This window comes from Oryx dammah, unplaced genomic scaffold (assembly GCF_014754425.2).
Source record: "Oryx dammah isolate SB20612 unplaced genomic scaffold, SCBI_Odam_1.1 HiC_scaffold_29, whole genome shotgun sequence".
Taxonomy (NCBI): Eukaryota; Metazoa; Chordata; class Mammalia; order Artiodactyla; family Bovidae; genus Oryx; species Oryx dammah.
Window position 1 is genome coordinate 7,551,639 of NW_024070213.1, and position 68,858 is coordinate 7,620,496.

General features: G+C 53.4%; 4 protein-coding genes across 7 annotated transcripts in view; 2 read left to right on the plus strand and 2 right to left on the minus strand.

Moving 5' to 3' along the window:
* The window catches only part of RANGAP1 (Ran GTPase activating protein 1), a 26,932-nt gene extending 13,067 nt beyond the window's left edge, over positions 1–13,865 (plus strand). The window contains exons 6-16 of the mRNA XM_040233219.1: positions 1,531–1,665; positions 3,631–3,789; positions 4,782–4,895; positions 5,306–5,405; positions 5,486–5,570; positions 6,787–6,952; positions 7,968–8,087; positions 9,556–9,658; positions 10,654–10,742; positions 10,995–11,116; positions 12,865–13,865. Coding sequence (XP_040089153.1) covers positions 1,531–1,665; positions 3,631–3,789; positions 4,782–4,895; positions 5,306–5,405; positions 5,486–5,570; positions 6,787–6,952; positions 7,968–8,087; positions 9,556–9,658; positions 10,654–10,742; positions 10,995–11,116; positions 12,865–12,934 — 1,263 coding nt within the window. The 3' untranslated portion in view covers positions 12,935–13,865. The remainder of the gene's footprint in view (positions 1–1,530; positions 1,666–3,630; positions 3,790–4,781; positions 4,896–5,305; positions 5,406–5,485; positions 5,571–6,786; positions 6,953–7,967; positions 8,088–9,555; positions 9,659–10,653; positions 10,743–10,994; positions 11,117–12,864) is intronic.
* Positions 13,866–19,330: 5,465 nt separating this feature from the next.
* CHADL (chondroadherin like) lies at positions 19,331–26,055 on the plus strand (the record flags this gene model as incomplete). Its single annotated transcript, XM_040233365.1, has 5 exons — positions 19,331–19,735; positions 20,267–21,964; positions 22,472–22,638; positions 23,267–23,465; positions 25,812–26,055. Coding segments are annotated over 5 exons (2,502 nt in total), but the record flags the coding sequence as incomplete, so codon positions are not given.
* Positions 26,056–26,629: 574 nt separating this feature from the next.
* L3MBTL2 (L3MBTL histone methyl-lysine binding protein 2) lies at positions 26,630–45,099 on the minus strand. 4 transcript variants are annotated; one of them, XR_005719703.1, is made up of 18 exons: positions 44,968–45,099; positions 42,918–43,158; positions 41,263–41,396; positions 38,093–38,216; positions 37,170–37,249; positions 35,744–35,861; positions 35,222–35,356; positions 34,869–34,957; positions 33,240–33,471; positions 32,640–32,716; positions 32,364–32,468; positions 31,423–31,570; positions 30,967–31,049; positions 30,451–30,685; positions 30,183–30,237; positions 29,878–29,943; positions 28,918–29,034; positions 26,630–28,549 (listed from the first exon to the last, which is right to left on the minus strand). XR_005719703.1 is itself a non-coding variant. In XM_040233220.1 (17 exons), exons 1-17 carry the CDS (start codon positions 44,989–44,991, stop codon positions 28,437–28,439), a joined length of 2,121 nt encoding a protein of 706 aa, XP_040089154.1. In that variant the 5' UTR covers positions 44,992–45,099; the 3' UTR covers positions 26,630–28,436. The 4 variants fall into 4 exon arrangements, 3 of the variants coding, with proteins under 3 accessions (XP_040089154.1, XP_040089155.1, XP_040089156.1); XM_040233220.1 differs by lacking the exon at positions 30,183–30,237; XM_040233221.1 differs by lacking the exons at positions 28,918–29,034; positions 30,183–30,237.
* A 20,881-nt stretch (positions 45,100–65,980) lies between these two features.
* Positions 65,981–68,858, minus strand: part of EP300 (E1A binding protein p300) — a 68,991-nt gene continuing 66,113 nt past the window's right edge. Inside the window, exon 31 of the mRNA XM_040233224.1 lies at positions 65,981–68,858. This exon is cut by the window's right edge and continues 396 nt beyond it. Within this exon, the coding sequence (XP_040089158.1) occupies positions 67,080–68,858 (1,779 nt within the window). The 3' untranslated portion in view covers positions 65,981–67,079.

The following is a 68,858-nucleotide window of genomic DNA, read 5'->3' on the forward strand; positions in this document are numbered from 1 at the left end:
GGGGAGGCCAGTCTTGATTATTCTCTTCTTGGCCCATTCTGGCTGCTTCTGGCCCAGCTTCTAGAAAGGCCAAGCGCCGGTCTGCATTCCCATTCTCCTTCCCTCACCGTCTGACCAAAAAGAACAGGGGGCCAGGACTTAGGAACTGACAGCAAACAGGGACGTCTTCTCTTTGAAGACGTGTCACTGTAATTCTCCCCGCTTACTGAGAGGTAGGTGGCACTGTCCCTGCCTTTTCAGGTAGTGGCACTTGAGCTTAGAGCTCTTGGGCTGAGCGCCTCAGATGATGTAGCTAGCGTGGGCCAGGTGTGGGATTTGAGCCAGCATCCCCGTGGCCGGTCAGAGCAGCAGGAGGCCTGTGTGTGCTTGAGGTGGCCTGGGCTGAGGAGCCACAATGGCCTGCCCCGCTCATGGCCTGTCGCCTCCTGCCCCGTGGGAAGGTGGGCAGCTCACACTGGGCTGTCTCAGCCCGCACACCTCCGGTCTAGGGGCAGTAAGCTGTGTGTTAAGGCAACAGTGTTTGCCTCACCGCAGGAGACCAGTCCAGCCCCACCCGGAGTAGAGCCGCCTCTGCAGATCCCTCAGGCTGGCCTGTAGCAGGAGTCACTGGGCTCTGACCTGAGCACACGCCCAACCCCCGCCGTCGCGGGGTCAAGCTGGCGGTGTCCCGGGTCCTGTATGTGCCCCAGAGTAGAGCTGTGTGCAGCCACACTGACCCGGCTGCCTCATTGTAGAGCAAGGCTAATATCTTCTGTCTCCCGGCTGGTTTTGAGGGTGAATGAGGTGTGAAAGCACCTTGGCCGGGAGCACTCAGAGCCTAGCAGGTGTGTGTAAGCGTCTCTGCTGCTGCGCTGCCCAAGAACCATTTATATTCTCTATACTGCGGTCTCTCCACTTCCAACCCACCAGCCGACTGGTATTTGTGACCTCTTGCTCTGTTGGTGTCTCTAGATAGAGGCCGCCTCCTGGCACCACCCCAGGGTCAGGGCAAACCAGGTTTTAGGTTTTTACCCCCAGCAGCTGAGCCCCCGCTGTATGGCTGGTCGGAGCCTGAGCGGGTGTCAGATGGGTCATGGTGGGGTGAGCCCTGCCCTCTTCGCTGGCTCCCCTGAGGCCTTGCGGAGCATGGAGGAGATGCCAGAAGGTTCGGGTTCTGTCCAGGGTGTGCCGCTTGCGTGGTATCTGCGGGAAAGTTTATGTCTCTTTCTGAGCCCGAGTTTCTTCAGCCAGAGTGTGGGAGTCGTGATGGTGCCCACCTGACAGAGGGTCCTGACGCTGAAGTGGGCTGACCACGAAGCCCCTTGCCCACATCACTCGGTGTTGGTGTCTCCCTCTCCCCGTCCCTACCATGGGGCTAAGCCCCACAGGATGACGGGACAGGCGGACACAGAGGTGGATGTCACAGCCCCTGTTCCTGCAAACTGCTGGGCCCAGCTGAGGGGCTTGCTGCTGAGCCATTCCTCGTCCCATATCCACCCGGGCTGTGGCTGGTGCGGCACATTGAAGACCAGGGCCTCCTGCCTCCCCCAGATACTGGCAGCAGCTCTGACCGAGTGTCATCGGAAGTCCAGTGCCCAAGGCAAGCCACTGGCACTGAAGGTCTTCGTGGCTGGCAGAAACCGTCTGGAGAATGACGGAGCCACCGCCTTGGCAGAAGCTTTCGGGGTGAGTGGTTTCTGCCCTCCCTGCCCTGGGGCGGGTTGAGCCTGGCCGGCCGACGCTAGAACTTGGCCAAGAGACCTCGGGCGGCTCGCCTCCCCCTCTGAGACTGCTAGCTCATCCTCTTGGGACAGGATCCTTATCACTCGGGTCTGAAAGGTGGTGTGATCCGCCTTCTGGGGTGAATCATCAGTGCTGTTTGTGACCTGCCAGGCTGGGGAACGAGCGGCAATGCCAGAGCAGCGTTGAGTGCTGACCCCGGCTTGTGGGGTCGCAGTCTCTGGCTCCAGTGAGAAGGGCACTGGGATGGAGCCCATGAAACTGGCCCATGAGCCCCGGAGGAGGGCGGGAGCAGCCCCTGGAGCGGGTGCTCTCAGGTGTCCCTTCAGGGCAGGGCGTCTTAGCTCAGCTCCGTGGACTTCCCCGGCAGCTCAGTGGTAAAGAGACTGCCTACTAATGCAGGAGACACAGGAGACTGGGTTCGATCCCTGGGTCAGGAAGATCCCCTCGAGTAGGAAATGGCAACCCGCGCCAATATTCTTGCCTGGAAAATCCCACGGACAGAGGAGCCTGGTGGGCTACGGTCCATGGTGTTGCACAGAGTTGGACATGACTGAGCATGCCCGCTGTGGGACCCCACTGGTCTGTGAATAGAGCTCAGGAAGGCTTTGAACGCGGCCAGGGGGATATTGCATGATTGTTTCACTACCAGAGCTAATAAAATGCAGCATTTACCTTCTATGGTGAATGTGGACAGTAAACTTCAGCTTTAGAAATTCTTGTGGCTTTGTTACCAGGAGAAATCACAGGTATCTTCGTGTCAAATGATAGCAGTTGTGAATAGACAGAATTATTTGTTTCTCATACATTAAGGTTAATGGTACACCAAGGTCTTATTATCCGTTGGTTTAAGAGGTATGTGTATGACCACAGCAGACATTTAGGCAGTTTTGTAAATGTTTTGATACTTGTCTTCCAGTTGAATTGATTTGTTATTCTGTATAATTTAGCTTAAAATTTAAAAACATCCAGAAGGGGAGCCCTGGGGCTTTACCAGGTTGCCCGATGGTCCGTGGCACAGAAAATATTAAGAGCCCTGACTTGGAATGTGCCTCAGTTGGGCTGCCTGTGTTCATTTGTGAATCCCCATGCTGTGCTGGGCGCCCAGAGCCGACAAGGTGCCTGGGTACAGAGTTAGGCCAGGCCTGTCCTCAGTCCCTCCAGGGTGGTGTTGGAGACTGGGACGTGGGCCTCTCCTTGAGATCTTGGGGGCTGTTGGGATGCAGACAGGAAGGTGGCTTTGACACTTCAGAGGGATGAACACTGTGAGAGGGGAAGGATAAGGCGCTCTGGGGGCAGAGAGGAAGAGTGCTGGGTTGTGCTGGGGGGTTTGGGGTAGGGCAATCCAGGAAGTCTTCCTGGGGGTGGAGGCATCCAAAATGAGAGCTATTGAACACGAGGATCAGCCTGTCAAGAAAATGCCAGCAAAAGGAGGAGACAGAGTGTTCCAGGCAGAGAAAAGGAGGTGAGGGAAGGCTGGAGTGAGGGAGTTCACTAGGTTCAGTAGCCCCCTCACTCCCAGAAAAGGATGCAGAACATGGGCTGCCACTCATACTCTGTAAATAAGGCAGCAGGACCCCCATAAAGAAAGGCCAAGCGGCGCTGCATTATACAGAGCAGGGCCTGGGCTGACTGCACGCCAGAGCCCAGGGTCCCTGCAGAGACACCAGTGCTCAGAGCTGTGTGGCCCTGGGCAAGTTACTTAGCCCCTCTGATCTCAGTCATCTGTCTGGTGACAGTCCTAATCCCAGGTAGGTCTCCCTCGTGAGACTGGAGAGGATCAGGTGTGGTCGTGCCCCTCGGACAAGCCCCTCCCATGCCTGGTGGGTGGTACTGCCCTCTTGCCCGCGGGGTGTCCCCCGGCCCCGCCCCCACCTCGGGGCCCACTGCTCTCCCTCCTGCCCCCCGCAGATCATCGGGACTCTGGAGGAGGTCCACATGCCCCAGAACGGGATCAACCACCCCGGCGTCACTGCCCTGGCCCAAGCCTTCGCCATCAACCCCTTGCTGCGAGTCATCAACCTGAACGACAACACCTTCACCGAGAAGGGCGCCGTGGCCATGGCCAAGGTGAGGGGTGCAGCAGGGCCGGAGTGGGCCATGGGGGCCAGGCCTGGTGGCTGTCTTTTCTGTGCACCCGTCGGCAGGTGGCTGCTCTCCCCCCGGCCCACCCACCTCGTGTGTATCCTGTGGCTTTAGCCACATGCACGTGTCCTGAACGGGCAACTGTCACCAGGGGGCCTGGGCTCTGGGGGCAGCTCTGTGTGTCTGCGCTGCCCCATCCTGAGCGGCCTCCATGTGGCCGCAGCTGTTGGTGCTGATTTTGTTCTCAGAGGCCACATAGAGGCTGCTTCTCATCGATTCTTTCCTCAGCTGTTTATTGAGCCCCTGTCTAGTGCTCAGCGCTGCACCAAGTGTAGGCCACACAGAGCTGAGTCCGAGACTGCCTTCAAGGAGCCCCAAGGGCGAGGAGGGGAGGAAGGAGCCACTCAGCCGTGAGCACAGTGGCTGCTAGGCGTCGGGGCCGCTGGGTGGGAGACACTGCTGCTCCCGTCAACCTCAGAGGCCTGCATGACCCACGGGAGTCTGGCAGGCCTGCTGTGGGGTCTTAAAGATGTTCACAGGCGTTGGGGAGCACACAGGGAGTTCCAGCCAGACGCGGGGCAGGCTTCCTGAAAGAGGCCATCTTGTGGCCAAGTTCTCCAGGACAAGTGAACTTTGTGTGGACAGGGAGGGCAGGAGGGGTGTTTTGGGCAAAGGAGTCAGCAGCCCATGGGCAGGCCAGAGACAGGAGTGACCCTTGCTCCATTGGTCCTGGTGTGACCAGGCCGGGGGTCAGGGTGTGTCTGAGGGCTGGGGGATGGAGGGGGCCTTGCTGACTCCTCGAGACTTCCCGTGAGTAATAGGGAGCCCTGGAGGGGGCTTAGCCAGAGGCCAGGAGGCCTCCCGGGGGCAACAGGAAGAGCTGATGAGGCAACTGGACTGGGTGCAGAGTGACAGGGTGCGATGGGGTGTGACGCTGGCTCGAGGGCCTCACCCTGGTCCCCCACCTCCTCCTACAGACGCTGAAGACCTTGCGGCAGGTGGAGGTGATCAACTTCGGGGACTGCCTGGTGCGTTCCAAGGGCGCCGTCGCCATCGCAGACGCCATCCGCGGGGGCCTGCCGAAGCTGAAGGTGCTGGCCGACCCCCTGCCTCCTCGCTCCGGGGTCCAGGCTCCCCCGTGCCCAGGGTGACAGCTGTGCGGGGAGCAGGGTTCAGGCCTGTCAAGGCAGGTGGGCCTGGCTTCATAGCCCGGCCCTTCCACCTCCTCCTCCCCCAGTGACTCTGCAAGTCTCTTCACCCCTCCAAGCTAGGGTTTCTGACTTTTCAAAGAGAAGAAGAGCGACTCGGGTTGTTGCGGTTTAGTGGGAGTCGTTGGGTGAATAGCATTCCTTTTGTTGTGGCGACGTTCTATCTGGCCGGACAGAGTCTGCCTCAAACCCTCACCTGGGGAAGTGGAGGCTCCTAACCCCCGTGTCTCCTGGTCCCCCTGTCTCCTGGCTCCTGTGTCTGCCTGCCTCTACCCCTTCCCATCATCTTTTAGGAGCTGAACTTGTCATTCGGTGAGATCAAGAGAGAGGCTGCTCTGTCTGTTGCTGAGGCCGTGGCAGACAAGATGGAACTGGAGAAACTGGACCTCAATGGTAGGAGGAGGGTGGCCTTGGCCCCAGCCTGCTCGGTGGGCCCCACCCCGTGCTGACCCCTGGCCCCTCCCCGCGAGCAGGCAACATGCTGGGAGAAGAAGGCTGTGAGCAGCTGCAGGAAGTGCTGGAAGGCTTCAACATGGCCGCGGTGCTGGCGTCCCTCAGGTGGGGGGTCTGGGTTCCCGGATTCTTCGTTCCTCCCTTTATTCATTCAGAAAACATGGGTGGAGTCCCTGTGGTGTGCCAGGTACCATGCTGGGCATTAGGGGATCGACAGCGAGACAGTCAAAGTTCTGACTTGTGAGGCCTTGTTGCCGTGGACGAGGGATCAAGGAATGAGACAATGATAATTGAGTGATCGCGTGTAAATATCACAGGGACATAGAGAGGCTGAGAGTAGTCACCCTATCGAGCGGGAGGGTCGGGGAGGCCTCCCAAGGGACGTGCTTCGATCTGAGGTGATGTTACGCGGGGCAGCAGTGATGTGGGGTGCAGTGGCCGTGGGATGGGCCCGGGCTGTTCCTGAGACCAGTCTTGGAGGTCGACTGGAGGAGGCAGAGGTTGATGCAGGAGCGGGGGTCTTCTGGGTCTGAGGGGCGGGGGGCTGCCTCCTCTGTCTGGACGGGAGCTGGCTCGGCAGTCAGCACCTGTCTCCGCCTGCCTCTCTGATCTCTAGATGGGCGTCATTCCCGTCAGGCCCTCCGTCGCATCCCACCAGGGCCAGGCCCCGTGCTGCTGCAAGACCTAGGCCAGGAAGGGCTAGGCCCTGAGGGTCCCTGGATTCTTCGTTCCTCCCTTTATTCATTCAGAAAACATGGGTGGAGTCCCTGTGATGTGCCGGGCACCATGCTGGGCATTAGGGGATCGACAGCGAGACAGTCAAAGTTCTGACTTGTGAGGCCTTGTTGCCGTGGGCGAGGGATCAAGGAATGAGACAATGATAATCAAGTGATCTAGAAGCCCTAGGCCATGAGGGCCCCCCCAGTCCAGGAGAAGTGGAACAGGCTTCATCAGAGGCAGGGCGGCCCCCTCGCTCTGCCTTGACCATAGTTTCCCGTGGTCAGCAAGACATGGGTGGCACCGTCCTGGGCGTCTCAGCGTGGGCAGTGTTCCCACCCGGCCCTGGGCCCCAGCTGTGACAGAGTGCTTCCTTTCCTCCGTCTCCCCCGTGGGACTGCGGGTTCTTTGGGACGAGGACAAGATGCAGCGCAGGAGTCCCTGTGGGATGGGCCTCCAGGTGACTCCCGGGTCCCCAATCCGGGACAGCTGCTCCCCGGCCCTCCCTGCCCGGCTCCTGCCCGGCTGGGGTCTGTGGGTTCTTGGGGCCAACGTGGGCCACTGGGCAGGGAGGGGTCTGCTTCAGCCAGACCTCCCTTTGCAGTGATGATGAGGGTGAGGATGACGAGGAGGAGGATGACGAGGACGAGGAGGAGGAAGGAGAAGAGGAGGAGGAGGAAGAGGAGGAGGAGGAAGAGGAGCCACAGCAAGAAGAGCGGGGCGAGGAGTCGAACGCACCTTCAAGGAGGGGCCAGGGCCCGGACGGCGGGGTGAGTCCTGCAGGCCAGAGCCCCGCCCCGGGTCCCAGGGCCCTGAGACCGCTCCCCCGGGGTGGGGTGTGTCTTGGTCACAGGACTGCAGACTTGTTCTGCCTGTGCACTTCCACGTGGAAAAGGGGAAATCACCCCAGTGCAGCTGCGTTTATCTGTCCTTAACCCCAGTACGGACATGTCTGCTCATTTATAACTTATCCACACGTACACTGCTGCTGCGTGGCGTGCAGTAGACTGCTGAACAGCATGGGTGTGCCCTGCACGAGCCCACTTCTGTGTGGATGTCTGCGGTAACTGAACTGCAGTGCGGCTCTGTGATCTGCCGTTGGTTGAATCTGTGGGTGTAGAACCTCAGACACAGAGGTCAACTGTAAAGTCATACCTGGGTTTTCAGTTGTGCTGGAGGCATATAAGTGTTTCTAAAAGAGTAAGGTAAAAAACAGGCAGAAATGGAAATTCGTTTTCCTCCCCATCTTGGTGACCCCTAGGGATGGTCCCCATTCTGGAGACGGTGGCCGGGTTGTGACCCAGCTTGGATACTTGGTGTCCCTTTCCCGGCCAGGAGGCATGTCTGTTCCCTCAGCTTCCCAAGTAAAGCTTCTGGGGGACTTTGGGTTGGGCACAGAGGGCCACGCTATGTTGAATGTGGCTTACTGTCCATTGTGATGGCCAGGCGCCTCTGGTGACCGCAGACAATGGTCATCCCAGTTAAGACAGTAGCTCCTGGCGGGGCCCCTTGAGCCCTGGAGTCATTTCTGCAGTATCTCATGTCATCCCAAGGATCCCCTTGGCCTCACCAGGCTCTTGGAGTCTGAAGGAAGTGCTTGCCCACGCCCCGGAGGCTCCTACGTGAAGAGCTGACCAGGGGCAGCTTCTGCAGGCCCCTCACCCTTGGGGAACTGGGGGAAATTCTGGACTCTGAGCCTTGAGCGGCCCGAGTGAGGGGCATCCTTTGGGGCGAGGAGTCTGGACGTGGACCTCTCCAGAGCCACCTGTGCTGCCTGTTCCCCAGGAACCAGCTCCTGTCCTATCCTCCCCGCCTCCCGCAGACGTCTCCACCTTCCTGGCCTTCCCCTCCCCGGAGAAGCTGCTGCGCCTCGGGCCCAAGAGCTCCGTGCTGATAGCCCAGCAGGTAACAGCACCACTGACGCCAGCCCGCTCGGGCCTCGGCCGCTAGAGCTGCCGGAGCGGAGGTTCCAGCGCAGTTCGGGGTTGGGCGGGGGCGGGGCTGCCAAGCGCCATATCTAATGCACAGTCGTGTAATGAGCGTGACCAGCGCTGGCACAGGTCTGCGCACACTGTGGACACAACTTGGGCTGCAAGGAAGGGTAGGCCTGGGGCGTCTCAGTGGTAACTGGGGTTTGGGAATTTTCACAGGACTGTCATGGGAGCACACGGTTAGGCTTCCCTCTGCACGTCCTGTAGGACCAGCTGCTTCTAGAACGGCTCTCCTGCCCCAGGCCCCTGAGCAGGTCCCAGGCTGCTCACTTGTTCGTTGTTGGGGCATAACTCATTCTTGCTGAGGTGATTACCAAGCACCCTGAGCTCAACAGCGCACAGTGCCTGTCTGCTCCCCCTGCTCTGAGCACTTGACATGATTTTATTCAACCTTCTTGGCACCTCAGAATGTAGACCCTTCTACTGTCATTTGACAGATGGGAAAGCTGAGGCTGCACGTTTGTGTTTTTTACACAAATGAAAGCTCGTGGCAGCTGTGGTGAGCAAGTCTGTTGATGCCGCGGTTGCAGCCGCGTTTGCTCGCTCGGTGTCTCTGTCCCATTTTGGTATTTCTCACAGTGTTTCACACCTTACACTGACAAAAGATCATGACTTTCTGAAGGCTCAGATGACAGCATGTTCTAGTAAGAATGTGTTTGAGTTAACGTGCGTGCTTTGTTAGACATGATGCTACTGCACACTTCATAGACCAACACACAGGGAGACCCAAAGTTCACATGACTGGCTTTACTGCGGTATTTGCTTTATTGTTGTGGTCTGGAACCAAGCCCACAGTATCTCTGAGGTGTGTCTAGAAGAAATAAAAGGGGCCACTCGCAGAGTTGGCTTGATATTTTGGCTTTTTATTGCCCTCTTATGTTCTTCTGTAATCTTTTTTTTTCCTGTAATCTGTTTTTCCCCCATGGTAAATGAGATCTATATGATGCAGACCTCCGTGTGGTCAGACTTTCACTGAACACCATTCATTGTTTTCTGTGTCAGTACAACTCTTCTCACTCCCTTTATGTCAGTGAACAGATGTAGCACTTAACCCATCCACAGTTTCTGTGGATTGCCAGTATTTCCGCTTTTCCTCTGTTGTCGGTTAAGCTGAGGCAGGTTTCCTTTCGTGTGAACGTCATTTGCATGCTGGATTATTTCACTGACTGCAAGAGGGGGTCCCTGGAGACAGTGGTTTTTAGCGTGTACACTCACCGTGGGTGCTGCACACCTGTGGTGGCCGGGCCCCTGCCGCCTCTGGGGGGACAGCGCGTCCCTGCCGAGCAAAGGCCCGTGTCCTGCCAAGGCCTCCTCTAGCCAGAGGCAGGTGCCCACGTCTGTCAAGTTCCCTGGTGACCAGCCGTTGTCTCCTGTGTCCTCAGACTGACACGTCTGACCCGGAGAAGGTGGTCTCTGCCTTCCTGAAGGTGTCCTCCGTGTTCAAGGACGAAGCCTCGGTGCGGACGGCTGTGCAGGACGCAGTAGGTGCGTGCGGGGGCGGCCCGGACAGCTGCGGCCTCTTCGCTGCCCCGGGCTCAGCTCAGAGCACTGCCCTCCCATCTGTTCTCTGTCAGGTTCTCGCCGTAGCTCGGGCCGGGTGCTTGCCTCTCTGTTTTTTGCAGATGGGGAGCCTGAGGCCCTTCCCAAAGCCATACAGTTCTATACGGTGAGAACTCGGGCCAGGTGGCGCCCTCTGCAGGAAGGTCAGACCTCTCCAAGGAGGGGTGATGAGAGCTGAACCCTGTCCCCGCCTCCGAGCTGCTGCACACACCATCCCCTCCACCCGCAGGTCCCCACGCCTTCCCCAGGCTTTCGAGGGTCTCTGGTTCTGTTGGGACCCTCTCTCGCCACCCCAGCCTCTCAGTTCCTCTCCTCACAGCACCTCTCACCTTCCACCTTGCCAGTGTTTGAGCCGCCAGGTTGGGCCAGGCAGGGAAGGGAGGACAGGCTGGAAGTGATTGGAGAAGTGGGTGACGCTTGGTGGGCTGGTGGAGGGGAAGCTGGGAGGGGCCAGGCGGGGGTCTCTGTGTCTGCTCCCTGAGGGCCCACCCCTCCCTCCTGGGGCATTTGTGGGGACAAGTTGCCTGAATTCTGTTTCCCAGAACAGACTCGCACAGGAGCAGGGGCTCATGGGGGTCCCTGCAGGGCCTTGGCCACACCACCTCCTCCTTCCCCATCCATTCCCCAACCCCCCACCTCCAGAGACCAGCTGAAACTGCCCCAGGGTGACCTGCCTCACCTCATCTCTGCCCACGCCCGTTCCACCTGAGGCCAGGCCAGGCCCAGGCGTCCCTGTGGGGGCAGGAGGGGGGTTGAGCCCTTCCCCTGGTGCTGGCTGTTCCCGCCGTGTGGCTGCTGCGGCCACGTCCACCTCCTGATGTGACAGGAGGCACGGCCAGCCTGTGTGACAGGAGGCAGGGCCAGCCTGTGTGCCCGGGGGCCACATGACCTAAGTCCTCTGGACTGCTTCTGCCTTGCAGATGCTTTGATGAAGAAGGCCTTCAGCTCGTCCGCCTTCAACTCCAACGCCTTCCTCACCCGGCTGCTCATCCACATGGGGCTGCTCAAGGTGCGCAGATGGAACATGGCCCAGGCAGGGGCTGCAGCCCAACATCCGGCCCCTTGAGTCCTGCTGGGGCTGCTCGCCCACTGTCCCCAGGCCTGGGTCTGCTTAAGCAGGCTCGGCCTTCATGAGGGGATGTGGGATTCAGCTTGATCACGGCCATGGGGCGCTCTCAGCAGGGGTGGGTCGGGGGAGACCTGGCGTCCCCCAGGTGACCTTGACACTCACCCAGCCTTCTGCTGTGCGTCTGTCTCACAGAGTGAAGACAAGATCAAGGCCGTCGCCAACCTGTACGGCCCCCTGATGGCGCTGACCCACGTAGTGCAGCAGGACTACTTCCCCAAGGCCCTTGCCCCCCTGCTGCTGGCGTTCATGACCAAGTGAGTGTGCCCCCACCGGCCCATGTGCCCAGTGTCCGTGTCCCCAGCCTGGCCACATGGGCCTCCCAGGCTCTTGGCATCTGTGTTTGAATCTCACTAGGCCTGGCCAGCTGAGGACACGGCTCGGGCACAGTATCTTCCCTGAGAGTGGGGACACGGTAGTGGCCCCGTCTTGCAGACAAGGCAGTGAACACCGGGTCAGAGGGGGGTCTGCCCATGTCTTGCTGCTGACCCGGGCTCCGTGCCTGGCAGCATCCGGGGAGCAGTTCTGTGTCCATTCCGTCAGCAGCCTAGGCCAAGGGGGCCTTGTCCTGGAGGTCCTGGGCCTGGTAGGGTGCTGGCCACGGTCGAGGAACAAGGAGCCTCCCGACCTCAGGGCCCAGCAGGGGTATGGTGGGGTGGGAGGCCCGTCCCTGCCCTCACTGAGGCCCTGTGTGGCCCCTAGCCGAGCCCCTGCTTCCCCAGGCCTCAGTCTCCCATCTGCCAAACTGAGGCGTGGGTGAGGCTATCTCCGAGGCTCTGACCACACTTCCGGTGAAGCCAGGACCTTGGAATGTGGGAGGGTCCAAGGAGAAAGGAGGGGCCCCCACCTTGGGGGACACATGACATCGATGGGCCCCCAGGCATCAGTCGAGGCACCTAGAGCTTGTGAGGGAGTATGTGGGGCGGCCTGCGTGGGCGGGGCGAGGAGCACCCACCAGCCCCCAGCACCCAGTTGGTGCCTTGGCCTCTGCCGCTTGGCATCTCGGCTGCCTCCGTGGTCCGGCCTGACGCCCTCGCTGTGTCCGCCTGCCCCTGCCATCACACACCGCCCCTCCACCCCCTGCCCCACCCCAGACCTCCCCTTGCGCTGCAGCTGCTCCTCTGCCGAAGCCCAGAGCAACTCCGAGCCCTGGGCGTGGTCTCGTGCGGACCGCCAGCCCGAGGTGTGCGTTCTCCGCACCCGTCCCTGCCGCAGGAGCCGCTGCCGCAGGCTGTCCAGAGTGTCCCCAGCCGCCACCCCCGGCTGCCCGTGTCCTTCCAGGCCTTGGTTGGGACTGTCGTCTCTGTTCTCCTGTCGTCCTTTTCTGGGCCTTGGGCTGGGCATGGACCCCGAACCCCTAGAAGACACCCTCGCCTGCTGGTCAGTGACAGATTGCCTCCTCCCGGCTTGTTGCCGGCCCTCCAGTGCAGGCCTCAACGTATCCACGTCAGAAGAGGGGGGCTCGGGCCTGACAGGTGACTGTGGGGGTCACGTGTGCTCCCTTCCCTCAGCTCCAGCCCAGGGCTCTGGGGTCCAGGCCCAGCCTGCACCAGGCAAGGCATCCATGGCTTTTGGTCCTGGCTGCTCCCCCGGTTCTCTGTCCCCCTGAGCACCTCACTAGTTTCTTTCTTGGCAGCGGAACTAATGATCTGTGGCTCTCGGGCCCAGCTGGGACTCCCATGGTCCAGTCGCTCACAAGGACCAGTGGCTGAGGAAGGCTCCCTGGCCCTGTGCCCGCTGGAGAAGCCTGGGAGAGCCTGTCTGGCGGAGAGGAGGCCAGGTTCCCAGCCCGGTGCCAGCTCGGGGCCGTGTAGCCTCGGGTGCCTCCCCCACCCCTACCTGTAAAGGCAGGAGCTGACGTCCCCGTTGCAGAGTTGTCGTGAAAATTAGAAAACCCGAGTGTGGTGTGTGTTCTGGGTAGCATCACAGCTGGGAAGCTGGCGCTGCACAGCCAGAGCTTCCTGGGTCCAGAGGAGCCTGCCTGCTGACCCTTCTCTCCCCGCAGGCCCAACGGCGCCCTGGAATCCTGCTCCTTCGCCCGCCACAATCTCCTGCAGACGCTGTACAAGGTCTAGATGCCCAGCTGGCCTTGCCCGCCCCTCGCCTGGACCATGACTCGGGAAGGGACTCAGCTGAAAGACTCTGGCCGGCGGCAGGGACGGGCTTTGTCTCGCGTATCGTGTCTCCCGAGTGTGTGTGTCAGTGTGGCGTACGTGCAGGAGTGTGCTTCTGGTCGGGGTTTGAGTTTCTCATGTCTCCTTGCCGGACTCGCCCTGGTCCCGCTGGAGCGGAGCTGATGGCCCCCAGGCGCCAGGGCTGCTGGTTGCTGTGCCATTAAAGCTGCCGTGTCTGAGGACGCTCTGCTCTCTGCGCAGGCGCCAGGCCCCAGCGGCTGTCCCCCTGCCTGCCTTCCTTGCCCCCGGTGTGGGCCACACCAGGCCTGGGCCGCTGCTGCCCGGGTGTGTCCTGCCTGGGGCTGCTCGCTCAGGGCTGCTCTGCTTCCTGTCGCCAGGCCTGGCTCCTCTGGCCACCCTGCCCTCCCGTCCACCCTGCTCTGTGCGGCCCCTCAGCCTGCAGGGCTGGGACCGCTCTGGGGCCACGGGGTGGGGCTGGCAGAGGGCAAGACTGGGTGTGGGGGTCCGGCCACACCGCGTGGGTGGGAAGGGAAGCCGGGGGCACGCGTGAGGGTCTGGGAGCTGGACTCACCTGGGCAGTGCTAGCTCTGCACCACGTGCGGGCCGCTGAGGTGTCTGGGCGTGGCCTAGGAACCCCGGTGGAGAGGTGGGGGTCTGGGCAGGCCCACACCTGTTATCCAGCGGCGCGGGCAGGGACAGGGCCTGCTGGGGCCTGCGGGCCTGGTGCCGGGGCGAGGTTGGGGCTGGGCCGGGCTGAAGGGCCCTGCAGCACTCCGTGCTTTCCCCATGTGCTCTGTGTGTGTCTGGGCTGTGCCCGGGGCTTCACAAATAAAGTGTGGCAGCAGTGAAGACTGAGAAGCGTTTCCCCTAACGCGGGGCTGTTCTCAGGCCTTGGTTCCTGGGGTCCTGCCTCACAGGGCCACGGTGATGTGCCCCCCAAACCCCTGCCACGTCTAGGTCTGTAAGGGGCGGTCCGCCTTGCCCAAGAGCTCCCAGGCCAGTCTGTGTTATCACGGGGCGGGGCAGCCTGGTAGCCCCCTCCCTCTGCCGTGGGCCTGCCTGCCCGCCTCGCACAGCTGGGTGGGTGGTACCCAGGAGGGGCGGCCACTCCTGGAGTTGGGGGAGGGGGGGAGGGCTCTGCTCTAGGCAGGTGAGTTGGGCCCTGGTTCACCTGCCTAGCCCCACGTCCCGCCTTACCTAACCTGGGCTCCACCAGCCCTTTCATTATTCCATTTACGGACCTGGCTGAGTGGAACACAGTCCAGATGTGGCCACAGGCCCTGCAGGCGGCCGAGGCAGGAGCCCCTGGGCCTGCATGGGAAGTGGCCCAGAGTGGAGGGCACCACCCCTGGGGTGGTCCTCCCGTTGCTGCAGTGGTGTGTCAACAGCCTAGCCCTCTTCTTACCGCCCTAGAGCTAGCCCCACAGTGAAGAGCTCCCTGTGAGGTTGCTTAGGGGGTGCTGTGTCTTTACTGGCCAGGGACCACTCAGGCAACATCCTTCTTGGCTGGGTGGCAGAGCGATGCCCAGGCCTTGCCCTCCCCCGCCTCATCCCAGGTGTCAGGCAGGAGGCCAGTGGGGGTCTGGCCATTTTGAGCTCCTGGGCGGCACACACAGCCTCTGGGGAGCTCCAGCCTGGTGCGGGATACCCAGTGTGGGGATGGTGGGCAGTGAGGTCAGAGATGTCTTGAGTTATACGGGTTCAAGAGCTGAGTCTTGATGTCCAAGCAGGACCTCTCACAGGTGATTCATGAGAGAGGGAGAAACTGCAGCCCAGAGCCCTCTAGGAGCCTGCCAGGGTTCTCTGGCCTGGGTGTTCCTCCCTCCAGGCCACCTGGATCTGGCCCTTCTTCCTCCCAGGCTGATGCGGGTCGAGCTACAGCTCAGACAGGAGGAGCACAGATCTCATCTAATTCACCTCTTAGCGGCTGACAAGTGCCCGGCTTCTCGCTCACACACTGTGAAGGATGCCCACCCCTGCCCCGTCCTTCAGAGCAACTCCAGATGCAGGAAAGGGCCGGGGCCTTCTCCTCTGCCTACTGAGCGCAGACTTTGGAATCTCCTCCCCAGACTCAAATGCCCACGTTTGAGAACGACAGCCAATCCTAGGATTACACAGGTTCCAGGTCCCTGAACACCCTGAATTGGGGTCTGCGAGATCACGGATGCCTCTGCTGGGGCAGCCTGTGACCCCCCACCAGCTGCAAACGACCTGCTCAGCCCCAGGCTGTTCCCAGTAAACTGAGCTCATCTATGGGCCAGTGGCTCGCAAACCATGGATTCCATCCTGGAAGCCCCAGGCAGTGTGGTCAAGGGCGCCCAGAGCAGCACTGTTCCGACAGCAGGAACCTAGAAATGGCTCACAGGCACGTCAGGAAAGTGGACCAGGAGCAAAGGCCACGTCTCACAACAGTTGAGAGCGTGGTGTGGGCTCGAAGCACACCGTGACCCCCACAGATGAATCAACAGCGGCCTCGAACGAAGGCAATCTCAGCCTGGCACCCGGGGTTCCGAGTGAAGCGTAGTTGCTCAGTCGTGTCCGACTCTTTGCAACCCCACAGACTGTAGCCTACCAGGCTTCTCTGTCCGTGGGATTTTCCAGGCAATAGTACTGGAGTGGATTGCCATTTCCTTCTCTAGGGGATCTTCCCAACCCAGGGCTCGAACCCAGGTCTCCCGCATTGTAGACAGATGCTTTACTGTCTGAGCCACCAGGGCAAAGCCAGCATAAATGTGTGTGTGACAAACCCAGCTTTCAGGATGGGAGTTAGCCTGGGGAGGGTGAGGGTCAGGATGGGGTGGAGGCACAGGCTGCCTTCGTGCACCAATCTTCAGAGTGGTCCAACTCCATCTGCCTAACAGCCAAAGTCTTTTTTTAAGGGTAAAATTAAACGAGAGCATTTTTGACACACACAAAGCCCAAACCATAAGGAAATTTGCCTTCATCAAAATTAAAAGTGAGGGGACTTCCCTGGTGTTACGGTGGGTAAGAATCTGCCTGCCAATGCAGGGGATGTGGGTTTGATCCTTGGTCAGGGAACTAAGCACGTGCCACAGAGCAACTAAGTCCACAGGCTGCAACTACTGAGGCTGCACCCTAGGGCCCATGCGCCGCAATTAAGACCGGACACAGCCAAATAAATTTTAAAAAATAAAGTGAAAAGTGACCAGAAATACCGTACAAGTTAACAGACAAGGTGAGAGAGTAGAAAAAGACACTGCAACACAGATAACAAGGATTCGTGCTGAGAATATACATCCAATTTGAAGGAAATGCGAAGTAAAACTATAAGTAATACCATTATAGACCAGGCTGGTGAATATGATTGAGAGGTGACACCAGGAAAGAAATGAATCTGGCACATTTTACACATTGCTGGAAGGATGTCAAGCTAATGAAAGCCACTTCAGAGTGATCTGGCAGATGCTAAAAAAGCTGAAAACACACATAGCCTGTGAGCCCGAGTTCCATATCTAAGGATCTACTTGAGAGAAACTTGTACACGAGCACAAGGAGACAAGCAGCTTGGTGAAGAATACCAGAAAATTAAATAACCAAATGAGACTTCCCTGGTGGTGCAGCGGCTAAGCCTCCAAGCTCTCAATGCAGGAGGCCTAGGTTCAATTCCCAGTCGGGGAACTTGATTCCCAAATGCCACAACTACAGATTCTGCATGCCACAGCAAAGATCTCACATGGCAAAACTAAGGCCCCAGCACAGCCAACGTAAATGAACCAGACATCCATCAGCAGGATAGTTAAACTGTGGCACACAGACATGCAGTGAGATATACGTAGCACTCAAAATGGATAAACTAGATGCAGAAGCTACATGTATCTACTAAATAAACCTTCAAAGACATGACTGAGTGGAAGAAACATGTTTGCAAAATAATATGGCACTGTTTGATATATTTAAAAACTATACTACTACATGAAAGCCGTTGCCTTTGGGTAGAAAGGAGAGACAAGGAGATGCGACACCTTACCTCCATCCGGGGTGGATCACGCTCCTGCCACTGTCCCATGCTGCTTGTGGACTATTTATAGAAGGGAATGCTGGATAAAAATGAAAATGAACAAATTTTAAAAATATGCCTCACAGGCGAATCTCACAGACAATACTGATTGGAAAAAAAAAAAAAAAAAAGCCCAGATGTAAAAGAATACACCCTGTGGGATACTGTGGCTAGAATTTGCTGTGTGAGATAAAGCACATGGGGAAGTCTGTGTGCGGTGTGACACTGTTTCTTACTTTTAAAAAAGTTAAAACAATAAAAGCTGCATTTCCACCAGAAACACAGACCTAAAATATAGGATGTGGAAAATCATAGGATACATAATTGCTATGGTCTAGATAAACTTTTTTTTTTAAGTGCACATGTCCCCAGGAAGATGAGTATTTAAGTATTCTGTGCAACACTGTAATAAAAAATGAAGGCAACCATAACATCTAATGGGTAACTTGATACATTTATACAATGAAATACTATCCAATACTAATCAGTTGATACATTTATACAATGAAATACTATCCAATACTAACTAATCAACTTAGTTCCATGATGTTGAGTGAAAAAAGAACAAATTTGCAGAATATTTTGTGTAAAGTGTTGAACAATGTATGTAAATGTAAGCACAAACAAGGCAGAGTCAACTGTTCTTGAGCCCCTACGGTGTGACCCCACAGCAGCCCTGACCAGTTACTGTGTGTTAGCACGTTAACAGAGGCGCAGCCCTGCCCAAGGACCCACAGCAGGAGGAAGTCTAGGTCTGGGACCCACGGGGTGCCCGGCCCCTCGAGGCCCCCCCCTTGCTGGGCTGGTCCAGGGACTTGGGTCTCAGGCCTGGGCCAGGATTCAGAGCAGGAAGCCCTGTAACTCCAGCCACTGCTCCCGCCATGCCCGTCTCTCCCTCACCTCACAAAGCCTCCCATTCAGCTCTGCCCCTGCTGCCAGGTCTGTGGGCTGGGAGGGGGGGCTCCCCCGGCGTCCAGGCGGGGGACCGTCGCCAGCCTTTCCGTGCTGCGCCTCCAGGCCGACTGGCCGGGCGATCGGAATGGCGGGGTGAGTCTTAGGGCCCCGGGGTTGCTGAGGGGGTCAGAGAAGCTGCATGGCTGCAGGCAAGCCCCTGTCCCTCTCTGGGCCTCTCAGGGATGGGGGGGAGAGGGGCTCTGGGATCTTCCCAGACAGAGATTCTCCAAGGGTCTCAAAAGAGGGTTTCGAGGAAGATGGCGGGTGCAGCTGCTCCCAGGAGCTCCGCTGGGCTAGTCCTCCAGGAGCCTGGCTGAGAGCTTGGCAGCCCTCCAAGGCCTGGACACTTGACCTTGCAGGGATCTGTCCCCATGCAGCCCTCACCCCACTCCAGCCCGCCCTGAGCCTCAACCTCACTACAGACTCTAGAGGATGCTACCAGTCCCAAGGCCAGGCTGGACCCTGGGACTCCAAGGAGACTGCAAAATAGATGGTGACAAGCCAGTGAACAGAAATGGGGGCAGCTCAGGGTAGAAGCAAGCCCAGGGGTCAGGAAGGGGTGCTCAGAGAGAGCTAAGGACAGACACGGGAAGAGCTGGTGAGGTTCGCGTGGCAGGCAGACAAGAGGGAGCTGCTCTGCATACTTACGGCAGGGAAGCTAAGGGGGACGCTGAAGGCTCCGAGTGGGTGGGCGCCTGTCAGGGAATCAGGACTCAGGACCTCCTAGCAAAGGCAGTGAGGAGGTGCCGGAGGGTCTTCAGCTGGGGTGTCAGGGCCCACCTGTATTTTGGAAAGTTCCCTCTGGGTGTTGGCGGTGAGCGAAGGGCTGGTGGAGCAAGGAGTGCCACCATGGAACGGTGGGCCCTGTGGAGAGGCAGGTAGCAGTTGGGAGGTGAAGGGGTCTTGCTGGGCAATGGACAGATGGTGGGAGGACAGATGGGTAAGTGGACAGACCTGGCCCAAAGCACAGCTCCAAGGCCATACCCTCAGTTTCCCCCAGGCCAGGCCAGCTGGGTGACGCTAAGATGGAGAGACGAGAGCAGAGGAATAAACAGGAGAGAAGTCAGAGCTCCCACCAGTCTGCCTGTCAGAGTGGCGCTGGCCAGCCACCAAGGCTCCTCAAGGCTCTCAGATCCCATGACACCTGGTCCCCCAAAGTCTAGCCTCACTCGGGCCAGGCCTGGGTCCACCCCTCCAGCTGCCGGGTCGTCTTCTCAAGGTGGGTGTCGTGTTCCCTGGCACCAGGGTGCCGATGCCACATCGGTCTGAGGAACAGCCCACTCCATCGCCAACCTCACCCCAGGAGGACAGGCCTCCCCTGGACCCAGGAGCCTCGGCACTGCCTGTTCACTCCTCTGAACTGACTGGGCAAGGCCTCACCAAGGCACTGGGCAGATAGACATCCCTCTGATCCCGTCTCCTCTGGTGTAAAACAGGGAATCCCAGCTCTGTGGAGGGGTTGGAGGCTCAGGATAACGAAAGCCTCCCCAGTGCCAAAGGAGGAAGACGTCCGACGGGCTCTGGGACAAGCAGCAGGGCTCAGGGAAGCGGACAGTGTGGGTCTCTTGTTCTGCGAACAGTCGGCCCTTCTCTCTGCCAGGCCCAAGAGCGTCTCCCTGGTGCTGTTGCTTCCACTGCTGCTGCCGCTGGGGCCAAACCGGTGCACGGTGGCCCAGCGCTGTCCGCAGGCCTGCGTCTGCGACAATCCCCGGAGGCATGTCGCCTGCCGGCACCAGAACCTCACCGAGGTGCCAGCCGCCATCCCTGAGGTCAGCAGGGCAAGGTGGGGTGGAAGAGGACAGCGGGAGGAGCCTGGGCTGGCAGCGTAGGATCTGCCACTACCTGGCTGGGGGAGGCCCCAGCCAGTCACTTTTCCTCCCTGAGCCTCCGTCTTCACATCTGTAAGATGGGAATGATAACAGCCAACAACGGAGATGATCTATTTAAAATCCTAAGTGATTGGAACAAGTTATGTGACGTATAATACTGAGTTAATTACAGGCCCTGGGGCAGCGAACTGGGGACCTACTGGGATAAGGTATGGTCTCTGCCCTGCGGAGTCAAGAGCTGGAGAATGAAAGTAGAGGGGGCAGTGACGATTCAGTGAGCAAAGTGCCGGAGTCGGGGATACCCGGGTGGCTGTGGAGGAAGGCTTCCTGGAGGAGGCGTCAGGGAGCAGGATGAAGAGAGTGAGGGGGAGGAGACTGCTCCAGGTGAGGGAAGAGCAGCTGCCAGCATCAGCAAGGGGCACAGGCTGTGGTCCGGGTGTCCCCCAGCTTCCCCTCCCTCTCCCTGCTCAGCTGACCCAGCGTCTGGACCTCCGGGGCAACATGCTGAAGGAGATCCCCCCGGCTGCCTTCCGGGGCCTGCCTCACCTGAGGCACCTGGACCTGCGGCACTGCCAGGTGGGGCTGGTGGCCGAGGGCGCCTTCCGAGGCCTAGGCCGCCTGCTCCTCCTCAACCTGGCCTCCAACCGCCTGAGCACACTGCCCCAGGAGGCGCTGGACGGGCTAGGCTCGCTGCAGCGGCTGGAGCTGGCGGGGAACCTTCTGGAGGAGCTGCGGCCAGGAACGTTTGGGGCGCTGGGCGCGGTGACCACGCTGAACCTGGCCCACAACGCCCTGGTCTACCTGCCCGCCATGGCCTTCCAGGGGCTGGTGCGCGCCCGCTGGCTGCAGCTGTCGCACAACGCGCTCAGCGTGCTGGCCCCCGAGGCCCTGGCGGGCCTGCCTGCCCTGCGCCGGCTCAGCCTGCACCACAACGAGCTGCAGGCCCTGCCCGGGGCGGCCTTGTCCCAGGCCCGCGGCCTGGCCCGCCTCGAGCTGGGCCACAACCCCTTCACCTACATGGGCGAGGAGGATGGGCTGGCGCTCCCCGGCCTGCGGGAGCTGAGGCTGGACCACGGGGCCCTGCAGGCCCTGGATGCCCGGGCCTTCGCCCGCTGCCCCCGCTTGCATACCTTGGATCTCCGCGGGAACCAGCTGGATGCCCTGCCGCCGCTGCAGGGCCCGGGGCAGCTGCGCCGGCTGCGGCTGCAGGGAAATCCGCTCTGGTGCGGCTGCCGGGCCCGGCCGCTGCTGGAGTGGCTGGCGCGGGCGCGCGTGCGCTCGGACGGCGCGTGCTGGGGGCCGCGGCGCCTGCGCGGGGAGGCCCTGGACGCCCTGCGGCCCTCGGACCTGCGCTGCCCCGGGCCCGGGGCGGCGGCGGAGGAGGCCGAAGAGCTGAAGGCCGCGCGGCCCCGCGCCCCTGGCGGCGCCCCTGAGGAGGAGGCCGGGGCGGCCGGGCCCTGCCCGCGCACCTGCGTGTGCGTCCCGGAGTCGCGGCACAGCAGCTGTGAGGGCCGGGGCCTGCAGGCAGTGCCCCACGGCTTCCCCAACGACACCCAGCTCCTGGACCTCAGGCGGAACCGCTTCCCCGTGGTGCCCCAAGCGGCCTTCCCGGGCCTGGGCCGCCTCGTGTCGCTGCACCTGCAGCACTGCGGCCTCACGGAACTGGAGGCGGGCGCCCTGGCGGGGCTGGACAGCCTCGTCTACCTCTACCTGTCGGACAACCGGCTCTCTGGCCTCAGCGCTGCCGCTCTCGAGGGCGCCCCCCGCCTGGGCTACCTGTACCTGGAGCGGAACCGCTTTGTGCGGGTGCCAGGGGCCGCCCTGCTCGCTCTGCCCAGCCTCTTCTCCCTGCACCTGCAGGACAACGCCCTGGACCACCTGGCACCCGGTGACCTGGCAGGCGGGCGGGCCTTGCGCTGGCTCTACCTGAGTGGGAACCGCCTCACCCGAGTGTCCCCTGGGGCGCTGGGCCCCGCTCGGGAGCTGGAGAAGTTGCACCTGGACAGGAACAAGCTGGGCGAGGTCCCCACTGAGGCCCTGGAGGGGCTGCCGGCCCTCCTGGAGCTGCAGCTCTCTGGGAACCCACTCCGGGCCCTACGAGATGGCGCCTTTCGGCCCGGGGGTCGTTCACTGCAGCACCTCTTCCTGAACAGCAGTGGCCTGGAGCAGGTGGGCGCAGGGGAGGCGGGGCGAGGGGAGGCAGGCTGGGCATGGGGGCCCTGAGGTGAGCCGGGCACTGCGCCTGCCCCTAGGAGCTCAGGTGTGGGCCACAGATCAGGCTGAATGCTGTGCCACAGGGAGCAGGGAGGCCTGGAGGCAGGAGCTCCCCAGGGTCTGTGGGATTACCTGCTGTTACACATGTTGTGGGAGGGCTTTTGTTATAATTATATGGGGTGTGTGTGTATGTATATATATATATATATAATATTATAAATATTTATAAGTAATATTTATATTTATAATCAAATATTTATAAATAATTTATATTATATGGGGGATAGGGCCTAGCAGAAAGAACCATGAACTGGGGGGGTCTGGGTGACTTGCAGAGGGCAAGTGCTTTGGCCTTGGACCAGCCTGAGTCTTCCACCAGCACTGCCCTTCCTGCCCCCGCCTTGGGCTCGCCACTCCCCAGGCAGGCAGGAGCTCACTCCAGGGCCTGGCGCCTTCCTGCAGATTTCTCCTGGGGCCTTCTCGGGCCTGGGGCCCCGGCTCCGGAGCCTACACCTGCAGAAGAACCAGCTGCAGACACTGCCCGCCCTGCCCGGTCTCAGTGAGCTGGAACTCGTTGACCTCAGCGGCAACCCCTTCCACTGTGACTGCCAGCTGCTTCCGCTTCACAGGTGAGCACCCCTGCCTGAACCCCCCCAGCTAGGGGCCCGGCCAGCTGCTCTCAAGCCCCCACCGTCTCCCTGGGGGCACCAAGTCGGTGCCATCTGAGCACCTTTCGTGGGGGAGGATCCTGCCAGGGCCAGCTACCCTCTGGGGAGCTACCCCACAGGGCTTGGGGTGGGTTTCCCTGAGCCTCTATTCCCTCATCCATAAAGTGGGGGTGAAATCTGCCTGGCTGAGTGGACCTAGTCAGTGTGTGTGAGCACTGTACATCACTGCCCAAGAAAGTAGCAAGGGCCCTGGAGCCCAGTGACCGGGGCTCAAACCCACCTCTGTGATTGTCTCCTTTTGAGGAACGTGGCCTCTCTGTGCTGTTTTGTCATCTGTAAAGGTGACTGTAAAACGATGTTAAATTCAGTAGCTTGTCTAGATCGGTTTGGCTCACCAGTCCTCCACCACTGTTTATTACTGGCCCACTTTTACAGGAAGGGGATTGAGGTTTGACTTGCTCAGGATCACTTAACTGGTGTGTCCACTCTCACCCACTAGGCCCCACCATCCCCAAATCCCTGAGGACCTCCTCGCTGTCCACAGGAAAGCTCGGCACGGGGCCTTCCTCACTCCCACTTTTCTTCTCAGGTGGCTGGCTGGGCTGAACCTGCGTGTGGGGGCCACCTGTGCCACCCCTCCCAGTGCCCGTGGCCAGAGGGTGAAGGCCGCAGCTGCTGTCTTTGAAGCCTGCCCAGGCCGGGCTGCCAGGAAGGCCAGGCGGACACCGGTCCCCAGGCCTGGTGCCCGGGGGACCCCCATGAAGGGAAGACGGCAGAGAGCGAACAAGGTTGGCCGAGGGGTGGGGGGTGGGAAGGCCTTGGTGGGTGGGTCAGGTTTTAAGGCCCTTATGGCAGTAGGGGTCTGACTTGTCTTGGTCCCAGTTTCATGAGGTTGTAGATCTGGGCGGGAACCAGATCTACTTCGGGTGGCTTCTGAGAGTGATGTCCACCCTCTCCAGCTCTGGGATAAGCTCAGAGGGGGCTTATGAGGAAATGACTGCACACATTTTGTCCCCTGGGCAGTGGCCTGATTAAGCTGCAGCCTCCCAGGACCGTGTGTGTCCAGAAGAATCCCACAGTGAAGGTCACTGCTGGCTTGCTTCGATTCAGCCTTTTCCCACCCAATCTCGGGGCCTTGCTTGTTGCTGGGGTGGGAAGAGCAAGGGTACAGGTGTGTTGTTGGCACCATGGATCACTCCATCACCCCCTTGACATTACATTTGACAAAACATATAGTTTTTTTCTTTTTAAAGTAACTGGGATAATTCAGTAGTTCAGTCGTGTCCGACTCTGCGACCCCATGGACTGCAGCATGCCAGACCTCCCTGTCCATCACCAACTCCTGAAGTTTACCCAAACTCATGTCCATTGAATCGGTGATGCCATCAAACCATCTCACCCTCTGTCATCCCCTTCTCCTCCCGCCTTCAATCATTCACAGCATCAGGGTCTTTTCAAATGAATCAGTTCTTTGCATCAGGAGGCCAAAGTATTGGAGTTTCAGCTTCAGTATCAGTCCTTCCAATGAATATTCAGGATTGATTTCCCTTAGAATGGACTGGTTGGATCTCCTTGCAGTCCAAGGGACTCTCAAGAATCTTCTCCAACGCCACAGTTCAAAACCATCAATTCTTTGGCGCTCAGCTTTCTTTATAGTCCAACTCTCACATCCATACATGATTACTGGAAAAACCAAAGCTTTGACTAGATGAACCTTTGTCAGCAAAGTAATGTCGCTGCTTTTTAATATGCCGTCTGCTGCTGCTGCTAAGTCACTTCAGTTGTGGTTGGTCATAACTTTTCTTCCAAGGAGCAAGCGTCTTTTAATTTCATGGATGCAGTCACCATCTGCAGTGATTTTAGAGCCCTCCAAAATAAAGTCTGACACTGTTTCCATTGTTTCCCCATCTACTTGCCATGAAGTGATGGGACCAGATGCCATGGTCTTAGTTTTCTAAATTTTGAGCTTTAAGCCAACTTTTTCACTCTTTCACTTTCATCAAAAAGCTCTTTAGTTCTCCTTTGCTTTCTGCCATAAGTGTGGTATCATCTGCATATCTGAGGTTATTGATATTTCTCCCAGCAAGCTTGATTCCAGCTTGTGCTTCATCCAGCCCAGCGTTTCTCATGATGTACTCTGCATATAAGTTAAATAAGCAGGGTGACAATATACAGCCTTGACATACTCCTTTCCCGATTTGGAACCAGTCTGTTGTTCCATGTCCAGTTCTAACTGTTGCTTCTTGACCTGCATACAGATTTCTCAGAAGGTAGGTAAGGTGGTTTGATATTCCCATCTCTTTCAGAATTTTCCAGTTTGTTGTGATCCACACAGAAAGGCTTTGGTATAGTCAGTAAAGCAGAAATAGATGTTTTGCTGGAACTCTCTTGCTTTTTCTGTGATCCAGGGGATGTTGGCAATTTGATCTCTGGTTCCTCTGCCTCTTCTAAAACCAGCTTGAACATCTGGAAGTTCACTGTTCACATATCATTGAAGCCTGACTTGGAGAATTTTGGGCATTACTTTACTAGCATGTGAGATGAGTGCAATTGTGCAGTAGTTTAGGCATTCTTTGGCATTGCCTTTCTTTGGGACTGGAATGAAAAGTGACCTTTTCCAGTCCTGTGGCCACTGTTGAGTTTTCCAAATTTGATGGCATATTGAGTGCAGCATTTTCACAGCATCATCTTTTAGCATTTGAAATAGCTCAACTGGAATTCCATCACCTCCACTAGCTTTGTTCATAGTCATGCTTCCTAAGGCCCACTTGACTTTGCATTCCACAATGTCTGGCTCTAGGTGAGTGGTCACACCAGGGGTTTATTTTATTTTGGCTGGGCTGGGTCTTGTTGGCTGCATGGGCTTTTCTCGAATCGCAGCAAGTGGGGGCTACTCATTGTGGTGTGCAGGCTTCTCACTGTGGTGGCTCTTGGGCTTCAGCACTTAGCTGCACGTGGGCTCAGTAGTTGTACCTCCTGGGTTCTAGAGCACAGGCTCAGTAGTTGTCCTGCATGTGGCATCTCCCCAGATCAGGGATCAAGCCAGCATCTGCACTGGCAGGCGGATTCTTAAGTCATCAGGGAATCCCTAGGATTTGTTTCTACGTCTATTGAAAGTAGCTGCTTCCTCCTAGGAATACAAAGGCCTTGAAGGACACGGACCCTGATCCCCAGCAGAATGTTCTGCGCTGGGGTGCTCACCAGATTGAAGCCACCGAGTCTTGGTTGTGACCTGGCCGACGAGCTGGAGTTTAATCCCACTGTTGCCATTTCTCATCAACTTAGGCCACCAAGTTACTGAACTTTAATGAGCCTTCTTTCTCTTACATGTAAAATAAAGTCAGCACATCCTCACAGGATCAAAGATGAAGCAAGCAGTATGAACATCTGTAAACTAGTGTCTGGCATGAGGCTGTCACAAACACGTAATCCCTTGCTTCCCCATCTCTTGAGCAGCCAAGAGTCTAACGGGGTGACAGTAAAGGAAGGTGCAGGGGGTTCCACCAGCGTTTGCCCCAGAGCGCCGCTCACTGCAGGCCGTTGTCAGGCAGTGGGCAAGGAGGGGAGAGGCTTCTATTCCCCCAGGACGTCTTCCAGTCTTCACGTGTTCCCCACCCCCATGACCCCCGCATCCCAGGGCAAGGGCAGTGAAAGGACAAGGTTCATTGTGTGCCATGAGCTAAAACGTCCTGGAGGTCAACACTGCCATCTGTGACCGGCTAACCTCTAGGTCCCAGGGATGTATGTACACTTGGTCATCTCCTCGCTGAGGGCAGCTTTGTGCTGAGCACGAGGGGCATGAAGACGCGGGCTAGGCCTCTGGGGAGCCCGGGGTCCTGGGAGGGGAGTGGCAGGGACAGACATGGCGTGCTGCCGTGGAGAACTCTTCGTGGGTAAACCCTCCCCGTCTGTAGCCGACCTGGAGAGGTGGCATCTCAGGACACTGACTGACTGACGGCAGCAAGAAAGGGATCCAACCGTCTCACAGGATTTAAGTGTGGGAAGCCCACCTGGGGCTGGAGCGGTAGCTCCACTTGTCCTCTAGCCCCGCCTGCCGCGCCCAAGCACTGTGGGCGTCAACTTCTTCACTCAGGAAGAAGCAAAATTGAAGGCCAAACAAGTCCCATCTCCCCAGAAGCTCTTCAGTCAGAACGTGACCCTTAAAGGGCAAGAGCATAGGAGACAATGATTCTTCTCAGCTGGGCAAGTCACCCTCAACAAAGGCAGGTGATGCGAGCAGGCTGTGGCACTGCCAGCCACTGTCGGCCACCTTCCTCCACTGACCCACCCGCCACCGTGAGCTGGGGTAAGGGGAGGCACAGCCCATCACATTTAGGGGGAGTTCAGGCTGCAAGAGCCTCGTTTCTCTTCCACGTGAGCCTGCACAGTGCCTTTAGGAAAGGACAAAGGATCTGGTTCTCTGAACTGAAATTGGCTCCCCTTGGGCTGGTCGCCCATCTCTGGGATGACACCCAACAGCCGGGTCCTCAACACACCCAAGGTCAGCACCCCATCTGACAAGCATGGACCGTGGCAGCTATTACAGGGTAACACAGGGACACACCCAGCCATGCTGTCTCTACTCAAACACGCGGAAGGAAAGAGAAGGGCTGAGGAGAGCAGCCTGTTACCACCTAGGCCCCAGGTCTCCTGAAGAGAGGGTGGGTCAGAGGGAGAAGACAGCTTCAAAGGAGACTTAACTGTGGAGAAGCAGCAGCTGAAATGTGGGCAGACGCTAGATGAAACTTCTAGAATGTACTTTCACAGGAGCAGCGGAATCAAAATATATTATGGAGTTAAGGACATGCACAGTGAGGAAAAGGACCAAGAAGTATGTCCCTGTCTCCAGGACCTCCTCCAGGGCCACGTCAGCCAGCAGGGCAGACCATCCCATGTCGAGGCCCCGAGACTTTCTGGCAAGGCCAGACCTGTTCCTGGTTAACAGAGAAAGGGAGAAAGAAAAGCACAGGTCCCATCCAGCTGGGCTCCAGAGTGGGTTAAGTTCAACGCTGGTGGCACCTTCTCTCTCAGGATACTTGCATGCCTGTGCACGCGCCCACCCCCACCCCCTTTCCTGTGGCACAGCGACTGGTGTGGTCTCCCCCACCTGAGGCCCTGGCAAGCTCTCTTTCCCAGGGAACAGACCTTCTCTCTGCTCCTCTTGGAAATGGAATCAGTACTCATGCCAAGGGAAAATAGATCAAGGCCACCTCACAAGTCACCGGGACCTACATGCTGGTCACTGCTGCTCAGCTGCCTGCCAGAGCTGGGTGTGGGTGCTGGCACAGGGCTCCCCAACCTCCAGAGGGTGCCAGGAGGAGCAGAGCCCCAACCGAGGCAGGAGGGGCCGCTCCGCATGGAGTCTGGGGCAGAGGCTGTACCTCTCACACCACTCTCATCCGTCGGGTGACCGTCTGTCCCCACCGCGAGACCTGCTCGGGCCTAACCACTAGCCAGCTTGTCTCCCGTGTGTAGCCCCCACCCTGGCAATGGAACAGTGTGAGGGGAGTGGAGGGGACTAGTGAGGAAGAGCTTCAGGAATTCGAGCTGGAGAGGGAGCTGCTCGCAGGCAGCCGCCGTCACATGGCCTTGTTGGAGAGGCCAGAGGCTAGAGGAGACCCTGGCTGCTCCTTGGGTGCCCGGCCCACACAGCACCAGGCAAAATGTATGCAAAAAGGCTCAGTCTCCAAAGTAAAGTAGGTTGGCGTGGTGGCCAGAGAGGCGCCCTGGGCTGGCTTCCGGCTGGCAGCAAGAAAGGCTCAGTCGTCCGTCTCCTGTTTGATGTTCTCGACGGGCACCGGCAGCTCTGGACTCGGGGCCTTGTCGCCCGTGGCCACGTCCAGGTGCTCTTCCTTCACACGCACGGCGATGACTGAAGAGGGAGAGAGGTGTGGGGCAAGGAGGAGAGAGCATGGAGCTCAGGATCTGGAGAAGGAACCGGGCTTCCTACAGACAGGGGCCCTCGGGTGTGGCGGGCAGCCAAGGCCTAGGGCCCCGTCCCACCAGCCTGGCAGGCAGCCCACCCTGCTGAGGGCTGGGGCTGGGGGTGCAGAGGGCCAGGTCGGTGCTCGGCTCCATTCAGAGCTGGGGGCGGGTGTCTGGGAAGCCCTCCAGGCTCAGTGGTCTGAGAGATTTCTCAGTGCCCAGCAAATGCCCTTCAAGCCTGCCTCTGCTCTTCTGTGCCAGGTGGGGAAGGAGAGGACCGGCCTCTAAGCAGGGAGCCGCCCGAGAGGGTCTTACTCTCTTCAGGAGCGGGCTCCGATGGGGCCTTCGCTGCCGTCTGCAGGTCCTCCTCCAGCAGGGCCTTCTTGGACCCCTGTCTGAGGGGCCGTGTCTTGGCCGGTGGTATTCTTTTTCCTTGTAATAAAAACAGAATTCAACGCAGGTGAGGGCTGTATCCATATGCAATAGCGGTCAGGCAGCCCAGCAGAGGGTTAGGTGCCAGCTGGGGAGGACCGAGGCCCAACTCTGACCTCAGCCCTCAGGGCTGTGTGTCCAAGGGGCAGAGCTTCTCCCCAGTAAGGGGTTAGTGTCCCCACCCCGCCATGGTAGTTAAGCTTCCTGTTTCTGCTCCTCACTTTCTTCACTTCTACACCGTGCCTTTGCCAGCCCTGATTCGGAACGGCACAGGGTCCTGCCACTCGATCCACACCACACCCTCACATCTTAACCCTGCCCAGGGACCGCATCTGTTTCCTCTGTTCCCTTTCGGGACATCCTGTCTTCTGCGGAGACCACGTCGGGGAGCCCAGCTCACTGCAGCTCAGCCTGGGACCTCAGCTCAGCTGAGGTTGGGCTGGCCTGTGAGAGGTCCCTAAGCTTGGTGGTCACCCTTGCTCCCTTCCCCTGGGGATCATGAGAGAATGACTTCCGTCTGTTTGCTCTAACATTTTTACTTTCATACACTGCAGCTACACAAGGCCTCAGAGACCAGGCCACCCCTGACCCCTGCTCCAACCTATATACTCTCTTGTGTCTTTTCCTCAGCATCCTGAACACTGCCAGAGACCAGACGACTCCCTCATTGTGCTCTGGGTCCCTAAGACACAGGGTGATGGATGGGCTCATGGGGCAAGGGGCAAAGGAGAGGTGGGAACATGAAGAGTGTAGCTGATCTGGGTACTGATCCCCTGCCCAGGGACACAGGCTCAGGTGATCCCAGGTCCCACCCCAGCCGGGTAGCTTTAGAGCACCACTTACGTTTCTTCCCAAACTGTTTCTTTTTCTTCTTTGTGGCCTCTTTGGCTTTCAGAGGTGTGGTGGGCTCTGTTGTTGAAAGACACGGACATGAGGTGAGAAGAGAGTTCTGAGAGGACATAGGCTGCAGGCGTGTCCTGAGACCCCTGCCCACCACTCACGGGCCTCCCTTACACAGGGGACGCCCCTGAAGGAAAGCCAGAGCTGGGCCTGAGAACGGGGAGGGGCTGCGGGGAGGGACTGGATGACAGCTGTCCCTTCTTCCCACCCGCATCACCAGGGTGCTCAGAGGGGCCTGGGGGATTTACCTGGTGCACAAAGGCACGAGCATATGACAGAGTGGGCAAGGTCAAGGAAGGAGCTCTGCAGGCCAGAGGGAGAGGGAGACAGAGAAGTCAGGAGCAGGAGGGGGAGACCAGGGCCACTCTCTCCCTAGAAGTGGTCCAGGAGATGCTCGATCTCATGCCAGAGGGCCAAAGGTGGGCATGCGGCACGGGGGGTGGGGTGGAGGGTGATTGGCAGGAAGGAAAAAGAAAAGGAAAGTCAAGAGCCCCTCAGGGCCAAGAGAGCCCAGACCTGTGGCCACAGGTGGCTGGAGCTGGTAGCCGGTGAGCTCACACCAGCCGACGGGGTAGATGTCCGGGGACTCGCAGTCCACCCACTGGTCGTACTCGCTGTCCCAGCCATCGAAGTGGATGCTAAGGAGTCGGTGCACCACCCGCGTCACAGTGGCCACGCAGATGAGCCGGGGCTCCATCAGGTCCACGGCCTCCAGCTTCATGCCCACCTTGAAGCCGTGGTTGGGGCAGTCCTGGGATGGGGATGAAGGCCAAGCAAATCAGCTAGGTCCCCACGCTGGCAGGGCAGCCCTGGGTGTGGGAGCAGGGACGGGGGCCTCAGACCAGGAACCCCTCTGCACTGTGATCCCAGGCACCAGCCCCTCTGGGAAAGGGACTGGCTGACCGTTCAACACGCATCCACATCAGAGTTTGGACTTGTCCCCGAAACAGCTGATCTTAGCAGCAGGGACTCGAGAGGAGAGGGGTTGGAACCACCACCTTGGGTGGTAGTGGGCAGGATTGGTCTCCTCACCATGTTGAAGAGTCTCGATGGAGCTGCCTTTGCCTTGGTCTTCTCCAAGTAGGCCTCCCAGCTGAAAGTGTGAGCCTCGTACCCTGCAGTGGAAGGTGGAGATGAGGGAGGGAGGGAGGGAGGTGAGGGCGGGTCCCGGACAGCGCCAAAGGGGCTCCTGAAGCTGCATCAGGACTCAGCCCGAAGCCTCCCCGGCAAACTTCTTCCCTCCTGCCCAGGCTGGCACCTGCTCTAGGACCATGGTCCTGTAGTACAGGGTGCTCCCTGCCCAAAGGGACAGGTGGGAGTGCTGCTCACCAAGACACATGGGCCGTGGGGCCAAGCCAGCCCAGACTAAGGGCTAGTGGTGACCGTGGGGAGTGCTGTCACCTCTCCAGTCCACTCAGACTTCAACTCCGGGGGCCTGGCTTGGCCTGTGGCCTCAACCCTGCTCCTCCAACTGTATGCCAGTCTCACCTTTCGGGGGTGTGAGCTCAATGTCATTCTTCTGGCAGAAGTTGGCTGGGAAGATGGCATGGGAGGAGGCGTGGTAGCAGAAGCAGTCGGAGCCGTCTGTGGAGGGCCCCCCGTCCACGCAGACCATCAGGTAGCCGTCCAGGAGGACCTAGCGGAGGTGGAGAGGGAGACAGAACCTGGCTCTAAACCGCACCCCCGCTCCAGGGCTAGGCGACAGGACCGGGACAGCAGACGAAGCCGCTTTTCAGAGCACTCAGCACTCATGTAACCCATAATGGTAAAATCATCTAGCTTCCTCACGTGAGGTCAGTCATGTCAGACTCTGCAACCCCATAGACTGCAGCCCGCCAGGCTCCTCTGTCCATGGGATTCTCCAGGCAAGAACACTGGAGTGGGTTGCCATTTCCTCTTCAGGGGATCTTCCCGACCCCCTCAATGGACACCACATGCTGTGCCAGCAGGAACTGTGTCTGTCCTTTTGTCACTGTGTTCTCAGGGGTGAACACGGGGGCCCAGCCTGGAGGTTTGCAGACAAATCAGCGTGTCCCCAGGAGGGCCAAGGGGTGGTGGCTGGCTCCTCAGGCTGCAGCAGTAACAGAGGTTTGCAGCAACGCCAGCCCGGCTAAGGCGTGGCGAGGCCAGCCCCCAAGGAGACAGCAGACGGTGGCGGGAAGGCCCACACTTGCCCCAGGACCAGGCTCAGGTCAGGTGTTCCGTAGCACCCACGGGTGGCTGGCCAGGAACTCGGCTAACCTGCCAGCTTGATGCTGTGGCCGACACGCCTGGACCAGCCCACAGGGTTGGCAAGCCTCTGACTCCCGAAGAGAAAGCAGATTCCGAACCAGGAGCCAAGTCTATGTGCACGAAAACCAGTAGGGGGCACTCTGCCACCGCCCTGCCCGTAGGAAGTGCTGCTGGAGGCCCAGGGTGCCCAGGCTCACCTTACAGATGGTCGCCACGCAGATGTTGCCCAGATTCAGGGGGTCGATGGCCTCCAGTTTCATCCCCTCCTCAAACCAGCCACCTTCTGTGTAGACAGCTCGAACCTTAAAGGAATGGGGCAACTGGGCAATCTCTGGGCTGACTCGGGGAGGGGTTGGGAAGAGGCCTCAGCTGCCGACGGCCTGGTAAGGAAAAGGGGAGGGGAAGGGAGATCCAGGGCCTCAGGTCTGGAGTGGACCTGCAGCCAAGGGGCAGTGCCCAGGGCTGGGCCTCACCTTCTTGAACAAGTAAGGAACAGCGTCACAGTAGATCTTCCGGAAGGTGGGGTGGTGGGCCATGTCACTGCGCCTCTCTTTTAGGGAGATAGTGGAGGGAGGAAGGGAGAGAAGAAGTTGAAGCTGCTAACACGACCATCTCTACGCCTCCCCCAGAATGTGGGGCTGCTCAGCAACCTCCCACCCACACCGAGGAGCTCTCTGTCGGAACTATTCAGCCCTGAGGACCCAGACTCCTCCCACGTTGCAAGGAGAGGATGTGGCCTGGAACCTCTAGCTGTGAATTAACTTTTACCATTTCAGGCTGGAGAAGGAAACGGCAACCCACTCCAATATTCTTGCTTGGAAAATTCCACAGACAGAGGAGCCTGGTGGGCTACAGTCCATGGGATCACAAAGAGCTGGACATGACTGAGCAACTAACACACAGAACACACTTCAGGCTGAGTGTCATTGGTCAAGTCACTCAACCCCTTGGGACACCTGGTCCAGTCCTGCCATCCTCAGGGTAAAGATGACTGCCCCCATTACTCAGAGTAGTTGTGGGGTGCAGAGATGTGCCCCCGACCCAGGCCCATGCTGGCCAGGGACTCGGCTAACCTGCCAGCTTGATGCCGTGGCCGACTCGCCTGGACCAGCCCACAGGGTGGATCAGGGGACTCCACATGTGGCACCAGAAGTCGTCGTCGCTATCACCATCCTCGTAGAGGAGCCGCAGGCGACCCCCGATGACTGTGTCCACCACGGCCATGCGGGTCCGGGATACCTGGGACTTGTCCACCACCTCCAGCCGCATGCCCTGCCGAAAGGGGTACTTCATGCTCTCCACCATCTGCAATGACATCAGAACACAGGCCTGCTGGGGGCGATTCCTCCCTCCCACTGTCCAGTCCTGTCCCCTGGGAGTAACCAGAGGATGGGATGGGGCGGGGGGGCGGGAGGAAGCCGGCAGAGGAGCCCCTCCTGCCCACCAGGTTCCACCCTGGCTCCCAAGTCCCTGGGATGATAGAATATTTACAATGTATGCACCAAAATGTCAGCAACTCATTGTGATGGGAATCACAGACTGCTTTTCCAATTAAGGAAACAGGTGCCCCAGGGAGGTCGTGTGACTCACCTGGAGTCACGGGATCATCAGTGCCAGAGCTGAGCCACAGATCTCGTCCTGGGGTCCAGCTCTATGCTCCTTCAGGGATCTGCACTCTGATCCCCTGAGTCCCTCCTAGTGCTCTCTACCTTCCAGCCCCCGCCAACAGCACTCACTCAACCAGCCTGGTGTTTAGAGAACTGAGCACCCTTTGCCTCAATACCTCTAATTTCAGCCCTGGCTCCGCTGGGCTGCAGCTCTGAACAGCTCTCCTAGCACCTCAGCAATAATGCCTGCTTCTTGGACACAGCCAAGGATAGTGACCAAGATCCCACAGCTGCTCTACAGCCCCGGTGCTGGGGCCTGGGTGAAGAGACAGGCGGTTCTGTCTGCTGAGATTCTCATGCTGTCCTGCCTGGGACAGAGGATGATACGGAAGTTCTGTGGCTTTTCCAACACCGGGGCACTGCGGACTCAGGGAGAGCCGTTCCAGTTTCTTAGCGGTGGTGAGGACTGAGCAGTGCAATTCCAAATCCCACCAGGAGGGGGAGAGTGCCAGATGGCAGTGCCTTGTATACAACAAGCACTTAGTCAAATCTATTGAATGAAGAGAGGTCTCCTACATTGCAGGCAGGTTCTTTACCACTAGAGCCACCTGGGAAGCCCAGTTGAATGAACGCTCCTGAAAATGCTATGAGCAAATGGCTTAGAGATTAAAGCATCTGCCTCCAATGCGGGAGACCCGGGTTCGATCCCTGGGTTGGGAAGATCCCCTGGAGAAAGAAATGGCAACCCACTCCAGTACTCTTGCCTGGAAAACCCCACGGACTGAGAAGCCTGGTAGGCTACAGTCCGTGGGGTCGCAAAGAGTCGGACACGACTGAGCGACTTCACTTCAAAGAGAAGGATCTGGAAGAGCACACCAGCAGACAAAGCAACATGACCGATGAGGCTGGATCAGAGAAGGGAGCGAGCTAATGGTAGAAGACGCCCACCACCCGCACTTAGGGAATCTGGAGCTGCTCTGATGGCTAAACCAAGGGGGTCTTAGAAAAAATACTCCAGTGAGCAGCACCAAGGACCGACAGAAGGGGAAGGGCAGGAGCAGGCCAGCCAGGAGACCCCAGGGTGCTCTGCCAGACCTTGATATGGAAGTCCACGGGAAGTGTCCTGGAGCCCACCAGGCGTTTCATGAGGTAGCCCTTCCAGTCGGTGAACTTGGCATGGATGGCTGGGGAGACAGAGCAGAATCCTGAATACAGACTGCCACCACTCTGCTGATGGGTGCCAGTCTGCCCCAGAGAGCAGCAGAGGGCCTGAATGACGTATTTCTGCCTTCTCAGGCCGGCAGTCCTGGACTCCCCAACCTGGACCTGCCCTGGGGCCTCTGGACGAGGGAGGAGAGGAAGCGAGGAGGCAGGAGGGCTCTGGGCTGGTCTGACTTCTCTCAGAGGGCCCACAGGAACCAGGACGGGGAGCACTCTCATCAACTCACTCCGCGGGGGCACCAGGATCTTGCTGTTGATGGCACACCAGCCGATGGGGTGGACATCCACAGTCCCCAGGTTGCACCAGAAGTCATGGCTGGCATCATTTTCAAAGCCTTCATACCGGAGCAGCACCCGGTACCCTGAGCAGGAGGAAGGGGAGGTGAACTCAGGCCTTCTTGCTTCTCCAGCCTAAACCAGGCTGCCTACTCCAAGAACCCCTTCTACAACAGCCAGAGCGAAAACAAACCCCTGCCATGTACCTGGAAAGCAGTGTGGCACAGCAGGGGAGTGATTTTCTACGGCCTGATCGACCCCGGAATGAACTTCAAAATGGGGGTTTCCAAACTCGCCAAGCTCTGTGGCCCCCTCTCAGGTAGGCAGCACAAAAGCACAGCAAGGAGGGAGAACCAAACTCCAGTGGGCGGGTTTTTTCGTTTTATGAAGCTGATGTCTGCTCCGGCACTGCCTGTCCATCTGGAGATGTCGCCCCCAGCTCCTGACCCCGCGTTGGCCGGAGGAACACCCACCTGCCGCCTGGATGACCGAGGCGATCCAGTACACCCGGCTGGGGAGCACGGCGTCGCTGTTGAGAACCTCTACTTTCATTCCCTTCATCACATCCTCCCACTGGTCATAGAGTGGGACCTGCGTGGGGGTGAGAGGGTTCAAGGGGACAGTGAGCCACCTGGGCGGGCAGAGGAGAGCGGCTGGCCGCAGGGCCTCACAAAACGCGCTGTATCCTCTCCTTTGCCCCTCGGTGTTTCCCCTCACTGTGTGTGGAAGGCCAGGCCCAGCACCAGGGAGGAAGCGATGAACGGATGCGCCAGCCTCTGTGAAGAGCCGAATCAGGGGATGGGAATCGCGGTGTCAGACAGCCCTGCTAATCTCTACAGGACCGGCTCCTAGTTGTTACCCTCTGGCACATCACACCTGTGCCAGCAGACACCTAGCAGTTTCCCACTCTGACTACGTAACAGGCGCTTCTAAGACACAGACAGCACTCCTTCAATCGTCATACCGGGTGGTTGGATTTCTCTCGTGGTACAGTGGGTAAGAATCTGCCTGTCAGTGCAGGACGTGAGCTCAATCCCTGGTTGGAGAGTAAGCACCCACAAGCCAAGGGGCAACTAAGCCCTTGCACGGTAACAAGAAGCCCCTGTGCTCTGCAACAAAGACCCAATGCAGCGAAGATAAAATAAATAGGCCTTCTCCAGATTTCCTGGGGTTTAGGAGCCGCCTCGGCTTCTCTCTGCACCTGTGGGGGCCCCTGCTCAGGCCTGCACTCCAAGCCCAGCCCTCCAGTCTCAGCCTCGGCCGCTTCTCAGTGACAGCGGGGCTTCCCAGGTGGCTCAGTGGAAAAGAATCTGCCTGCCAATGCAGGGTTCAATCCCTGAGTCGGGAAGATCTCCTGGAGGAGGAGATGACAACCCACTCTAGTGTTCTTGCCGGGAAAACTCCAGGGATGGAGGAGCCTGGCGGGCTACAGTCCACGGGGTCTCAAGGAGTCAGATGCAACTTAGGCACTGACAGGGAGTCAGGGAACCTTTAGCAGAAGGGGTTCCTGGAGGCACCCATATCTGCCTCCCAGGAGCCAATGGGCCGGGGGCAGTTCACAAGCACCAAGCTGTCAACAGGAAGCACTAAAAATGGGGGAAAGGAGAAAGGGATTCTCACAGTTGGCTCTGGATACCAAAGCACAAAGTGCCATTATGTGCATCAGCCTAGGGGGCAACCTCCGAGGGGCCTGCTCGAAGCCCTCGGTGAGGATCTGTGGGAGGACTTGGTGAAGAACAAGTGGACAGAAAGGTGAATTGGAGCGAGTGACAAAGCCGGGCTTTGAGCACCCAGACTTCATCCTGTTCCCTCCCGGTGCCAAAGCAGTGAGGCAGGTGGGTGAGCCGGCAGCAGTGCCCGGGCCCCTGCCCTCCCTCCCCTCATGCCCAGGGCACTCACATGCTTAAAGCAGCTGACAGGAGCAGCCTTGTAACTGTGATCCTTCAGGAACTTCCCCCAGTCGAAACCCAAGACCAGTGCTGCAGAGCCAAGAGGACCAGAGTTGAGGGGTTGAAGCGCGGAGCTCTCGCAGCAGTCACTCCAGGAAACCAGGCGGGCCCGAGGACTGGGAGCAGCCCGGGCCCACCCCATACCTGCCTCAGCAGCGGCCACTGCAGGAACCCGGGCCTGGGGAATGGGAGCACAGGCCCCCTTCCTACCGCACAGCCCACGCCCGCCCCATACCTGCCCCAGCAGTGGCCATCCAGATGGGACGGAGAGGACCTCATCCAGAGGCTGCCAGACTCTCAGTAGAGGAAAGACTCAGAGGGAAATGTCTGATCTTTCTCTCCCAAGAGAAAGAGGGAAATTCAAAGACCCTCAGGCTTAAATTCCTCAGACCGCCCCCAGCCTCTCATTGGCCACAGCCAATCTAGATGGGTGGGAGGCACATACACCACAGCCCCGATCTGGAAGCTGTGTCAGACCACCTAGTGCATAGCTGTCCGTCCACACTTATTTAGAAACAGCTACTCATGCTCAGAAAGAGAGAGAAGTTCCCGATCCCATCACCCTTCTTCACACCAGATCTAGGTCTCCACTGCCCCAGGGAAACAAAAGCCAGAGAGCTACAGGCAATGCTAAACAAAGGAAGCTAACTCTTGGCTTTTAAGTGCTCAAGAGAAGAGTGATAGAGGGATCTTCTGGGCCGTCTCACAGTTACTCCCAGGTGAGGAAGATGCCATCTAAAGCGAGCCTGGGCTGGCCCTTTCTAGCTGGCCCCCATCTCCAATCCTGGCTCCTCGGGAGCACCCCCCTCTCATCTGCTGAGTCCTGGCACCACACCCCACCGGCTTCCTGAGCACCAGTTCCCACTGACTTACCGTCCTGCCCAGTTGGTGTCCCATCGGCAAGCTGTCCTGTCCCCTGGGAGTGGAGGAAGGCTCCAATTTTGGCAGACCAGGCAGCTTTGTGCAGGACTTTGGCCTTCTTGGTAGGTGGTTTTCCCTGGAGGGAGGAGAGCCTATCGGTAGCCTAAAGGCTGATAACAAGGCTCTGAATTTGGACTGCCCTGGTAATCTCTTTGGGACTCTAGTTTCTTCACTTGTAAATCAAGATGATAACAATTATAATGCTTAGCTCAGGGGGGAGTTGCAAGGGTGATGGTCACATATTGTGCTGAACTCTGTAAGCACTTAGCCACTGTTCACCTGCTGGGGAGGGGGTTGGCAGAGCCAGAGGGCAGGGAGGGATACATTTTTCCATCTTTTAAGCCCTGCTACTGCCAGGAACTTCTTGCTGGTGGCCAAAGCTCTCAGCCGTCTCCTTCCCCTGGTGCTCCTATAAGTTTATGGCAGAAAAGGGGCTTCAGAAGGCTCATGAACTGAACAGAGTTTATGAGGTGCTCAAAGGGGTCCTACCCCAGAGTGAAAGGCCACTGACCTGTGTGTGTGTTAGTCGCTTAGTCATTTCCGACTCTTTGCGACCCATGGACTGTAGCCTGCCAGGCTCCTCTGTCCATGGGATTTTTCTCCAGGCAAGTATATTGGAGTGGGTTGCCATTTCCTTCCCCAGGGGATTTTCCAGACCCAGGAGTCGAGCCCAGGTCTCCTGCATCAGAGGCAGGTTTTTTTTATCATCTGAGCTATAAGGAAAACCTGGTCGGTAATTTGTAGCTTAAGCACTGATCAGAGAGGCCCAGAGAATTTATTAAAGAGATCAATGATTGGGGGAGAATGGATAGACGCCTATGTATGGCTGAATCCCTTTACTGTTCACCTGAAACTATCATAACATTGATAATCGGCTATGCTGTTGTTTAGTCACTCAGTTGTGTCAGACTCATTTGCAACCCCATGGACTGTAGCCAATCAGGCTCCCCTGTCCATGGGATTTCCCAGGCAAGAATACTGGTGTGGGTTGCCATTTCCTTCTCCAGGGGATCTTCCTGACCCAGGGATCAAACCCACCTCTCTTGCATTGGCAGGCAGATTCTTTACCACTAAGCTGCAAAGGAAGCTACTGTAATACAAAATAAAAAGTTTAAAAAAAAAAAGAGAGAGATCAATGAACTAGAAATGTGGGTTTAGGGAGTTCCCTGATTGTCTAGTGGTTAGGATCTGGTGCTTTCACTGCCATGGACAGGGTTCAATCCCTGGTCGGGGAACTGAGATCCTGCAAGCCAAGTGGCACAGCCAAAATTTAAAATAAAAAAATGTGGGTTTAAGTTCCAAAATCACTGCAGATGGTGACTGCAGCCATGAAATAAAAAGACACTTTGTGGAAGAAAAGTTATGACCAACCTAGACAGCATATTAAAAAGCAGAGACATGTCTCTTTGCCAACAAAGGTCTAGTCAAGGCTATGATTTTTCCAGTAGTCATGTAAGAATGTGAGAGTTGGACTATAAAAAAAGCTGAGCACTGAAGAATTGATGCTTTTGAATTGTGGTGTTGGAGAAGACTCTTGAGAGTCCCTTGGACTTCAAGGAGATCCAACCAGTCCATCTTAAAGGAAATCAGTCCTGAATGTTCATTGGAAGGACTGATGCTGAAACTCCAATACTTTGGCCACCTGATGAGAAGAACTGACTCCTTTGAAAAGACCCTGATGCTGGGAAAGATTGAAGGTGGGAGAAGAAGGGGACAAGAGAGGATGAGATGGTTGGATGGCATCACCGACTCAACATTAGTTTGAGTAAACTCCAGGAGTTAGTGATGGACAGGGAGGCCTGGCGAGCTGCAGTCCATGGAGTCACAAAGAGTCGGACACAACTGAGCGACTGAATTGAACTTAAGTTCCACACAGACCTGGCGCCAAATCCTGGCTCTTCAGTTTTATTTGTGTACATCTGAGTAAGTTAGCAAAAATTTTTGAGGCTTTGAAATAGTAATCTTTAAAAATTCATTAAAAAAATTCATTTTTTAGGAATCACTGGTTAGACTGAGGGTGCCAGGCCCTCCGCAAGTATCCCCAGACTGTAGTTTATAACGATGTTATTCTTAGCTCACTGGGAAGGACTTACGTCTTGACTAAAAGCTGAAAAGTGAGGGAGACAACAGCAGCTGTCTCATGAGTGAGAGAGAACATGCACGAGGCTTTAACTAGAAGAGCTGGGCTGAGGCCCACAGGAAACATCAGGCTTCACAGGACAATCGCCTGGGGTGCTCGTTAAAGCCTCCTATGTCTAGGCTGTGCTCCCTCCCAATTAAACCAGAATCTTCATGAGATTTTTGAAAACTTCCAGGTGACCCCTACGTGTAGTCAAGTTTGAAAACCAGTGTAGTGAAGACACAAGGCCAGGCTCTTGAGATGAGGCTCCAGTCTCAGCTCTGTCCTCTTCCTACAAGAGCCCATAGGTAAATCATTCTCCCTCTCCGGACCTCAGCACACTTGTCAATTATTATGTGGGTTAGACAACACATCTCCAAGAATCCTCCCCCTTCTCAGAGTTCTACAAATGTCAATAGTAGAAGTTGGTAAGACTAGTTGGTAATACCAACTAGAGGTTGGTAAGACTTTCTAGGCGGCTGCCTGTGGAATGGAGTCAGAGTCAAGGCACCATCTTCTCAAACCCCCTATGGCCAGAGAAGCTTGTGGACCACTTCCCAGCTTCCTTTCAGAGCATTTGTAGAAGTGCAACAGGAAGACATGGGTGCCAGACTCCCCCCCGAGTTCTTGTTCACAACTTATTGAGGGCAGCGGCTCCCCGGCGGCCCAGTGGTTAGGACTCCACACTTCCACTGCAGGGAGCATGGGTCCCATCCCTGGAGCTGAGATTCCCGCATGCCATGCAGCACAGCCAAAAAGAGAACTTCCTGAGGGCACATCAGACCTTGAGGGGTGAGGGTTGGGGGTGAAGGGAAGCTCCAGGAATCTGCAACTTATTGAGCTCCAGAAATGGGTGCATAAGAAATACCAGGCTGTTTACAACCTCAGAAGGCCCCAAGCAACATCCTGCCCAAGCCCTCTGGGCCCCTCACCAGCACAGGTAGTGGTTCCTTTCCCAGCACCCAGGGCCCCAGGAAGGGTCTTCCAAGTGACTGCCTCTCACCTGCAATCTTGCCAAGATACTGGCTTTCTTGGAGTTGGAGGAGTAGCTCCTGGAACAGGAGACACTGCAGAATCTCTTGGTCTTGGAGAAGAAGGCTTCCCTGGTACCCACGATCCCACACATCTCACAGACAGCTGGGAAGAGAATTTAGCACGTGACTCCCTTGATCATCACCCCAATTCAAACAAAATGATGGGCCCTTCAAACCTGGGGCACTGCATTAACTCCTAAGGCTGACAGAACTGGAATAGGGGGAAGCGGTTTGGGTGTGTACCCCTGAAGCTGTGTGGCATCCCTTGGCTCTGTGTGTCAAAACAGGGCTAAGGAGAATCCCTGCGGACAACTGGGGAAAGTTTGCAAAGAGGAAAATGAGAAGACAAAAATGTACCCATATCATTTAATTTCTGTGGGCCTGTTTTCTTCTCATCTCTAAAGAGGCTGAACTAGATCAATGTTTCATCCCTGATATCACATTAGAATCACCTGGAAAGCATTTAAAAATGCCCTGATTACAATGACCTGCTCTGCGGTGGGACACAGACATCAGTGGTTATGAGAAGTTCCCCAGATGATTCTAATGTGTGGCCAGGCGAGTGCATCCCCAGACTAGATGGTCTCTAATACTTCATTCTAGTTCTAAAATTCTAATGACTGGAAGAAGATAGAAGGGAGAAAAATAAAAGAAAGGGGAGACAGGACTTCCCTGGTGGTACAGTGGCTAAGAATCTGCCTGCCAGTGCAGGAGAGGCGGATTTGATCCTTGGCCTGGGAAGATTACACATGCCACAGTGCAGCTAAGCCCGTGCCCCAAAACTACTGAGCCCCTGCACCTACAGCCTGTGGTCCGTAATAAGAGAAGCCACCACAAGAAGCCCATATACCACAACGAAGTACCCCCATTTGCTTCAATTAGAGAAAGCCCGCGTGTAGCAATGAAGACCCAGTGCAACCAACAGTAACATAAATAATTTAATAAATAAAAATAAAAGGGGAGAGAGGAAAAGAAGACAGGATGAATGGAGAGGCAAAGAGTATTAGATGCTCCTCTTCTAAAAAGTAAAGGGACCAGGAAACAGGAGTGTCATCACAGACCATCTAACCTGCCTCTTTGCACAGGCAGTCCCCACACTGGAGGCCCTGACACAGAGGTCCAGCAGCTGTGCAAGCATCACACCTCTGAAGCCAACTGGCTTCCAGATGATTCACGGGGATTCTTATCTGCCCTCATCCTCTTACCTGGAGGTCACTTAATTCTGTATTTCCTTGCCTCTCACTTCCGACTCACGAGCTGTTTCTTGTCCCTTCCCAGAGAGTAACCAGATCACATTAGGTGTCGTATATTCTCAAGACCCAGGCTTAGAAATCCACCAACTATTATTATTTACACAAACGCAAAAGCACCACCATGTTAATGACCGGCATCTAATATGTGCTGAATGAATATTAATTGTGAGAAAAGAATGAAATCACGACTTGAAATCAGACTGAAATGACCCTTGGGGATACTTGGGGTGCCTCTGTCTCCCTCACAGGTCCTTAGACATCAGATCAAAGAGCCCTTTACACCTGGATGGCTCCGCCCACCTGGCCTATATCTGCCTCTCCATCCATAGCCTCTGAAACCTCCCTATCTTTGGGGGACACTTTGAAGGCACCTGGCTCAGAACCACTGCCATCCAAGGACCGGGGCGTCCCAGGGCTGAGCAGATGCAGTGGGGAGGTGGGCAGCTCCCCCGCTTCCCGATCCTCATGTTCTGCTTCACTTGACTCCTCAAGATAGGAGCTGCTCTCACTGCCCACGCTGCTGTTGTAACTCCGGAAGCTGTCATAGCCACCAAAGAGCTCCAGGTCATCGTCTTCCTCTTCCTCCTCCATCGGTTCTGAAGACGGAGTCTCCTAGGAAAAGGATGACACAAAGCAGGCAGGACCAATCGTAGTTGGCTTACTGTAAGACAAGGGAAACTGCAGGTCTGCTATCAATTCCCTTTCCAGGTCCTGGTCAAGTCAATGCTTCTGGGCCGAGTGGCAGGTACAATCAAACACCCTTTTCGTAAACACCAGGATCATTACTCTTGTTTATACATTTCTCAACTGCAAGTCAAAAGAATACCTTAGCCAGACAGAAACATGTATTAGGAATTCACCAGGGTCCTCTGCAGATTTATACATGATGACATTTTACCACAATTCACACAGAACAGAGTGATGTGAATATATACTAAGCATGGTGCCTCGTGAAGACATTCTGGAAAAGATGTATTCCAGAAACTCATTCTTCCCCCTTCAGCAGGTATACACCAAAGTAATTTCAACTCAAAAACAATTTAAGTCAGACGAAAGTTAATTTGGGGCCCAGACTGCCCTAAAGAGGATTTGAGGCAAATGACATACTAGCACTGTGGGACATACCATAGCTTTGGACTTAGCCTTGATCCTAACTAGCTGTGGGTCCTTGGGCAAGTTGTTTAACCTGTCTGGGTCTCAATTTTCTCATCTATAAAACAAAAAAAATATTTGGTTCAAAAGATGTGCAATGTGAAATGAGGTATATGAATCTATGTGGCATGTAGCAGAAAAGGTGTGAAGCGTTTGGGCTCTAGGCCAAGACTCCAAAACCATCCCTACTATATGACCTGCAGCAGTTCAATCTCAGTGCCTCGGTTTCCCCATCTGTAAATGAGGACAATTCCACCTATTTCATAGGCTTTGGGGGAGAAGTAAAGGTTAATATGGGAAAGGCACTCAGAATAGTGACATGCACACAGCAAGTGCTCAATAAATGCTGGTGATCATTACTGGTTAAAAGCACAGGCTCTCAAATGAGATATGCTGGAGTTGGAATCCAGGCTCTCCTACTTAGGGCTCTCGGTTTCTCCATCAGTACAAGGGCGGTAACAAGCCTTCTTCAGAGGGCTGCTATGCGCACCCAGGTGCTATGTAAAGCCTAGTTCTGTTCCCAGCAGTCAGTGACAGCTCTAAAACTGGGAGTTATCATTCACTCTCTACACTGATGAGGATTCTTCTTTACTCTTGGAGGGTTTGTGAGCGATTCCACTTTATATTTATACTACACATGCAAATGTGCCAGAAAGGACAGTCAAATATAAGGTAACCAGAAGCCAAATGATGAAAGGATGTATGGGTTACAGGTGGTGGGAAGAATGGGAAAAGCAAAACAGGGAGTTTTGGAACTTGACAGACGTAGTGCCCATCTCCTTCACTTTACAGCTGTGTGACCCTCCTGGGGAGTAGTAGCACTACCCTCTCCAAGCCTCAGGTGCATGATCCATTAAAAAACAGACAATAACACAGGGCTTGTTATTGTGGGATAACGCACGGGAACGCTCCAGATACGGAGTGTTTATTAAACTTTAATCTTCCTTTACTTCCCACCAGGATGTGACAGGCCTCACAGTCCCTAAAGATGCCACCATGAGACAAGGGGGAGAAGGAAGATTCAGGAGCTCTCATATCCTGAACCCAGTTCCTCTTCCCCCAGGCCAGTGAAGCTGTTCCCCCCTCAACCTCACTCGGACCCAGGAGAACGGGAGCAAAAGGCGATGCCAATCGCCTCTGGCCTTGCTCAGCCTAACTACCTGTTTATCTATTCTTCCATCCTCCACCCTCCAGGCGTCGCTCAAAGGCCCACCAAGCGAGGCTCTCGGGGTTCCCTTTCCCAGTCACGAGAAGTCCTCTCCCTCTCACCTCGACGCCCCGGGGCTTCTCCATGAGACCTAACACAATTTCTTCAACCGTCACCAGGTGCAGGAAGCCATATTGGCCTCGCCGCTCTCCCGGAGCGTACTCATTGGCCGCCTCCCAGGGCCGAGGGCCAATCACGCTGCAGGAAAGAGGTAAAGCCGGTTCCGCGCTCGCCTGAGCCCCGCCTCCCCTGGAGGCGGGGAAGCCGAGGGTGCTTATGGGACTTGTAGTTTCCTCTGGGCTGCACGTGAAGGGGGTCGTTGCTATGGCGACGTGAAAATTTCCCCGCCCTCAGACCTGCCCGGCCCGGGAGGATAGTTCTTGTTTCTCCACGGTAACCTCTTGCTATCATACCGACTCTGTTCTCCATTAAACAATTATTGAATACCTAAGAAGGTACTAGCAACCTTCCCTGGTGGCTCAGAGGTGAAAGCGTCTGCCTTGGAATGCGGGAGACTAGGGTTCGATCTCTGGGTCGGGAAGATCCCCGGGAGAAGGAAAATGGCAACCCACTCCAGTACTCTTGCCTGGAGGGAGGAGCCTGGTATGCTACAGTCCATGGGGTCGCAAAGAGTCGGACACGACTGAGGGACTTCACTTAAGAAGGTACTGTTCAGGCACCGTCCAGGAAAAACCTCGCCCTCTCCCTGATGAGAAATTAAATGTGCCCTAGTGCGGGGATGCCTAGCAGAGAGACTGTTCCCTGTTTAGGCAGCAACTGGAATACTCATTCTTAGGTCCAATGGTATAAATGTCCCACATGCTCAAAATTCTGCAACACTCTACCTTGCATCACCATCTCCTGAAATAAACCTCAGATATGAGGCTCTCTGCCTCATTCTTTTGGGGTTTCCCACAACGGTCCTTACTCACAGTTCTAGGTGCTGTAGTAGAGCTTTAAAAAAAAAAAAATTCATTTATTTGTCTGTGCTGGGTCTTCCTTTGCTGTGTGGACTTCAGTTGCAGAGAGGTGGGGGTAGGGTGGGGGCCACTCTTGCGATTCGTGGGCTTCTTATTGCCGTGGCTTCTCTGGTGCAGAGCACCGGCTCTAGGACACAAGGTCATTAGTTGTGGCACACGGGCTTAATTGCTCCACAGCATGTGGGATCTTCCCAGACCAGGGATCAGAACCCTGTTTCCTACATTGGCAGGCGGATTCTTTACCACTGAGCCATCAAGGAAATTCTATCATGGAGCTTTACAAACATCTTAAATCAGGGACAATCAGTCACTGTTTCACAAATGAGGAAACAGTGGCCCTTTGGGTTTAGACACTTTTAAAGATCACATTTGATTGGAATTCAAGATTTATTCCAAATTCTTTGCCTATGCTATACTATACTCTTAATTGAGAATCTAAATATAATAAGTAGGCCTTGACATGTATTAAAAATATATTTCTAAATTTGAGGTCCACTAGATACATGTGAAAGTCTTTCTTAATTTATTTGCTTTCTTCAAGACTTTCTACCTCCAACCACATACCCATGCTGTCCATGAGTCCTGTTGGTTCTTCTGCCACCAAAAGGTATCCTATATTTTTAAAAATTATGTATTTTTTTATTTGACTACACCAGGTCTTAATTGTGGTATGGGGGTTCTTTAGTTGTGGCATGAAGGAGCTTTAGTTGAGGCATTTGAGTTCTTAACTGTGGCATGTGGGATCTAGTTCCTGAACTAGGGATCAGTCCTGGGCCCCCTGCATTGAGATTGTGGGGTCTTAGCCAATAGACAATCAGGGAAGTTCCCAGACACAGAATTTAGAGGAGGAGGTAAAGGGCCCTAGCTGGCAGAAAAATGTAACCACAAACCTTTAAAGATTTTTAAGGAAATAGATTGTTTAGATTTTGTTTTAAGAGCTCACTCTCTGGATGCTGCATGGAAAGTGTGTTGGAGGTAGATCAAGGGAGCAGCAGGGGGACCACTTAGAAGGCTCCTGTGCTGATCCAGGGGAGGGATGGTGGTGACTTGGACCAGGGGAGACTTAGAGGACGTGCAGAAAAGTAGAAGAATTTGAGAAGTATGTTGGAGGCAGTAATTAATTGTATGGAGTAGGTTTGGAAGACGGTGGAATCCGGAATGACTTTGGGTAAATGTGTCAGATGGGTTGACCATGTTCTGTAGTGGGTAAAAACTGTACAAGAAATAAGTCAGTTTGGGTGGTTGAATAGAGGGAATTAGGAGTTCTACTTAGCCTGATATGCCTTCAAGAGGGCAAAAAGGTAGTGGAGTTCATCAGAGAGTCCTGAGTTAGAAATATAAACCCTGAAATTAAAAAAAAAATTATTTGGCTGCACTTGGTTTTAGTTGCAGCATGTGGGATCTTTCGTTGTGCATATGGACTCTGTAACTGTGGTACATGGGCTCCAGAATGCACAGGTTCGGTAGTTCGGGCACGCTGGCTTAGTTGCTCTGTGGCATGTGGGATCTTAGTTCCCCAACTAGGGATCGAACCTGCATCCCTCACGTTGGAAGGAGTCTTCTTAATCACTGAGCCACCAGGGTAGTTTCCTCAACACTTTGTTGTTGCAGTTTTCAACAACCTCCCTTTAAGATGGAATGAGAGTCCCTAAATCCATCTTCTCTGTGATGTATTATTTTTCACCTCTCAATGGATATATCATCAACAGTAGAAGAAAGCAAAAACCTGAGCTTTCCAGTTTCATGGCATTTCCACAAAAGTACCCAGCTTTGGGGGAGGGAAGGAAGCTGAGGCAGGTCCCAGTGATGTGAACTGTTAGCCTAAGTTGAAATGGCAGTTAATGAGGAATTCAGTTGAAACATCTTATTAAACACAGGTTGCTAAGCAACAGTGGCTACCCGGAAATAGTGTGGCTGTTTCTTCTGCAGTGGAGCTCCTGGGTCTTTGGTCTGAGCTGTCACAAAGGTATGCTTTTTGGCTGGTCTGAGCTATGCCTTTATATACAATCTTATATAGTCCCGTCTTTCTGAGGCTGTTCCTCTGTGAGTCACTGCCCCTGTCTCTCCGGGATCATTAAATCTCTTGCTCTCTGTTGGATCATTCCCAAATAACTGCACACATGTGCTCATGTGTCCCCCATTCTAGACAAATAAATCCCTTGAAATCACCTCCTCTGTCCCTGACCATTGCTCTCTTCTCTTCCACTCCTCGATGTCTTGAAAGAATTGTCTGTGCACACTACCTACCTCCACTTGTACTTCTCCTCAATTCTCCATCTGTCCCTACACTCCACCAAAAAAAGCACTCTGTCAAATTCAAGTACAATTTCTCTGATGTACAGCCACATGGCTCTTCTCTCAGTGGCATTTGCCAAAACTGATGCCTCCATGCTTCCTGAAACACTGTTCTTTCTGGGTCCCTCATGGTTTTCCTCCTGCTTTTCTGGCCAGTCCCTTCTCCTTTGCACGGCCTCCCTCTTTATACCAGAACTCTAAGTCCAGGTGATCTTCAGGGCTCTGTCCTGCTTGTTTCTTTTCTCTTCTCACCATAAGTGATGTCTTTCATTCTTAATGCTGTAAATACCATTTCTATGGCCCGCATTCCCACCTTCAGTCCATGTGTTTGTCCACTGAGTTCCAGGCTTTTATATCTGTAGAGATAACTTACATCATAAATAGAAAAACAAACACTTTATTCCCTTAACCTAAACCTATTTCTCTCCTAGTTTTCCCCATTTCACTATCCAGCACCGTCAGCCACTCAAGAACTGCTTCATTTCCTCTTGCTCTGTTCCTTACTTTCAATCCATCAGCAAATCCCCTTAATTCTCCAAAACCTCTCTCAAACATTTCCCCTTCTATCTCCACTGCCACCTCCACTCCACCATCATCCTGCTCTGGGTTTCACTGAAGCCTCCTAGCTGGTCTCTCTTCACCTCTTCTGTAAATTGGATTAACTCCTCAGCACAAGTGCAGGCTGGGAGCTCTTTTCCATATCATACCCCTCCTATGTGGACTTTCTCCGATTCTTTTACAAGCTTTTGAGGAGAAGGCTAGGTAACTCAAAGTTGAAGTTAGAGAGGCAGGCAGGGCCGGAGTAAGTCATAAGTCAAATGATTTACTGCGTGCCCACTGTGCTCGGGGCACAACACCGAAGGGCACAGTTCCTACCCTCTTAGGACTTCCATTCCAACATAATCCAAAGGAAAGGAGACCAACGCTTTCCCGCCCCAACCAGGGGCCGGCACGGTGCTAACAGCTTTGACACCGGCCAGCCTCCACCCCCTCCCACCGCCCCGTGACTCTGGGCTGGCCTCAGTTCCCCTCATCTGCAAAATAGGATGATAATTGCTAGGCCCAGATCTTGGCGCGCCCAGCTGCGGTTACGGGGCGGGAATGCCAGCCTCGGGCGGAGTTGCTCGCAATACCCGCCCCGCCCCATGGGTCACGTGGCCTGCCAGCGCGCGCGGGTTGCCAGCGCCAACCGCCGGCTGCCCCGCCCCGCCGCCGCCTGCGCCCCGCCCCCGGCCCGCGCCCCGCCCCCGGCCGCTCCGCGGGAAGGCTGCAGATCCTGCTGGTGCGAGCCCGGCCAGACTGGGCAGCTGCTGCGCGGGCTCGACCGGACTACTGAACAGCCGGGGGCCAGTCAGGGCGGGTCAGTGACCGCCGTTTAGGGTAGGGGCGCTGGAGTCGTTGCGGGGCAGCGAGATAGGAGAACTACTGAACCGAGGGCTGCCAGAGCTGGGATGCCCGCCTGCCCGTGTTGGGGAGGATGGGGCGGCCCGACCCCCCACACGCACACCACCACCATTTGTCTTGGGCTGAGGAGGGGGTCGCGGTCGGCCAGAGCCACGAGCACAGTGCCTGGCACTCAGCGAGCCCTCAAAGTGTCCCGGCCTTGACTGCAGCCCCCCGAGCGGGGAGAAAACAGGAGAGGGAGTGCCAGCTGGGCTGACAAGAAGCTAACTGCCATTGTTAGGTACCCAGGCTGGCCAGGCGGGGTCGCCACCCCTTCCTTCCTCTGAGGCGCACGGAGCAGACGTGTGTCCTAGGAGGTCGTGAGAGGCAGCGCTGGGGTGCGAACCCGGGGCCGTTTTTGTCTCTTACCCGCTGCGCTGGGCTGAGGAAAACGCGTACTTGAACCAGGCTTTGAAAGTTGAAAAGGGTTGGATGGTTGCAGATAACCGAGCGAGCTCTGCCCTGGTTCTCTGTGAGACCTTGGGAAGACGTTTGATCTCTGTAAGCCACACTTTGCTCTGACGTGAAAACGGCTGGACTTAGGAAGACTAACTAGTATGTGAGTAGTGCTTTGCAAAGAATAGAGCACTTTCAGATACGTTGTCAGAGATAATTCCTCACAACGCACTGAGGAATTATTTTATTAGCCTCCCTATAGAGATGGAGAAATTGTGTCCTAGAGACCTATATAAGATCAGGGAGCAGGGGCAGAGCGTTAATGTTGAATAAATCAAAGGTATGCAGGATAACTGCCTGGCTGAGCGTAGAGCTCTGAAAAGCTCAAACATGCTGTGATCTCATCTGAGCTCCTAGCTATTTGTTTAAAGCAGCTCTTTTGTGGAATCTGCTTGCCCCTTCCCAAGTCTCAACGACTGTGTCCCAGTAAACAAGATCACCAGGCCGTTTTGACTCTTACTGTTTTTTAAACATTTCTTGGTTTGGGCTGGACCAACAATGAGGAGTCCTTTAGGCAGAATCAAAAGTGGGAGGTAGGTAGAGTGGGGGTTGACTGAATTCTGAAAATTCCAACTGAGTATTTTGGGTTTTCTAAGTGAGTGTTCTTTTGAGGGCGTTGGTGATAGATCATTTTTGTCCTTCCTATTGACAGGTTCACCTCCTAGCAGATTACTGGAAAGCAAATGCAAAATGTAAGTAGGAATTTTGAAGTATCAGTTAAAGGAACTGAAATAGTTTCTTTGTAGAATAATGGCAGTTAATTTGGTGGCACCATTTCTAGGTGTACAGTTAACTGATGGGTGCTTATCAAATGCCCATTTTGGAGGGGTGTATTTACTAATACATGTAGCAAGGTCTACACAGGTGGCAGTTTATTATCACAGACACTGCCCGGGACCCTAAGAGATGCTATGTTTTCCTCAGTCCCCAATGGCCTGTGAAAGGGAAGGAGGCCAAGTGTTTTCTACTGTGATGTGTGTCAGGCGCTTCCAGGCTGCCTGTTTTCACCGATCCTATAACTTGTTTTTCTCCACAACAAACTTAAAAGGCTGGAGGGGGTTTTATCCTTTTTAGAAATGAGGAAAATGAACCTTAGAAAAGTTAAGTAAATCAGCCTTGTTGGTGCTGAAAAAGCTTTTCACTAAACCACACTTTTCCCATTGTTGATCAATCCAGGTTCAGAGTCTGTGAATAATAAACAGCTCCTTAGGCCCGGTGCCTTTGAGTATTTTATTTAATCCTCATGACAACCCATCATGCTTTTTGCTCATTTCAGCTGATCACCTTGAAATCAACTAGGAAACCTTAAAAAACAACAAAAAAAGCCCAATCCCTCCTGCAGGGAAGGGGATAAACATTTATAAATCCATGGTGATGTTCTAGCCCCTCTTTCTAAATGTGATGCTGTGCTGTGGGGACACATGAAGTAATTCCTTTAATGCAATCCTGACATTTCAAAAAGGGGGATGCAAAACAGGTGTGGGCCTTATCTAACAAATTGAATAGCAGGAGCATATTCTTCCACTGACCACAATTAAATCTGAAAATGTCACTGGTTTCCTATGATAAGTGCACTCAAAAGTGATTAGTGAGACTAACCACTAGTGTGACGACACTTGGACCAATTCAATTCAGTTGCTCAGTCGTGTCTGACTCTTTGCGACGCCATGGACTACAGCATGCCAAGCTTCCCTGTCCATCATCAACTCCCAGAGCTTGCTCAAACTCATGTCCATCGAGTTGATGCCATCCCACCATCTCATCCTCTGTCATCCCCTTCTCCTCCTGCCTTCAGTCTTTCCAAGCATCAGGGTCTTTTTCAGTGAGTCAGTTCTTCGCATCAGGTGGCCAAAGTATTGGAGCTTCAGCTTCAACATCAGTCCTTCCAATGAATATTCAGGACTGATTTCCATTAGGATGGACTGGTTGGATCTCCTTGTAGTCCAGGGGACTCGCAAGAGTCTTCTCCAACACCACAGTCCAAAAGCATCAATTCTTCAGCATTCAGCTTTCTTTATGGTCCAACTCTCACATCCACACATGACTACTGGAAAAACCATAGCTTTGATTAGATGGACCTCTGTTGGCAAAGTAATGTCTCTGCTTTTTAATATGCTGTCTCAGTTGGTCATAACTTTCCTTCCAAGGAGCAAGTGTCTTTTAATTTCATGGCTGCACTCACAATCTGCAGTGATTTTGGAGCCCAAGAAAATGAAGTCTCTCACTATTTCCATTGTTTCCCTTCTATTTGCCATGAAGTGATGGGACCAGATGCCTTAATCTCAGTTTTTTAAATGTTGAGTTTTAAGCCAGCTTTTTCACTCTCCTCTTTTACTTTCATCAAGAGGCTCTTTAGTTCCTCTTTGCTTTCTGCCATAAGGGTGGTGTCATCTGCATATCTGAGGTTATTGATATTTCTCCCTGCAATCTTGATTCCAGCTTGTGCTTCATCCAGCCAGGCATTTTGCATGATGTAGTTGGCATATGAGTTAAATAAGCAGGTTGACAATATACAGCCTTGTTGTACTCCTTTCCTGATTTGGAACCATGCAGTTCTAACTGCTGCTTCTTGACATGCACGCAGATTTCTCAGGAGGCAGGTAAGATTTTCTCAGTTGCTGCAGTTCATGGGGTTGCAAAGAGTCGGACATGACTTAGGGACTGAACAACAGCAACAACGACAACAATGCCTTCAAGATCCACCCATATTGTACATGGCAGGATTTTTTTTTTTTTAGTGACTAGATCATATTCAGTTGTATCTTCTGTGCTCAGTCCTGTCTGACTCTGTGACCTCATGGACTGTAGCCCGCCAGGCTCCTCTGTCTATGGGATTTTTCGGGCAAGAATACTGGAGTGGGTTGCCATTTCCTACTTCAGGGGATCTTCCGGATCCAGGGATCCAACCTGAGTCTCTCTTGTCTCCTGCATTGGCAAGCACATTCTTGACCACTGCACCACCTGGGAAGCCCCTATTCAATTGTATACATTTAACATATTGTCTGTATTCATTTATCCGTCAGTGAATGGACACCTAGGTTGTTAATATATCTTCACTATTGTAAATATTGCTGCAATGAACACAAGGGTGCAGATATCCTTTTGATTTAGGATTCATTCCTTCAGATAGACACCAAGAAGTAGAATGACTGGTTCATATAGTTCTATTTTTAATTATTTTAGGAAACTCCAAACTGTTTGCATAGTGGCTGTACCAAATTTACATTTCCATAATGGTGTAGAAGGATTCCCTTTTCTCCACATCCTCACAGACACTTGTTATTTCTTGTCTTTTTTGATAATAGTCATTCTAAAAAGTGTGAGGTGGTCTCTCACTATGGTTTTTATCTGTGTCTCCCTGATGATTAGTGGTCTTGAACACCTTTTCATGGGCCTGTTGGCCATCTGGTGGTCTTGGAAAAATGTCTTTTCAGATCCTCTGCCTATTTTTTAATTGGATTGTTGGCTGTTTGTTTTGCTGTTGAGTTATATGAATTCTTTATATATTTTGAATATTAAATCTTATCAAAGATATGATTTGCAAATATTTTTTCCCATTTGGTAGGTTGCCTTTTCATTTTTCAGATTGTTTCCTTTGCTGAGTAGAAGCTTTTTAGTTTGATGGATGTTTATTTTTGCTGTGTTTGGTTTTTTGAATACCAGTTTTTGTTGTATTTATGATTTACAGATATTTACAGATAGTCTCTTCATATAGCTTGTCCTCATCATTTTTGCAAAACAAGTTTTAAATCTTGATAAAGTCCAGTTTATCATTTTTAAAGAGGTGTATCTAGGAACTCTTTGCCTAACCCAAAGTCATGAAGATTTTCTCTGTTTTCTTCCATGAGTCTTTTTCCAAAACGGATGTATTATTTATTTTTGGCTGCTGGGTCTTTGTTGCTGCGTTTGGTTACTCTTTAGTTGCCCAGAATGGGTGCTACGCTCTAGTTGGGGTGCACGAGCTTCTCTTTTTGGTGACTTCTCCTGTTGTGGAGCACAGCCTCTAGGGCATGTGGGCTCAGTAGTTGCAGTGCCTGGGCTTAGCTGCCCCTTGGCATGTGGGGTCTTCCCAGGCCAGGGATTGAGCCTGGGTCCCCTGTAGACAGTGGATTCTTTTCCACTGAGCCACCAAGGAGGTCCATGTTCTTGAATCTTCCTGCATCTCAGTTTTCTCACGCGAAAACTGGAGTACTAATGGAACTTACCTGGCTGGGATTTTGTGAGTGTTGGGTGAGGGCAATGTTTGTGAAAGCTTAGCGGTACCTGGCAGGTGCAAGCTCCCAAGAATTTTTGGCTGCAACTGTTCCCACTGACCAGAATCACCCAGCCAGTGGGAACCAGGGCTTAAACGGGTCAACAGGGTCGAAACAAATAATCAACAGGAAAAGTATCGGTTAGAGACAGTGCTCTGGAGCACATCGACACAGGGCAGTGTGCCAGAGGGCGGTGGTCAGGACCTCTTTGAGGAGGTGATGCCATCCCGAGAGCTGCGTGCTCAGCAGGTGCTCGTCACATGCTGCTGGGGGCGGAGGCAGGGCTGGCAGCGTGCGCACGGCTGGAAGGCAGGCCAGCAAGGAATGTGGCGCTGCACAGTGGGGACAGCATGTGGCCAAGAGCCCAGACGTGCTGTGACAGCAAGTGCTCTGTCCCTCGAAGGAAGGAGTCTGTGCGCCAGTTATCAGGGCAGCTTCCTGGAGGAGGAGGCCTTGAGCCACCATCAAGCACTTAGAGTGTGTCCCTGGCCCTATGCTGAGCCCCATGGCTGGTGTGGTCCCCCACAGAGGAGACTTGCAGAAGACCTGGGGAGTCCCCTGGGAAAGGCCAGCTGCCCCAGGACAGAGTCCAGCGGGGTCCCCTCGTCACTCTCGCCAGCCAGCTTGGTCCGTGCAAATCTGCGCCTGCGGGCTCATAAACCTGCCTCAGCACCAGGAAGCTCTTCCGGTTCTCATGCCCCGGGTGTCAAAAGCAAGGGTGTGGGCCTGATGGACACACGCTAGTTAATGTATTTGCCTGGAGAAGTAGAGGACTATTTCAGCCGCATGGCCAGGGGCCGGGGGTGGAGGGAGACAGGCAGTCCCAGACTGTGGCCCCACATCTGGGACTGCACCCCGGGAGGTGGTTGGCATGGAGAGTCTGGATACCACTGGGCCAACCCTTTGCTGGGGCTGGGACGTGTGTCTGTAACGGCCCATCTTCTTTCAAAGCCATTGCTGATGGGCCCTTCTGATGGGGTAGCAGCGACGTTGGGGACGTCATTGTAGGCGTGGCAACTGTGCTGTTTCTTTGTGATGATTTTGTATCTTTGAGCTGATCTATTAGAGGACAATCAATTTCACGTTTCCTTTTTTAACCTGAGTGGGAGAAGCTTAATATTTTCCCCATAGACTGACATTAGGGATCTCGCAAGAATCCCACTTTATTCACTTGTAAAATGAGGATTATGGTCCTCACTTCTGGGAGAGCTGGAGCTGTGCTGTCTACAGTAGCCATTTCCCTTTCCAATTCAGTCCCCCATTGTAGGAACTGCCTTTCCAGTGCTCAGTCGCCACGTGTGGCTAGTGGCTCAGTGTAGGACAGACGCTTACTTTATATTTTAGGGTTAGGGCCAAGGTCTGCACCATCGCAGAACATCCTTACCAGAGAGTTCAGTGAAATGCTGTGTGTCACGCACGCTGCACAGTGTGAAGTTTGGTGTTTGCTGGCGTCAGTGGCCTGGCAGTGGGGGAGGCCAGGAAAGATGCGGCCTCTGGCCGGGTGTCTTCTCTGGGGTGAGGTGAGATGCGGTGAGTCCGGTTCAATGAGTACCCTCACTCCCACACAAGAAACCAAGCATTCCCACCATCCCAGGGAGTTTACTTCACATTCGGGCCATACTCTACCCCCGTCCTGGCCCTCGGCAACCACTGTTCTGATTTTTGCCGCTAATGGACTAGCTTTACCTTTTCTAGAGTTTCACATAAATGTAATACAGTATATGCTTTTAAATTTGGCTTTTTTCACTCAGCATCACGCTCTTTTGAGACGCATCCTCGTTGTTGCATGAATGAGGTTGCTTCTTTGCCAGGTAATGTCCTGGTGGCTGAGCGTCCGTCCACCTGGCACTACAGACATTAGGTTACTTTCAGTTCGGGGCTGTTATGAATAAAGCTGCTGGGAACATGCACGGGCAGCTCTCTGCACGGACAAGCGTTTGGGAGAAGTACTTAGGAATTTCGTAGAATTCCTGGATCTTAGAATCCTGGTATGATTGAATTTATAAACAACTGTCAAACTGTCTTCCAGAATTTGGCATTTTACACATTGAATGGCACTCTGGGAAAATTTTAGTCGTTCGGTGTTCTTACCAACACTTGGTATAGACAGCCTTTTCAATTTGAGCCATTTTAGTGGGTGTATATGGTATCTTGTGGTTTTAATTTGCATTTCTCTGAAGACTAATGATGTTAAGCATTTTTCATTTGCTTATTGTCATTCACATATCTTATCATGTGAAGTGTGTGCTTAAATCTTTTGCCTATTTTTTAATGGGTTATTTGTCTTCTTACTATTAAGTTGTAGGGGTTCCTTATTCTAGATGCTGGTCTTTTTTTTTAGTATATCAAGTATATGTATTGTGAATATTTTCCCAGGTTGTGGGCTGTTCACATTTTCTTAATGGTGTTTTATGGGTATTAAACTTGTGTTTTACTCAAGTTAATAAAAAAAATTTTTTTATGAGTCATGATTTTTGCATCCTAAGAAATCTTTGCCTCTCCAGATTTGCAGAGATTTTTTTTTCAGTATGTTTCCTTCCAGAAAATTCAGTAGTTGTAGCTTTAACTTTTCAGTTCAGTTCAATCGCTGAGTCGTGTCCAACTCTTTGCAACCCCATGAACCGCAGCACGCCAGGCCTCCCTGTCCATCACCAACTCCTGGAGTCTACCCAAACTCATGTCCATTGAGTCTGTGATGCCATCCAACCATCTCATCCTCTGTCGTCCCCTTCTCCTCCCACCTTCAATCTTTCCCAGAATCAGGGTCTTTTCAAAGGAGTCAGCTTTTCGCCTCAGGTGGCCAAAGTATTGGAGCTTCAGCTTCAACATCAGTCCTTCCAATGCACACTCAGGACTCATCTCCTTTAGGATGGACTGGTTGGATCTCTTTGTAGTGCAAGGGTCTCTCAAGAGTCTTCTCCAACACCACAGTTCAAAAGCATCAATTCTTGGGACTCAGCTTTCTTTATAGTCCAACTCTCACATCCATACATGACCACTGGAAAAACCATATCCTTGACTAGATGGACCTTTGTTGGCAAAGTAATGTCTCTACTTTTAAATACGCCGGCTGTCTCGATTGGTCATAACTTTCCTTCCAAGGAGCAAGGGTCTTTTAATTTCATGGCTGCAATCACCATCTGCAGTGATTTTGGAGCCCAAAAATATAAAGTTAGCCACTGTTTCCCCATCTATTTGCCATGAAGTGATGGGACCAGATGCCATGATCTTAGTTTTCTGAATGTTAAGCTTTAAGCCAACTTTTTCACTCTCCTCTTTCACTTTCATCAAGAGCCTCTTTAGTACTTCTTCACTTTCTGCCATAAGGGTGGTGTCATCTGCATATCTGAGGTTATTGATATTTCTCCCAGCAATCTTGATTCCAGCTTGTGCTTCTGCCAGCCCAGCATTTCTCATGATGTACTCTGCATATAAGTTAAATAAGCAGGGTGACAATATACAGCCTTGACGTACTCCTTTTTCTATTTGGAACGAGTCTGTTGTTCCATGTCCAGTTCTAACTGTTGCTTCCTGACCTGTATACAGATTTCTCAAGAGGCAGGTCAGGTGGTCTGGTATTCCCATCTCTTTAAGAATTTTCCATAGTTTATTGTGATCCACACAGTCAAAGGCTTTAGTCTGTATATGGTTTGATGTGTAAATCAATTTTTTTTTGGTGTTTTTCTTATAAATGCTTGTTTCACTATCATTTACTTAAAAGATTATTCTTTCACTGTCCAATTACCTTGGCACCTTTGGTGTGCATCAGTTGTCCATGAATATGTGGGTCTCATTTTCTTTCATTATTTCATTTCACTGCCCCAGGTCTTAGTTGCAGCATGTGGGATCTAGTTCTCTGACTAGGGATTGAACTTCAGCCCCATGCATTGGGAACAGAGAGTCTTAGCCACTGGCTCAACAGGGGAGTCCCTGACTCCGTTGCACTTCTATTTGCATTTTAAGATCAGCATGTCAATTTCTGCTAAAAAAAAAAGTACATATTCTTGATAGGGATTGCATTGAATCTGTAGATTAGTTGTAGGGTAGTATAGGCATACCTCAGATATATTGACAGTTTATTTTCAGACCACTGCAGAAAGGAAGGATTGCCATAAAGTGAGTTACATGAATTTTTTTATTTCCTAGTGCTTAACTCTTAAACATAAGAGTTATGTTTCCACTGTCCTGTAGTTTATTACATGTGCAGTAGCATTATGGCTAAAAAACAGTGCACATGTCTTTTAATTTTAAAATTGTGAGACTTCCCTCGTGGTCCAGTGGTTAAGAATTTGACTGCTAATGCAGGAGACACGGGTTCGATCCCTGATCTGGGAAGATCCCACATTGCCTTGGAGCACAAAGCCCACGCAGTGCATCTGCTCAAGCCTGCTCACCTACAGCCTGTGCTTTGCAGTGAAGAGTAGCCCCCGCTCACGATAAGAGAAAGCCCATGCACAGCAGGAAAAAGACCCAGCGTAGCCAAAAAGAAATAAGTAAATAATTTAAAAATACTATTGTTAGATTATTCTATTGTATAAAATTATACTATTGCTAAAAATGCTAACCATCTAAGCCTTCAGTGAGTTGTAACCATTTTGCTGGTGGAGAGTCCTGCCTCAATGTTGATCAGGGTGGTTGGGGTGACTGGTTATTTCTTAAAATCGACAACAGTGAAGCTTGAAACATCAAGTGACTCTTCCTTTCCCAGATGCTTTCTCTGTAGCATGCACAGCTGTTTGGTAGCATTTTACCCCTAGTAGAATTTCCTTCAAAGTTGGGGTCAGTCCTCTCAAGCCCTGCCACTGTTATCACCTAGGTTTCTGTAATCGTCTACCCCATTGTTGCCCACAGTCTTCACAGCATCCTCACTAAGAGTAGAAACCACTTTCTTTGCTTATCCATGAGAAGCAACTCCTCATCCAAATTTTATCATGAGGTGGCAGCAATTCTTCAGGTGCTACTTCTCATTTTCTTGCTGTTTGCACCACCTTCGCAGTTACTTCCTCTCACTGAAGGCTTTTTTTTTAATTAAAAAATAACATTTCTTTTTGGCTGTGCTGGGTCTCCGTTGCTGCATGGCTTCTCTCTGTGTGCGGTGAGCAGGGGCTGCTCTGCACGTGTGCTACTCGGGCTTCTCATTGCCGTGGCTTCTCTTGTGGAGCACAGGCTCTAGGGGGCTCGGGCTTCAGCGGCTGTGGCTCCTGGGTTCTAGAGCACAGGTTTAATAGCTGTATCACACGGGCTTCATTGCTCCATGGCTTGTGGGATATTCCTGGATCAGGGATTGCACCGATGTCCCCTGCATTGGCAGGCAAATTCTTTACCACTGAGTCTCCAGGGAAGCCCTCCACTGAAGTCTTGAATGCCTCAGAATCATGCACGAGGGTTGGAATCATCTTCCAAACTCCTGTTAATGTTGACATTTTGACCTCTTGCCTTGAATCTGTTGGCAGCTAGAGTGGTGAATCCTTTCCCGAAGGCTTTCGGCTGATTTTGCCTGGATCCATCAGAGGAATATCACTGTCTGTGGAAGCTATAACCTTATGACATGTGTTTCCTAAAAATAAGACTTGAAAGTAGGAGTTACTCCTTGACCCACGGGCTGCAGAAGGGATGTCAGCAGGCATGAGGACAACAGGAATCTCGTTACATCTCCGCCAGAGCTCTGGGGGCCAGGTGCATTGTCAACAAGCAGCACTATTTTGAAAGAGATCTTCTTTTCTGAGCAGTATGTCAACAGTGGGCTTAAAATATTCAGTAAACAACATTTATACAGATGTACTATCATCCAGGCTTTGTTTTTCCATTTATAGAACCCAAGCAGAGTAGATTTAGCCTAATTATCAAGTGTCCTAGAATATTCAGAATGGCAAAGGAGCCCAGGCCTCAACTTCAAGTCATCAGTTCTGTTATTCCCTAACGAGGGAGTCAGGCTATCCTTTGAAGATGTGAAGCCAGGCATTGTACTGACTTCTCTTTAGTTATGAAAATCCTATATAGTGTCTTCATTTGTTGTTGTTCAGTTGCTCAGTCGTGTCCAACTGTTTGCAGCCCCATGGACTGCAGCATGCCAGGCTTCCCTGTCCTTTACCACCTCCTGGAGTTTACTCAAACTCATGTCCATTGAGTCGGTGATGCCGTCCAACCATCTCATCCTCTGTTGTTCCCTTCTCCAGCCTTCAGCCTTTTCCAGCATCAGGGTCTTTTCTAATGAGTCAGTTCTTCACATCTTCATTTGCTGTTTTATCTGCATTGAAAATGTTTGGTGCAACCACTGCTGTAATTATTTTAGCTAGAACTTCTGGACAATTTGCCGCAGCTTCTTCATCAGCACTTGGTCTTTCACTTTGTACTTCTGTGTCACGGAGGTGGTTTCTTTTCATTAAACCTCATGAACCAGTCTCTGCTGGCCTCAGCTTTTTCTTCTGCAGCTTCATCGCCTCTCTCAGCCTGCCTAGATTAAAGAGTTAGGGCCTTGCTCTGGATTAGGCTTTGGTTTAAGGGACTGTTTGAGCTGGTTTGATCTTCTTTCCAGATCACTAAAACTTTGTCTTCCACGTCAACAGTAAGGCTATTTTGCTGTCTTATCATTTATGTGATCACTGGAGTAGCAATGTTAAGTTCCCTCAAGTATTTTTCCTTTGTACTCACAACTTAATCTGTTTGGTGCAAGAGGTCAGCCCAATCTTAGCTTTTGACATATCTTGCTCACTAAGTTTCATCATTTCTGGCTTTTGCTTTAAAGGGAGAGATGTATGACTCTTCCTTTCCCCTGAACATTTAGAGGCTATCATAGGGTTATTAATTGGCCCAATTTCAGTATTGGGTCAGTTTTGTCTCAAGGAATGGGGAGGCCTGAGGAGAGGGAGAGAGATGGGGGATGGCCAGTCAGTGGAACAGTCAGACCACACACATTTATAGATTAAGTTCGCCATCTTAGATGGGCATAGTTCTTAGTTTCCCAAGACAATTTTAATAATAACATCAAAGATCACTGATCATAGATCACCATTTTGTTGTTTAGTCGCTAAGTCATGTCCAACTCTTTGCTACTCCATGGACTACAGCACGCCAGGCTCCTCTGTCCCTCACTATCTCCCGGGGTTTGCTCACATTCATGTCCACTGAGGCAGCAATGCTATCTAACCATCTCGTCTTCTGCCACCCCTTCTCCTTTTGCCTTCAGTCTTTCCCAGCATCAGGGTCTTTTCCAGTGAGTTGGCTCTTTGCATCCGGTGGCCAAAGTTTGGAGCTTCAGCTTCAACATCAGTCCTTCCAATGGATATTCAGGGTTGATTTCCTTTTGGATTGACTTGTTTGGTCTCCATGCTGTCCACAGGACTCTCAAGAGTCTTCTCTAGCACCACAGTTCAAAAGCATCAGTTCTTGGTGCTCAGCCTTCTTTATGGTCCAGCTCTCACATCCATATATGACTGCTGGAAGAACCACAGCTTTGACTGTAGAGGCCTTTGTTGGCAGAGATGTCTTTGCTTTTTAATACACTGTCATAGCTTTCCTTCCAAGGAGCAAGCATCTTTCAAATTTCATGGCTGCAGTCTATTGCCTGCAGTGAGTTTGGAACCCAAGAAAAGAAAATGTTACTGCTTCTGCTTTTCCCCCTTCTATTTGCTATAGCAAATATAATAATAAAAAAGTTTGAAATATTGGGAGAATTACCAAAATGTGACACAGAAATGAAGTGAGCAAATATCATTGGAAAAATGACGTTGGTAGACTTGATGTAGGGATTACACAAATCTTGCTTGTAAAGTATCTGCCAAATGCAATGAAGTGAAGCACAATAAAACAAGGTGTGTCCGTACTTTCTTAACAATATTTGGTCTTCCCAGTCTTCTGATCTGTGAACAAGGATGTCCTTTTATTTCTTTAGGTCTTTAATTTCTTTCAGTGATGTTCTGTAGTTTCAGTGTACAATTGTACATGTCTTTTGTTAAATTTATTCTTAAACATTTTATCCTTTTTGATGCTGGCCTGTGCGCTCCTTGAACAGCATGACTACGTCATGAAACTCAACACTTCGGGAAACTGTCTAGAGATCAGGTTCCCTAGCTGGGGAAGCCTGGAACTTACCTTTATTATTGCTCTCAGTTTTTAGCCTGTGCTTTGGATTTGTTTGGGATACAGCCCTGTGTCATCAGTTACTGTGCAGCCATCACAGGGGCTTCTCTGCAGGGAGAGAAAGGATGCCAGGGGAAGGCAGGGCTGGGATCCAGCAGCCTTTGGCTCGCTCTGGCTGTATGACCTTGCGTACACACCCAAGATGCATTCTTCTCATTTGTCAGCTTTTGGAGCTGGTTTTGAGGATTCAGTGAACTAGTAAATGAAAAAGCACCTGGACACTGCTGCACCCATCGGGCTCATTTCCTGGACTGATGTCTGAGAAACAGCCCAATTGGAAACTTGGGGCTCCTTTTAGACCTTTTCAGTTCAGTTCAGTTCAGTCGCTGTCGTGTCCGACTCTTTGCGACCCCACGAATCGCAGCATGCCAGGCCTCCCTGTCCATCACCAACTCCTGGAGTTCACTCAGAGTTGCGTCCATTGAGTCAGTGATGCCATCCAGCCATCTCATCCTCGGTCGTCCCCTTCTCCTCCTGCCCCCAATCCCTCCCAGCATCAAAGTCTTCTCCAATGAGTCAACTCTTTGCATGAGGTAGCCAAAGTACTGGAGCTTCAGTTTCAGCATCATTCCCTCCAAAGAAATCCCAGGGTTGATCTCCTTCAGAATGGACTGGTTGGATCTCCTTGCAGTCCAAGGGACTCTCAAGAGTCTCCTCCAACACCACAGTTCAAAAGCATCAAGTCTTCGGCGCTCAGCCTTCTTCACAGTCCAACTCTCACATCCATATATGACCACAGGAAAAACCATAGCCTTGACTAGATGGACCTTAGTCGGCAAAGTAATGTCTCTGCTTTTGAATATGCTATCTAGGTTGCTCATAACTTTTCTTCCAAGGAGTAAGCATCTTTTAATTTCATGGCTGCAGTCATCATCTGCAGTGGTTTTGGAGCCCCAAAAAATAAAGTCTGACACTGTTTCCACTGTTTCTCCATCTATTTCCCATGGAGTGATGGGACCGGATGCCATAATCTTTGTTTTCTGAATCTTGAGCTTTAAGCCAACTTTTTCACTCTCCTTTTTCACTTTTCATCAAGAGGCTTTTTAGTTCCTCTTCACTTTCTGCCATAAGGGTGGTGTCATCTGCATATCTGAGGTTATTGATATTTTTCTCAGCAATCTTGATTCCAGCTTGTGTTTCTTCCAGTCCAGCGTTTCTCATAATGTACTCCGCACTTAAGTTAAATAAGCAGGGTGACGATATACAGCCTTGACGTACTCCTTTTCCTATTTGGAACCAGTCTGTTGTTCCATGTCCAGTTCTAACTGTTGCTTCCTGGCCTGCATACAGGTTTCTCAAGAGACAGGTCAGGTGGTCTGGTATTCCCATCTCTTTCAGAATTTTCCACAGCTTATTGTGATCCACACAGTCAAAGGCTTTGGCATAGTCAATAAAGCAGAAATAGATGTTTTTCTGGAACTCTTGCTTTTTCCATGACCCAGCGGATGTTGGCAATTTGATCTCTGGTTCCTCTGCCTTTTCTAAAACCAGCTTGAACATCAGGAAGTTCACGGTTCACGTATTGCTGAAGCCTAGCTTGGAGAATTTTGAGTATTACTTAACTAGCGTGTGAGATGAGTGCAATTGTGCGGTCGTTTGAGCATTCTTTGGCATTGCCTTTCTTGGGGATTGGAATGAACACTGACTTTTTCCAGTCCTGTGGCCACTGCTGAGTTTTCCAAATTTGCTGGCGTATTGAGTGCAGCACTTTCACAGCATCATCTTTCAGGATTTGAAACAGCTCTACTGGAAGTCCATCACCTCCACTAGCTTTGTTCGTAGTGATGCTTTCTAAGGCCCACTTGACTTCACATTCCAAGATGTCTGGCTCTAGATGAGTGATTGCACCTTCATGATTATCCAGGTCTTGAAGATCCCTTTTGTACAGTTCTCCTGTGTAACTTTTTCATTGTGATAATTTTTGAATACACAGAAACACTGGAATCACTCTCTGGTATCCCTGGCTGTGTATTAATTCACATCTTTCCCCTCCCTAGCACTGCCTCTGGCCTGGGCGAGGACAGCTTGTGTCCTCCTCCCCATTTGTTTCTGTCCCTACTTCCTCCTTGCAAAATTGCGAATGTTAACACTTCAGTCTAGCTGTATTTGGCCAAAGAGGCTAGGGTTACCTTCGCTGGGAATCAACTGCTTGGAAATGGATGGAATTCTAAGTATCTGCCTTGTTGGGCGCTCAGATCTACCCTGGGTCTCTAGTTGTGGGGACCTTTCTGTAGCAGGCACTCATGTCTACTCTCTGGTCTGCCATGTGGACCTGAAGCTGTTTTTTCCCAGTAGGAACTGACTCTTCTCTTCAGGGGCAGAGACCCTCCTCACCTCTCTCCTCTGGACCCCATCCATCTCCCCCACAAAGCTGTGGATAGTCCCCACAAAGGAAAGTGAAGTGCTGTCCTCCCCAGAAACTTTCCAACAGCCAGAAGCTTTTACCCCTACTTCCTCTGTTCCCTGCTTATACCACTTAAGACTTTCCACTTTTATCTTGTTTAAGCATCATTCTGTCTTTTCTTCTAGAGATCACTAGCTGGCCAGCCTGAGGGCAAGGCTGCACCCCATCCACGTGTGTTGTCCGGCCTGGCACAGAACATAGGCGCTGCGTGTATGTCTGCTGGACCACTGACCTGAGGCAGGTGAACGCTGGGTAACATTTTCTGGAGTGGGCGCTGAGTATGCTGGTCCACCTCACATGGACAGACTGGTTATTTTTGCTGAGACCAAGTAAACTAGTGGAAAGGCCAAACAGGAGTTTGAATTAAGGTACTTGAAGAGGGTCTTCTTTCTTTAGCCTTTAGCAGATGATCGAGTCAGTGTAAATTAAAGCTCCGTGAGAGTAACAAGGAAGACCTGCCAAATGCTGCCAGAACAGCTCACTCCAGGGTCCTTCTGACTTTTCAGACTTGTCCGCAGCGGATTAATATTCTGTAGAGGAAGGGCCAGTTCCCTTTCTGTTCTTCAACACCCGTCTCAGTATCAGACTAGCCTCTCTCAGCCTTCCCATTGTGGGTTTTATTTCCAGAGTGTCTTTTCCTATAGCCTTGTCCCCCTAGGACTTCTTGGCTGGCAGTCAGCAAAATAAAGTGTGTATCACAAGAGAAGAGGGCTGTATTGTTGCCCCAGCTTCCAGTGGAGCTACCTGTGACTTCAGCAGGTATGACTCCTCTTAGGTGGTCCTTCTTACTCCTGGAAGATGAGGGTGACTGAATGAAGACCGTGCAGTCATACATAGGGGACCATAGAGAAGGAGCTATCATCAGGCTGAAGGCTCGTATCAATTCAAATGGATAAATACTTGTCTTTTTCCCTGACAAATCTTTTTCCAAAATTTTGGATGAAATTATAAAAATCTATCTTATCACAAAATCACTTCATGTAATAGTTAGGGAGGGCTGTTAAGCTAGTGCTTCCACCTTCTGCCCGAAATCCTAGGTGTCAGGCATTTAAACCGATGCATTCCAACACAAAGATGCAACCGCAAGAAGTGAAACAAAATCAGGTGTCTGTCTCACACGGTTTATTTAACAATAGGTAATAAGAAATCAAATTTAACAGTCTATACAGTGATCCAAAGTTCATATTTATAAGTAATCAATTTTAATCGCATGATTTACAAGTTGAGGGTTTTTGCTTTCTATTTTCAAGTTTTACAGAAAGTGTGTGGGGGGGGGGGGGGGGCAGGGTAAGGAGGAAGAAAGCAAGCACAGAAGAAACCCCAGGGACATTCTGCGTGTTAAAATCATCCCACTGGAATCGTTTCTTACCCTCTTTTTAATTTTTTCCTTTGTTAGATGTAAAAATAACGAAAAAAATTCTTTCAAGAAACAGAACCACAATATATATAATACATCAATTTGGCAGCTGCCCCTGTATATTTTGAAAAAGTCATTTTTCTCTCTACATGTACAAATTACTTTAATACTTGAAGTTTTTACGATCAGACTTACGGAATAGAAAATTTTCTGGAGCACAAAAGTTGACTTGAGGGGAGCAAAGGGGTTGTTTTTTTTTCTTTTTTCAAACATTTTTAAAAGAATGAACGTCTTTGCACCCAGAGAAAAAAAATTGGTATTTTAATATATATTTATATATATTTATATATATATAGAATGTAATTTTAAAGTAACATTAACCCCTTTTGTCCTCTGGTTTTAGAAATGTTTTTTTAACTCTTTCATAAAGTGAGGAAAATAGGGAAAAATGTCAACCATCTGCACCAGTAAATAATAACTATTAATATTACATATTTTCATTAATTTAAAAAAAATAATAAAACCTATTGGAGGTGCAAGGCAGGAGCGTGTGGTTGGCTTCACAGACCTCAGCCTCCTCCCAGTGCACACTTGAACCAAACACACAAGGGAAAAAAACAGGCTGGTGGTAACCAGCCATAACAAAAATATATTCTTTGTATTCTATCACCCCTCAGGTTCATCTCGCATGTTTGCTCGAAACCACAAACAGCTACTGCACAGTTCTTATGTGTTCCAAGGAAAATTGTCTCTTAGGCTAAGAAAGATTCAAAAAAATTGTTTGCAGTACAAAAAGTCTTAAGAGAAAATAATTTTTTTTTTGCTCCCAAAATACTACAAGGTGTCTCTAGTGTATGTCTAGTGTACTCTGTGAGAGGTTTGAATTCAAGTCTGAGTTGTCGGTGCCGAGTCCCAGGTCCGTGGCGCTCGCACCATGGAGGTTTGCCATGCCTGGATTGCTAGCGAGCTGAGAGAGCATCGAATTCTGGTCCGGGCTGGCAAAATGCCCTTGTTCCATGGGGTTGCCCTGGGCAGCGACCAGTCCAGGATGTGGAGAACTGGTCTGTGGGGAGACGTGGTGTGGAGAAGGCTGAGGCTGCATCCGTGGGGAAGGGCTGGAGTGGGGGGGCTGGGACTGCGGCCGCGGAGAAGGGACAGGCTGGGGAGATCGCACTTGATTGGAGAGAGACGGGATCTGCTGGCCTTGGAGGTGCGGGGACTGAGCCTGACTCGGGAGCATGTGCTGCTGGGGGCTCATGGGGTTGGGCTGGGCCGGCGAGCCCATCTGTTGCTGAAGGAGCCGCTGCTGGTAGGCCTGCAGACTGGCTCCTGCCTCTGCTCCCAGGGCCTGCGGGAGCTGGCCCATCTGTCCCATGTTCCCTTGCGGCATCTGCTGCATGTGATGCTGCATTCGTGGTGGCGGCTGCTGCTGCGGGGCAGGGTAGCCCACGCCCTGAGGGGGCTGGAACTGGTTGTGGTTGGCCAGCCCCGGGCCCATCCCTGGCCCCGCTCCCTGCTGCTGCTGCTGCAACATCTGCTGTCGCCTCAAGATGTCTCGGAATTGCGAGGGCATGGTGCTGTGATTCATGTTCATCTGCTGAGCCTGCGGGCTCATCCCGCCCATGGGTGGTGGGAGCTGTTGCTGCTGCGTGGGCTGCTGGGGCAGGCCGGCCCTTGGGACACCTGCCTGCATGGGGTTCAAGTTCTGCATGGCGGGGCTGGAGTGGACCCCCTGCTGACCTGGCATGGCGGGGGGCTGCAGGCCCGGCTGCCCGGGGAGCGGCTGCGGGTTGGAGTTGGCGTACTTGGCAGCCCGCTGTTTGATGAACGCAGCCAATAGCTGGGGGTTGGCATGAAGGATACTGAGCACCTGTTGCTGCTGCATGGGGGAGCTGGGAGACCTGAGAGTCCGCAGGAGGTTCTGTAAGGCTTGTTGAGACACAGTGCCTGGCTTGAGAGGGCTCACACCTACCTGGCCCAGGCCCGTCTGGGGAGGCATGTTCAGGGGCTGCCCATGCTGTGACACCGACATCATGGCTGGCCGGGGCATCCCGGACTGCAGCTGCTGGGGCGGGGGCAGTCCTCCCTGGGCCCACGGAGGTTGCTGCTGCATGCCGGTGGGCCCCATCCCTGGCTCCAAATGCCCACCAGGCCCTCTGGCCATGGGGGGCGGGTTCATACCCATAGGGGCCATGGGAGTCATCTGCGGCATCTGGTGCTGGATCGGCCGCTGAAAGATTTGCACGTGGGCCATCTGGCGTTGCGTCTCGGCTGCCCTCTGAATCTGCATGGCCATTTCCACTGCTGCAGGTGGAGGTCCCGGAAGTGGGGGCTGAGCAGTCTGAGGCGGAGTCGGGGGGGTCACTTGGCCTGCTGCCTTGCCCTGGGACACCGGGCCAGCAGCTTGAGTCCTGGGCAAGTAGGGCGGCATGTTGTTGGGAGGTGTGGGCTGGGGCTGAGAGGGGGGCGGGGGCTGGGGTGTCTGCGGGGTGGTGGGTTGCTGGCCTGTCGGCGTGGTTGGGGTGGCAGGGGTCGGGGAGGGCAGGCCCTGCTGCTGCCCCACCACGCCAGTCCGCTGCATGCTGGCCATCCGCCGGCGCAGCATCTGGGCCTGCTGGAGCCGGTG

Bases quoted from the DNA above. Each gene is read 5' to 3' on its own strand.
- L3MBTL2 (XM_040233220.1), bottom strand. From the start codon at position 44,991: ATGGAGAAGCCCCGGGGCGTCGAG. The intron at 33,472-34,868 runs GTCTGGCAGAGC...ATGTCATTGCAG, and splicing joins CCGTGGACTTCCATATCAAG to ATGGTGGAGAGCATGAAGTA. The intron at 28,550-28,917 runs GTAAGACCCTCT...CTCCCTCTTCAG, and splicing joins GGAGCCCGCTCCTGAAGAGA to TCATCGCCGTGCGTGTGAAG.